General features: G+C 37.8%; 9 protein-coding genes across 13 annotated transcripts; 3 read left to right on the forward strand and 6 right to left on the reverse strand.

Moving 5' to 3' along the window:
* Positions 1-5,220: 5,220 nt before the first annotated feature.
* Positions 5,221-6,177, reverse strand: LOC117630481. The gene has a single exon (XM_034363190.1). It carries the CDS (start codon positions 6,175-6,177, stop codon positions 5,221-5,223), a length of 957 nt encoding a protein of 318 aa, XP_034219081.1.
* Positions 6,178-9,120: 2,943 nt separating this feature from the next.
* On the forward strand, positions 9,121-13,647 carry LOC117632844 (interactor of constitutive active ROPs 2, chloroplastic). Of its 3 annotated transcripts, none has more exons than XM_034366442.1 (4): positions 9,121-9,434; positions 10,585-10,672; positions 11,314-11,497; positions 11,707-13,647. In XM_034366442.1, the coding sequence occupies exons 2-4, from the start codon at positions 10,653-10,655 to the stop codon at positions 13,327-13,329; spliced, it is 1,827 nt and encodes a 608-aa protein (XP_034222333.1). In that variant the 5' UTR covers positions 9,121-9,434; positions 10,585-10,652; the 3' UTR covers positions 13,330-13,647. The 3 variants fall into 3 exon arrangements, with proteins under 3 accessions (XP_034222333.1, XP_034222334.1, XP_034222335.1); XM_034366443.1 differs by having other exon boundaries at positions 11,317-11,497; XM_034366444.1 differs by lacking the exons at positions 9,121-9,434; positions 10,585-10,672 and adding an exon at positions 10,904-11,087 and having other exon boundaries at positions 11,317-11,497.
* A 162-nt stretch (positions 13,648-13,809) lies between these two features.
* On the reverse strand, positions 13,810-22,523 carry LOC117630482. The gene is made up of 10 exons (XM_034363191.1): positions 22,300-22,523; positions 19,252-22,182; positions 18,082-18,250; positions 17,365-17,562; positions 16,991-17,251; positions 16,512-16,546; positions 16,339-16,431; positions 15,949-16,099; positions 15,183-15,835; positions 13,810-14,958 (listed from the first exon to the last, which is right to left on the reverse strand). The coding sequence occupies exons 2-10, from the start codon at positions 22,150-22,152 to the stop codon at positions 14,242-14,244; spliced, it is 5,178 nt and encodes a 1,725-aa protein (XP_034219082.1). The 5' UTR covers positions 22,153-22,182; positions 22,300-22,523; the 3' UTR covers positions 13,810-14,241.
* Positions 22,524-23,531: 1,008 nt separating this feature from the next.
* On the forward strand, positions 23,532-28,865 carry LOC117632477 (probable DNA helicase MCM8). The gene is made up of 16 exons (XM_034365962.1): positions 23,532-23,758; positions 23,970-24,228; positions 24,329-24,551; positions 24,634-24,797; positions 24,947-25,204; positions 25,531-25,626; positions 25,723-25,875; positions 26,171-26,241; positions 26,324-26,442; positions 26,781-26,910; positions 27,374-27,425; positions 27,571-27,727; positions 27,865-28,039; positions 28,113-28,283; positions 28,365-28,478; positions 28,614-28,865. The coding sequence occupies exons 1-16, from the start codon at positions 23,573-23,575 to the stop codon at positions 28,665-28,667; spliced, it is 2,382 nt and encodes a 793-aa protein (XP_034221853.1). The 5' UTR covers positions 23,532-23,572; the 3' UTR covers positions 28,668-28,865.
* On the reverse strand, positions 28,833-31,329 carry LOC117632478 (pentatricopeptide repeat-containing protein At3g09650, chloroplastic). The gene has a single exon (XM_034365963.1). The coding sequence runs from the start codon at positions 31,221-31,223 to the stop codon at positions 29,001-29,003; it is 2,223 nt and encodes a 740-aa protein (XP_034221854.1). The 5' UTR covers positions 31,224-31,329; the 3' UTR covers positions 28,833-29,000.
* An 862-nt stretch (positions 31,330-32,191) lies between these two features.
* Positions 32,192-40,207, reverse strand: LOC117630756 (E3 ubiquitin-protein ligase UPL4). Of its 2 annotated transcripts, XM_034363516.1 has the most exons (17): positions 39,969-40,207; positions 38,794-39,468; positions 38,570-38,680; positions 38,334-38,450; positions 38,091-38,249; positions 37,839-38,000; positions 37,281-37,433; positions 37,083-37,204; positions 35,811-36,987; positions 34,033-35,265; positions 33,700-33,927; positions 33,507-33,611; positions 33,316-33,396; positions 33,167-33,235; positions 32,940-33,068; positions 32,760-32,843; positions 32,192-32,660 (listed from the first exon to the last, which is right to left on the reverse strand). In XM_034363516.1, exons 2-17 carry the CDS (start codon positions 39,424-39,426, stop codon positions 32,595-32,597), a joined length of 4,629 nt encoding a protein of 1,542 aa, XP_034219407.1. In that variant the 5' UTR covers positions 39,427-39,468; positions 39,969-40,207; the 3' UTR covers positions 32,192-32,594. The 2 variants fall into 2 exon arrangements, with proteins under 2 accessions (XP_034219407.1, XP_034219408.1); XM_034363517.1 differs by lacking the exon at positions 39,969-40,207 and having other exon boundaries at positions 38,794-39,477.
* Positions 40,208-42,139: 1,932 nt separating this feature from the next.
* Positions 42,140-45,028, reverse strand: LOC117631973 (nuclear transcription factor Y subunit B-10-like). The gene is made up of 7 exons (XM_034365329.1): positions 44,776-45,028; positions 44,417-44,641; positions 44,188-44,317; positions 43,948-43,953; positions 43,761-43,835; positions 43,620-43,670; positions 42,140-42,513 (listed from the first exon to the last, which is right to left on the reverse strand). The coding sequence occupies exons 2-7, from the start codon at positions 44,632-44,634 to the stop codon at positions 42,475-42,477; spliced, it is 519 nt and encodes a 172-aa protein (XP_034221220.1). The 5' UTR covers positions 44,635-44,641; positions 44,776-45,028; the 3' UTR covers positions 42,140-42,474.
* Positions 45,029-45,836: 808 nt separating this feature from the next.
* Positions 45,837-52,785, reverse strand: LOC117631432 (probable LRR receptor-like serine/threonine-protein kinase At1g67720). Of its 2 annotated transcripts, XM_034364574.1 has the most exons (15): positions 52,291-52,785; positions 51,415-51,943; positions 50,713-51,218; positions 50,431-50,563; positions 50,256-50,327; positions 50,072-50,140; positions 49,926-49,997; positions 49,108-49,173; positions 48,651-48,805; positions 48,314-48,561; positions 47,777-47,903; positions 47,639-47,707; positions 47,329-47,515; positions 46,746-46,881; positions 45,837-46,469 (listed from the first exon to the last, which is right to left on the reverse strand). In XM_034364574.1, exons 1-15 carry the CDS (start codon positions 52,355-52,357, stop codon positions 46,137-46,139), a joined length of 2,769 nt encoding a protein of 922 aa, XP_034220465.1. In that variant the 5' UTR covers positions 52,358-52,785; the 3' UTR covers positions 45,837-46,136. The 2 variants fall into 2 exon arrangements, with proteins under 2 accessions (XP_034220465.1, XP_034220466.1); XM_034364575.1 differs by lacking the exon at positions 49,108-49,173 and having other exon boundaries at positions 52,291-52,729.
* An 11,176-nt stretch (positions 52,786-63,961) lies between these two features.
* LOC117630483 lies at positions 63,962-65,968 on the forward strand. The gene is made up of 3 exons (XM_034363192.1): positions 63,962-63,966; positions 64,813-65,164; positions 65,726-65,968. Exons 1-3 carry the CDS (start codon positions 63,962-63,964, stop codon positions 65,966-65,968), a joined length of 600 nt encoding a protein of 199 aa, XP_034219083.1.
* Positions 65,969-69,125: the final 3,157 nt, after the last annotated feature.

Here is a 69,125-nt window from a genome sequence, read left to right on the forward strand (position 1 = left end):
TTTCAGAAAATGAAGGAAGTTGAGTTGAAACAAAGTTGAGTTGAAACGCAGTTGCTCAATCAAGTTTTGCAAAGGCAATATCTATAGACGAAAATGTGGCAACTTTTCAGGATTCCAATATCTTCTCGAATCCCCACATTATCTTTTTCTTTTGCAAGAGTCCAAAACTTCACGTGGCCTCTGATAATGCCTGTCGGCACTTTCGGCGTTTTTCAAGTATTATTTTCAAAGCCGATCTTGCTTTACGGATTTCACGGAGCTACTTTTTCAAAAGTATCCCGAGAATCTCGCATTTTTTTCCTATGGTTAATTTGAAATTCACCGGTTCTACCTATTCATTGTATTTGTGTATAAATGTGTTACTAACGAAATTTTCTTTGCAGAAGACATCCAGTTTTCCCATACAAAATGATGTTATATCTACTTGTTTTTCTTATCATTAAGCACTTAATATGCCTGAGAAGCAAGACTATCTCTGATCATCCATTCAAGAAGCAAGACTATCCCTGATCATGTTTCTGCAAGATCAGGGAATTGTGAAGGCGGCCTTGTGCTCTAATCTCCTGAGGTCCTTCTAGACTAGGAGAATTGAGAGCTTGTTTTCTGCTCCCACCAGCTTCCTTCCTTGATTGATGAGCTGCTTGTCTGCTCCCACCAGCTTCCTTCCCTGATTGCTTACCTTATCTTGCAATCAATATCACAATTTTTTTTGCATTTTTTCTCTTTTTGTAACTCTCTGTTCATAAGAGATTTTATTTCTTTAGAATGAACATCTGAAGAAAGAATCCATGAAGTGATCCTAACTCTGAGGGTTATTTGTTTTGACAGAGGCAAAAGAATTGTGATTTTGCTTTTGCAGGATATAACTAGATCATCAAGCGCTACATTATATTTACTGGGCCGATACAAGCATGAATGATACTTGAGAAAAGTTTCTCCCACCTAAGGATGTAAGCAATACTTGTGTTATTTTATGCTTATATACTTATTTGATATATTATCTTGAAAGGTAACCAAATGGGGAGATAAGTCCATTCCAAAAGAATGGCTTGTATGTATCCATGAATTATTAATGCAAATTTTACAAATTGCAAGTTGGATACATTGATAATACACTGCACAAATTAAAGTCCCATAAGAACAAAATATGGGTATAGCAGTGATCAATATGATGCACGCCTGTTGCGTAGCAAATGATGTGGATTGAAGTCCCGAAAGGACAATCCCTTGACATGTCAATATTGATATTGTGCACGCCTAATACGTTGCAAATTGTATGGGTTAAAGTCCCAGAAATTAATTGACATGTATATATATTAATCTGTAGCATGCCTGCAGCATGACAGATATATGGTTCTAAATGTTCCAACTCCCTAAATGGAGATTATCCACGCCCTACTATAACATAACGCTCCATTGGAGGTTATAATCCACATTCTCACATAATAAAAGCCCCCTGCAGTGGCTTGGGTACCCAAAAGGCAAAGAAATGCTTATAATTGATGCATGCGCATGCACATGAGAATGGTGGGATCATGAATTGATGAATGGCAAATTTTGATTTTGGAGTAGCTACTCAAATCATCAATGGGCTGTGTTGATTGGAACCACGTTCAATTATTAAATGTCGACAATATTATTGGCCAAACATGGAATGAGGCAATTCCATTATAGATGAGAATGAACGTGAAAGAACAAACCCACATTACGAACCCCAAAATTTGTTAATACTGAAAGTTATACTTGGGTGTTCGGAATAAAAGGGAATGTACCTACTTAGTATGACACAATGTTTCTGGCAGAAACAAGGAATGTTAGGTTTTCTCCATTTATTGCACATTTACGGAGACCAACATGTTATCTTTAAGGGTTATTAAATGCACAGAGCATATCACCTGAAGTGATTCCCTAAAGATGTATACATAGCTGGGTTAAAGCTATATAATGTGTCATAAAGCTTAATCCCTTTAAACAAAATCCTTGAAAGGATTGAAATTGCATGAAGCAAGTCCCTGAATGACATATGCCTAAAGCATAAAATCTGTACTCAATACTAATATGCCTAAATTGCCTCAGTGAGTACATTAATATGTTTGCAAACACATTAAAGCTTCTCAAGAGTTCCAGAAATATTTGTCTCGACTGAAAGATCGAGCATTATGCCAACGAGATTATTGCTTATACTGAGAAAGTATTGAAACGGTTTGGCATGGATAAAGCCCATCCACTTAGCACTCCAATGGTCGTTCGATCGCTTGACACTAAGAAAGACCCATATCGTCCAAAAGGGGATGATGAAATGGTCCTTGGTCCAGAAGTGCCATATCTTAGTGCCATAGGTGCTTTATTGTACCTAGCACAATGTACCAGACCAGACATATCATTCTCAGGCAATCTGTTAGCAAGGTACAGTTCTGCTCCAACATGGCGACACTGGACCGGCATCAAACATGTTCTACGATACCTTCGTGGGACAACAGACATGGGGTTATTCTATTCCAATGAATCGACCAACGCCCAGAGTATTGTTGGTTATGCTGATGCAGGATATCTCTCTGATCCACATCAAGGACGATCACAGACTGGATATGTATTTACATGTGGAGGAACTGCGATCTCATGGCGGTCAACAAAACAAACATTAGTGGCCACATCTTCCAATCACTCAGAAATACTTGCCCTCCATGAAGCCAGTCGTGAATGCTTTTGGTTAAGGTCGGTAATCCATCACATCCGAAGCACATGTGCCCTACCCTCAACAACAGACACTCCAACAATTCTGAATGAGGACAATGCAGCTTGTATTGCTCAGATCACAGGAGGATATATCAAAGGTGACAGGACCAAACACATATCACCAAAGTTTTTCTATACACATGAGGTCCAGAAGAGTCAAGAAATCAAAGTCAGACAACAGCGCTCAAGTGATAACCTGGCAGATCTCTTCACTAAATCATTGCCGAAATATACTTTCCAAAAGTTAGTGCATGGCATCGGATTACGACAACTCTGCAAGCAATCAAGTTGGAGCATGCAAAATCAGGGGGAGCATTCAAGAGTCCTCTAACATAGGACATATGCACGTTATACTCTTTTTCCTTCGAATAGATTTTTCCACTGGGTTTTTCAAGCAAGGTTTGAATGAAGCAACCAATCTAGGGACATGTGGTCTCCAAGGGGGAGTGTTGTAAAAGTGGAGCCCACTACTATTCATTACTGTTCATTACTGTTCATTACTGTTCATTTAGCGGCTTTGGTTTGTCTGTCACGGGTGAATAGTGATATACTATTTATTACTGTTCATTGCTATTCATTACTGTTCATTTGGCGGCTTTGATAGAGTTTGTCTGTCACGGGTGAATAGTTATGAATAGTGATTTTCTCAGCCTATAAATAAGAAGAGAAACGGAAAGAAGAAAAAGAAGAAAAAAAAAGGAAAGAAAAGAGAGAAGAGAAAGCAGAGAGAAATTTTCCTAGAGAGAGTGAGCCACATATGTTGTAAACACTAAAGTTGTAGCCATATCATTTTATAGTGAAAAATATGCTCTCCGAGGACGTAGGCATAGCCGAACCTCGTTAAATGCTGTGTCTCATCTACTTTACGTACAACTCAAAATATCCGCACATATCTTAGGTTATTTTATAACATATGGGATAATATTCAAATTTTTTTGTGATTTGGAGGCTGTCATGGTGGGACAACCTGTGCAGTTGTACACGTGTATATATAGGACTGGTCCACCTATCAAAAAAAACAAAAGGAATAAGAGTAGGACTGGTCCCTTATGTTTATGTATAGTTGATTTATAATTTTGATGATTGAATACACAAGCACAGTGTTACGTGAAAGCCAAACAGTTATTATGCATGCATATGCAACTTGCAAGCATATTACTTGACATTTTGGTGACTGCTTGTTGGTTGGGGGAATGTTATTTATTTATTTATTTGTGTAGAGAGAGAGAGAGAGAGAGAGAATTGGAAGGGTAAAATTGGAAAATTTGAACTCTTTGTGTTAAGGATAAAAAAGATAGAACAAAAGGTCTCTTAATTTGCTCTAATTAGGTGATTACTTGACGAACACGAATTGAATCTCTAAATTCAACAACATTCCACGAGTTCATAGGACCTAATTAATTTGCTTTGGGCTTATATTTTATTTTGGATAGATTCATTATTATTATGACCTAATTTGCTTGCTTATGTTGGATTTTCCTTTACTTATATCAGGCCTTCATTAGGTTAGGCATATGATGTGTATATAAGTTCAAGTTTATAGTTAGTTTAGTTACCAAATATGTACTTGTTTGCACTAGCCTTCAATCAATTGTATATATACTATTTACATAGATATATTTATTGTTTGAGCTTGTATAGTATTAGTTGTTTTATTAATTTATAAGGTTCCCTGCCCACTTCTACCACTAGTGCTATAAAGAAACTCTCGAACACGGTTTTGTTTTTGTTTGATATGTTAAATTTCACTTTTTTTCCTTTTAGTATTGATTTTGGAGAAGAGAGAAAAAAACAACGACTAGGTTTTTAGTAAAAAGCTCATTTTGGCGTGACATATTATACAAATATCCATATAGAGCCTATTTGGAAAGAGAAATTCAAAACTAACAACTTGTTTTTTTTAAAAAAAAAATTAATTCTTAGTGTTCTAAGAACAAATTAGATTATGACAAGTGGCTAGTTTTGAATTTCTCTCTCCAAATAAGCTCTATATGAATACTTGTATAATATGTCATGTTAGAATGGGCCTATTCATGAAAAGCCCAACCAAAAAAAAAAAAAACCCCCAAGCTTACCAAACAATAATTTTTAATTACAAACTTGGGTTGGGTTACAACTTACAACTTACTAGAGACTGTTTTTTGTTGGGTTCTTGTTGGACTTTCTTTGTTTTTTTTTTTTGTTTTTTTTGTTTTTAAAATTCTTTTGAGGAGGTGGGCTTTCTTAGTTGTGTGAGCCCAACGGATACACAGAGGAATCGGATAGAGTAGTTTAGTAGTTTTCACTCTCTGCCTGGCCTACTGTTTGAACCACTACAGAATGGGAGGAGTTCCTGTTTTGGTTAACAAAGATCATGATGATGTATGACATTCTCATAAATTTAGAGTTCAGGATGATATATGAGCAAATAATGAAGGCATAGAGCTATCTTTGCTTGTGGAAAACATGCATTTCCAGTCATAAGAAAATCTGTTATCTTCCTAATCATGGAAGATTTTTATTTTTGACATTATATATGATTACAAAGCATGGAAGCACAGCCTCCGAATTCAAAACCACAAGCCTTTTGGGCTTACTAAATTGCTCCCCCCATTCCATGGCAGAATCAAATTCACCCTCTTCCTCATCCATGAGCCCATGTGCATGATAATGAGCAATGCGCCCTGCAATCACTCTACACACCACAATGGCCTTCCTTGCACACTCTTCTTTCCCAGAACATTCCTTGGCCGCCTTCTCATGTGCCTTCCCACTGTCGTGGACGAACGATACAGTCCCGTCTCCGGTGTCAAACCCAGAAGCTATTATCCTGCAAACTTGGCAGCATTTCTTTTTACAAATGGTTGAGAAACCATTGATCCCTAAAGAACAAGTAATGGCGGCACCATGGAATTGCAGAAGCTCATTCCCATCAACCACCAACCTCTCCACCCTCTTACGAATCCGATCCTTTTCGTACTTGGATTTCACCGTCTTCCTATACTCTTCAAAACCATGAAGAACATCCAAACTGTGGTGCACCCTCAACACCTTCTCAATTCTGAGGCCTACTTCACCAACCCAACCTGAGTGGATAATATTCTCCACAACACCAATGGAAGGGTCCCCTCCAACAAGCTCCGAGACCAAGTTAATGGGTTTTTCAGCTTTTGTTTTTGTGCTTTTTCTGGACTTGCTTGCAGAGGAAGAAGAAGAAGCTGCCTTGGGGCTTGGTTTTTCCTTGGGTTTTGAAGGCACTTCCTTTCCAATTACAATACCATGTCGTTTTGAACCCTTTGGTGGAGAAGCAGAAGGGTCTTCTGGTTTTTGTTTCTGTGGGGATCTGGGTCTTGGCTTGGGCTTGAAACACTTTATGGTGGAGCTGGGATGGCAAACCAGAGCAGCCAGAGAAGCAGCAATCAGGCATCTTTCCACCATGCTTTTCTTTGTGAAAGTAACCATTGCTGTGCACCAAAGTGCACTCAAAAGATTTTTAAATCTCAAAACCCAAGATTCTAGTCCCAAAATTACGTTAACTTTAAGGCAAAATGGGAAAGTGGCTGATTTAATTGCATGATTTGGGGTACCAGACCAGACATTATCGTATCATATATCACCAATAAAATCGCATGCCATATACATAAATACACCAACCGTTAATGGGCCTTATAGCATTTGGGCCCAAACTTCATGTTGGGCCTAAATCATAAGCCTAAATTCCCAACAAGCAAAACCCACCAAGCATTTTGCTTTATTGGGTTAGTGACACGTGTATAACTAACTAACTCCGAGCGACTTTCAACAAGTAAAAACTGCAAGGCTTCTCGAGATCAAAAGCGACATGCATAGAAATCTTGTTGGCTATAATTCTTCCACCACTGGGTGTTTTGCTTCGCTATGCCTGTAAGGTACAGTCACGTTGTCATTTATTAAATACAAAAAATTGGTGTGTTATATGTTTAATATTTAATATTCATGCTGATTAATTATTACTAATCATGATTAATATTTAATGCTGCTTTAATTTTTGCGTGTGTTTGTCGGTTGTTTGTGAAATTGCAGGTGCAATTTTGGATCACCTTGTTGCTGACGCTGCTGGGTTTCCGTTGGATCAAATGGATCAAGCTAGCTATTAGTCGTCTGTTTGTGTAATGCGTAAATCTGATAGCCAATTGGACATATTTTAAGATCAAAATGTTTTATTATTATTTTATCACTAGTGATGTTTTCGATTTCCCCTAGTTTTATGGATAAATCAGAGCTTCCAAAACCATTTGATGCATAAAATGGTAAGGGCAGAGTCAATTTGATTGATTTGATCTGTTTGATTATCAATATTGTAAAACATTTTCTATTTTTACCACCAAAAAAAAAAAAAAAAGTATACAACAAGGGATAAGTAAATTTCTCTATTGTTATATACGCATATTTGTGTACAAACGAGGTTGAGAAATTACAGAGTTTTGGAGCTAAAAATATGATTCCAAAGAAGTTTTTGTGGACAGATGTACATGATTGCATGTTGTGTAGCTAGAATTAGGTTTAATACATAAGCATGTGAATACTGAGAAGAAAAATACTACTAAACTAAGAATCGGTTCTTTTATAGTATTATGGTATTCCAAATTTCCAAATTCAACAAATTGAAAGAGAAATAACACAATACAGTCAACTCCTTCATAATATTAGATCAACCAAGTGATGACCACTTACCAAATGAGTTCCACAAACTCCATAATACTCATCATACATGTTGTAATACCAATTTAATATTTGTACTTTAGTAGTTAACATGATAAAATAAAATAAAATATATTGCAAATCTGTTAGTTAAGCAAATGCAATATTATTTCCATAGCAATTTGAGAATGATGTAATTTACAGACAAAGATCCCTCTCTCTCCCTACCCTCTCCTTATCTGATTTTGATAATTGTACAAGCAACAGATTATTAATTGGATGCCTAGCTAGCCTAGTTTCTGTAGACTAGTAGCTGTTTAAACATGCTATCAGTGGAGTCTACAACAACCAAAGCCATGTTTTCTGATGCATTTTCAGCAATGAGTGTGACTTTCCCTTGCTTTTAAAGGGTCTTGCTTCTGTGAGTTGCTTTCCTCTTCATGTTCAAGGAAATGATCAAAATTATAAGCTATTAAAATAGCAACTTGCTTTTATTGCAAACAAAGCAAAGGCATAGACTAAACATATGAATATAATAGTGCCCTACAATAGAGGGCATGTGCCAATACATGACCTTAAAACCACTTACATTTACACTAGAAGAACACTTCACACCACTTATGGAAACTATCTTCCAATGTTTGCACATATGCTCAAAATGATTGATCATGGAAAAGGAGGGCCTACAATTTGGGAACATAAATAACTGCAAGTACAAAGATGTATGGCTATGTTTGATCTATGTTTATATCTTAGTTTTGGTGGTTCATTGATGTAATTTTGGGGGGACCCCCATGAAGCGGGGACCTAGCTCATTACCAGCCATTTGTGTCCTGTAACCACAAAGCAGGTGGCTTAGTACATGTCATGGTTGAAAATACGGCCATGACCTATTTAAACTGTGTCTCATTAGTCATTATATATTGATTGCATTGACCCAGCATGAGTCCTAAGTCAAGGGGAAGGTAGTTAAGATTCCAAGTAAAGCTCGGGGATCTGCACATTGGCTATGGAGTCTTAAATCATGAAGAAAACTATAAAATGGAAGCTTTGAACAAACCCAAGTGTGTCCCAATGCTTGTGCAAACCAGCTGTTAAGAGGTAGATATGTGAAGGATATGCTTAATTCAATGAACCAATTTCAAAACACATGGAAATTGAGGGAACCACAACTCTTTCTTATTTTAAGTAATTATAGCTTCAAACTCTGATTAATTAATACTTTTAAAAATGGATCATGTGTAATCCCAAAACCTATTAAAGCACGAGAGCATTTTTAGCATTATTTATTCGCAACTCCTTATTGTATGGTTGGTTTATATCAATCAACGACTAACAGTTATATCGCATATATACATGAATAATTTACGTTAACATTTTTTAAAGCGTGATTAGTCATATATCATAGAGCGCACCTAAGATTCGTTTTATACTCAAAAGAAACTAATATATAAAGGAATTGAGAGACCAACACAATTATGCATAGGCAGACCTAATAGAAACAAATCATTGGGGATTGGTTTAAGATGGAGCACAGGATATTACTATAATAAGTAAATTAACCATTTGTTTTGTATGTTGGAACTTGGGTTAGTGCTGGACATAGAGCTTTGCTGTTCTCCCAAAAACTATTTAGGTAGCTGTAGCAATCACATAGGTAAGTAAGAGACCCATCACCATACGCATGTGATTGGGAGCGTGAAGGAGAGCGTTGAGTAATTGGAGCGTGACGCCAAAAACATCTTCTATAGCGAAATAGCCATTGCTTTGCTCTGTTGCTATCTTCCCTCCCTCCACTGACAAAAACAAAGATATGAAGAAAAATAGTCTCACTCACTTGGGAAGTGGGCACACAGAAACAGCTGCTGAAGAAGCTACCAAACCCTCCCAATGCTGCAACACAAAACCAAGCAAACACCAAGGTTTTCTGCCATTTTGAAAAGCTCCTTTTTTTCTAGTTCATAAACCCAACATCAGCTAATTAGTACTAACCAACCTGAGGTACATAGCCACCCCAGTTGGACACAGAGATCATTCTGGTAAGAGCAAACTTTTGGTTCTCATTACCAAACATTTCCCATTTTATGTTATCCTCTTTAACTTGATTCTTCTTTTTCTTTCTTTCCTTCTATTAAAAGTGTGTTAGCTTTTGTGGGTTTAAAGGGCTTGTCTTTGTCAATTTCTGGGTTCTATTGCTTTTAGTTTGTTCTTATGTTTTCTCAAATACTTAAATGTCTGGGGAACTTGTGGTTTTGAATGAAAATGTGGGTTTCAGTTGAGCTAAAAGTTTCTTACTTTGCAACCTCTGGTTTGTAAAGCAGTCTCTGGATTTTGAAGGTTTGACAGTGAAGAAGAGCTGAAGTTTCTTTCTTTTCATGTTTAGCTTTTGAAGTGTTTTGGCTTAACCAAAAATGTCGTTTTTTGTGTGTGGATTTTGCTAAGCATAAAGGTCCTATTTCCAGTGTCTCTCTTTGAGCTATTCATGTGCTAATTTGCTTTAGATCTGTGATAGAACCCAGTGTTCCACGGATCTAAGCGTTTCATCAAATTGGGGCGGTACTTAGTAATTTAGGATAATTGAAGAACACTTCAAATCATATTTGCTTGCATTGGTGCATTTCCAAAAATATTTTGTTATTGCTTTTTAATTTCAAGAAAGATTGGATGTCATCAAATAAACAGAAATGGTGTCCATTTGTGCTCTGCTGGGTCCAATATGCCCACAATCAATTACTTATTAACACAAGGGCCCTGCTTTCATCATGAGCATTTATGCAAAATAAAAAATAAAAAATGCCAATCCTACGTGGTTATTGTTGTCATTTTATAACCCTTCTTGCCCCTTTGTGTCTTTAATCATTTGTCTGGGACATAGTATAAATACTGAGTAAAAGGGTGGGAAAATGAGAAAAAGGTAGTGACATGGTTTGCTTAATGAAACTTGCAGGTGCAGCTTTCTTTTATTTTACTTCTGAATATTTTGTGGGTTTGGTTGGTAGTAGTGGTGTTAGTTTCTGTGGACTTTCTTTTAAGGCAGGTGTGTTGTTTGTTTGCTTGTTAGGTTTTGTACTAAATACGGATCTAAGGTGGCCATCCTTTTTGACCCCTTTGCTTGTGTTTTTTTGTGCATATATAAGATATTCTCTTTAATGTTTCTTCTCAGCCAAAGGTTTCTCTGAACTGCTTCAGGTGTTGTGGGTCAGGGGATTTGAAAGGGAGACAACACAATCAGCACTTTTACCAAATAGATATACAAGATGCAGACACCAAAAGCAAAGTAAGATTAACGTTTATTGGCTTCTTTTATAACTAGATTAACATTTATTTGCTTAACTTGTAGTGTTCTCATAATCACCATTAGTCTTTGAATTATGCGTAAATATGCAGATAAGTTGTAATAATAGAAAAGCATTAAAGTTTTGAGCAGTAATTTACTTTGAGCTAGTAAAGTGTTCATAAAACTCATGTGAGTTTTAACTGAATACAAAGTATCATCAAAATTAAAATGCTGATTTGCAAGTTATAATGCTATAGAAGTCCATATTTTCTCGGCCTAGATTGCATATCTCTCTGCATCTGAAAATTAAGTTAGACAAATCAAAGAAGGTGCCTTGGAGAATGTTGGTTATGCATCATATCCCTGTGGGTTTCGAAGCAGCCAGCCCAATGCTTGTGTAACTTGTGATTATAAGGTCGGTACAAATATTGTTGAACACACTTGAAACAAAATTGTATTAGCAAGAGTTTCCTAATTTAGCGCTTGTGGTGTAATTTCTGAAAGCATAATTAAGGAAAAATATCTTTTTTCAATCTTTCATGTTCTTGATGGGTTTTTGGCATCAACTTTTGCAACTCATCATTTACTCTTAATGTTTGATGCATGTCTTTTAATGTGTATATCCCTTTCCTATTTGACAGCAGAATTGGATCTTTGGAAGTTCCTCAAAGGAAATCTCCAGCAACACCTCGAACTACTCATCAACTCAAGACGCCTAGATCGGAGCCTGATTCGGTATCCTCTCCTAATGTGGCAACTAGGACGCCGAAAAACAGAAGCCCAAAAGTCATTGAGCGCAGGTCACCACGAAGTCCAGTAGCTGAGGTATTCCATGATAACTTCTGAGTTATGACTAGAAGGTTCTCTAGTGTTTCACTTATCATACTTGCCAAAGCTAATGCATCCAATGCTGTTCAACTTTTTTTGATCATCTACCTTTTTTGTCATCTATGAAGATATCATAGTTTCTTTTATGCCTTATTCTAGTTGTGGATTTCTCATTGACTGCTCCTTTTCCTCGGTTTGATCTTCAGAAGAAGCAACCAAAAAGAGTGTCAGATTTGGAATCACAACTTACTCAACTCCAAGAGGATTTGAAGAGGACAAAGGACCAGTTGAACTCATCTGAGTCACTGAAGAGGCGATTCCAGCAGGAGGCTGAAGAAGCTAAGAATCAGATAATGGCCATGTCTGCAAAGATTGAAGACTCCCAACAGCAACTGCAGGAACTTTCTACTTCTGAAGATGCTCGTGTGCAAGAGCTTCGTAAACTTTCTCAGGATCGGGATAGAGCATGGGAGTCTGAACTTGAGGCTGTCAAGAAGCAGCGTTCAATGGATTCCACTGCCTTGGCTTCTGCCATAAATGAAATTCAGAAACTAAAGGGTCAGCTGGAAAGGGTGGCTGAGTCTGAAGCCACCCAAAGCAGGCATGCAGAGTCAGCATATGCTGAGATACAGAACTTGAGAATGGAACTTTCCGAAACTCTTTCCCTCGTTGAGAAATTGAAAACCGAGCTCAATGATTGCAAAGACTCTGAAGCCCGGGCCCTAGAAGTTATACAAAACACTCATATGCAATTGGAAGCCGCAAATGCAACCATAGAAATGCTAAAATCAGATGGGATCAAAGCCACTGAGTCTGGCAACTCGTTATCACTGGAGTTGGAGCAATCCAAAGCTCGAGTTAAATCACTGGAGGGTCTTGTTAGCAAGCTTCAGGCAGAACTGATTAATAGGAACAATGTAAAACCTGTTCAGGAAGATGAAGAAAATGAAGAAAGAAAACAGTTAAAAGCAGAGGTGAGTTCTTTGAAATCTGAAGTGGGTCAATTGAAATCTGCATTAGAAGCAGCTGAGGTCAGGTACCAGGAAGAATACATTCAGAGCACATTGCAGATTAGAAGTGCATATGAGGAAGTTGACAGTGCAAAATCTGAATCATCCCAGAGGGAAGCTGAACTGACAGCAGAACTGAAGAAAACAAAGGCTCATATTGAAGAATTGAGGGCACAGCTGATGGATAAGGAAACTGAATTGCAGAGTATATCAGAGGCAAATGACGGGGTGGCCTTGAAAATTGAGAAAAATATATCAACTGAAAATGAATCTGAACTTGCACTGGAGCTAAAGGCTGCAGTGGTAGAGTTGAAGGCAAGTTTATTGGATAAGGAGACGGAATTGCAGAATATAGCTGAGGAAAATGAAATGCTCAAGATGAAACTTGAAAATAAGGAAATGGAAAGGAATAAAGTTAATGATGAGGCTGTTGTTTGGACAGAAGCAGCAAGGGCTGCCGAGCACGAGGCTCTGATGAAACTTGGATATTTAACGGAGGAAGCAGATAAAAGTACCAGGAAAGCTGAACGGGTGACTGAGCAGCTGGATGCGGCACAGAATGCGAATATGGAAATGGAGGCTGAGTTAAGGAGGTTAAAGGTGCAGTCAGATCAGTGGAGGAAAGCCGCTGAGGCAGCTGCTGCCATGCTTTCAACAGGAAACAATGGGAAACTTGTGGAGAGAACAGGTTCTCTTGATAGCTCCTACAACCCTCTGAGTTCCCCTTATTCAGAAGACCCGGACGATGACTCACCGAAGAAGAAAAATGGGAACATGTTAAAGAAGATTGGGGTGTTGTGGAAGAAGGGCCAAAAGTAGATGGAATTATGTTGCAGGTTTGCTTGATTCAGTATGTTCTGTTATTCTGTTGTTCTCTTAGTTTTTATCTTGACAGGCATTTTGAAGGATGCTAGGCTGCTAGCACCTGAGTTTCATATGGCTATGAATATGGATATGGATGGACTCGATCAATGTTGTATCTTATTTTGAGTCTTTCCATTTATGTTATAAAAGCAGTGGGGTAATTATGTATGAATCAGTGACAAATAACATGAAGATTGAAAGATACATTTTATTATGCTATTTGGGATGTGATATGAAACTCCGTCTGGTATATCAATTGGCTAATGATTTTCATGTGATGTGTGAGAACCGATAAGCATTTGGCTAATTTACCAAATGAGCACGTTTGGCCCAAGACTTTAAAACAAAAATTTTACCGTGTTAGATACCTAATCGCTTAGAAATACCCTTTTAGGCATCAAATTAACCAAAACCAAAACGAAAAAATGTGCATAATGAAACAGACAAACGCACACTAACATTTAATTTCCAGCTGAAGTGCGTTGTTGATATATGCACTAAAGAAACAATTTACAATGCAAACGGGGGGACACATCCAATTGCAAAGTCCTACAAGACAATCCTTCCTATGTGACAAGACCAACTACAGTCATAACATTTCACCATGCACCATCAAGAGACAAGGTGGCAACATAAACATGATATAACTCAAATATAGCTTCTACACTGCTGCACTATATCAGCTTATTCCCTTTTGAGAAGAGGCAAGGTGATCGTTGAAACGCCGAAGCAACCCACGTGTTGCGAAGTAACTTATAATAAAATGATACTCTTTTGGTGGCCTTAAATAAAAGACACAATCAATAAACACCCTCTCACATCACAGCTCAAGAAACACCAGCATTATCTTCACTGCTGAAATTGAGTTTAGGAGAGAGAATCAGCAGCAAGCATTTGCTGAGTCTCCGCCTTTATGTCCACAGCTCCGACTTGTCTGCTCAAGCCATCAACCAAATCTTCGATATGAGTTCTTTCCGTCTCCTTCGCTTTACGTGGTTCATATGTTGCATCTTCACTTACTTTCTCAGAAGGGGTCATTTTGTCAGCATCACAAGTGGAACTTGAATCAGAGATAGTAGTAGACCCTCCATCAATAGGAGTGACTTTTGCAGCCTTTACATGGGAATGACCCTTCAATGCTGGGCTCACTTTATCTTTTGAGAAAACAAGGCAGTCCTTCGGCCCTGCAGCACAGTTTTCTTGTTCATCAATGTCAATACCATGTCCTTCAAATCCAACTTTCTCATGCTTCAAGTGATTTTCTCTACCAGATTTACGAGACCCTTTACTTGGAACTTTTGGAGATATGCTGTTCCTTGAGGGACTAAAGACCTTCTTTGCAGCATTTGATGCTTGCTGAAGTGGTTTTGGAGACTTCGGTTTCATATTAAAGGATGTATTTTGAGCATCAGGTTTTTTATTCCCTAATTTTGCCACAATTCTAGCAGGTTGAAGCTTTCCCGGCTTTGCCTTGTTTTGGCCCCCACCCTGGGTAATACTTCGTGCCCCACTTTTAGGCAAGCCACTAGGTATGACAGGATGAGGCTGAATACTTCCATTGGGAGAGGGCAATACTGACTTCACCTGCATAAAGTAAAAAACTATGTAGGTTATTTAAAAGAGGAAACAAAAGAAAGATAAGGTTTGCTAACATAAGTTTCACCACATTCACCAAATATTACTTCTAACTTATTTAGCCTAGGCCTTCTAGTAGCAGTGTAGTTTATCTTATTCAACTTAGTAACTGACTTGAAACAATAACTTCCCATCTAGAACACGACGATCAAAAGAGGCAAGGCAAAACGAACCCCGTCAAAGAAGCCAATTTTTGGTGATGGCAATCGTAATCCGGAAGGTTTTGAAGCTAGAGGAAATGCACCATTTTTTTCGATTGGAGCTTTCACCGAACACTGACTAAGTAACTCCGTGACCTGAGTCTCATCTCCAGTTGAGCTTTGATCATAAGCATAGTTCTGCAAATCCAAAATCTCTGGTGGATCACCATCTACAGAGCTGCTTTTGGAAGATCTTATGTCAAGGCTAGCTCTTGGACTGTATGACATTTTTTTTAAAGTCGAAATTGATGATGATGACTCTGAGGACCATTCGCTGACAGAGCTAGAAGGTGATGTGCTAGTAAGCAGCTTTGTCTCCAGCACCATATTAGTTGACAGATGAGATTTCCCAGACTGACTTTTATTTCCTGGTTCAATTCGTGATGGTGTTTCCCAGGTTGAACCAGAGGAAGGTGGATTACCAGTCCTGGAATCAGTTTTTCTTTTGGGGTTGAAGGGAGATTTACCAATGTTGTTGGATGAAGTACTACCAGAACTTCCAAATGAGGAAGAAGCTACTTCTCTCTTGGCTGTGGGTGAAGAACCCAAGGATGATCTAGATAATGGTCCAGGACGAGGCACAAATCGGGAACTTAAGGGTATTTTTGGCAATGGAGCCCCTCTACCTGCAATGATCAAATTAGGTTCAGAGAGTGACAATTTAGACCACAAGTAAAAACTGCTCGGCCTCTAAGGGAAAAAAGATGAATAAATCTGACCAAACAGAAGTTCTTGTTACCAGTTGTGCTTTTGACATTATCCTTTTCCATTTTCATAAGGTTGCCACCCAGAGAAGCCCTCTTGGTTAATCCTGTTGGGCTAGGATTAGGCTTCCCTAAAACCTTTGTTCGCTTCAAAAGAGATGTAGTTGACTCTCGTGCGGAAACAGACTTCATTTAAAGAATAAAAGAATTGTGTCAATTACACAATATAAAGGTCAGAACTCGTTTTCATAAAGTTTAACCATCTGTTAATCAGCATAGTCAAGTATTATCCCTGCAATTTTGGATCTAAATAGCATGAATCACTTCATAAGTTGGTTGAATCATCATTATATTTTAAGAGTTATATCTCAGTAGCATATATTACAGTTTTAACTGCTTATTACTACAGTGAGTCATTTACGTACCTGTGATATTTGTGGACATGTAGATAAATTTTTCATTTTCCCTGGTTTTTGCACGTTGATACTTGGCTTCTTAGATGGAAGTCTAGGAATCACCTGAAATTTTACACCATTATCTCAGATATTCATATGATCTTAGCATTACAATGAAGCTTCCAGGCATTAACTAAGCTTACCTTATCTTGAGAAGCAAAATCTACCCCCTTCGAAGCTGAAAAACGGAAAATGCCTGGTTAGTTTAAGGAATAAGTCTCCAAAGAAAATATAGGCTGGTAAGAGAAGTGTGAAGGCAATGGCACCATGAAGGTTTCAATAATTTATATAAGTTCCCTTCATATAGGTATTATCTGTACCAACACCACCATTATGAGAGAGAGAGAGAGAGAGAGAGAGAGAGAGAGAGAGAGAGAGAGAGAGCAAAGTAAAGAAATCAATTAAATTTCTCCCATCCTGCCAATTTTCGAATTTATTTCTAAAATTACATTGCTTCAAGAATTGGGGGGGGGGGGGGGGGAGAGGAGGAGAGGAATAGAAGAAACAAGTAAATTTGTGGCGTCTGCTCTGCAACCAGGCAGAAAACTTCGAGCATATCAACCAGACAAAGCAACACTCTTTTTTGTTATATACCAAATACAAGTTATAGAAGTATACTTACAACCGCTAATTTTGGTTGCTGTTACTCTCGAACCCTCCATACTTTCATCCACTACACCTGATGCTTTATTGGATTTCTGGATTGACGCTCTTACATCTTCAAACAAATTGGCCTCAATACTTTCTAGTGTCAAAGTATCACTTTCTAATGTGGAGATTGAATCAGTGGATCTATGTATTTCCTCTTGAATTCCAGGTAACATATGTTTTCCACTCTTTTCTCCTTCAATCATGGTAGACAGCTCTTCAGGATCCAGAACACCTGAATTCACAAAATGTGTGTCCCCCGCTATGAATTTGGATGTGCAAGACAGAAATGACCAAAATGACATTGACTTATAAACTTCTGAATATCAAATCTAAACACAAGCCCACCTGCACTGGTGAAAAAAGCACTATCCCATGCTAAACTTTTGCGCAAATTGTACTTGCCACTTCTCTTTGTCATTTCTGGTTCCAATGACTCGGAGGGTTGAGTTACTTGCTCGCTTAGCTCAAGGTTTTCAGGCACGTCCTCCAATTTGTTAGCAACCATAGCCTCAAACAACTGAAAACTTCTGTGTTCCTGATCTTCTGAATATCACATTGTGAAAATTAGGTTAGATGTCACATCAACCTTGCGAATAATCCAAAATCATTGGATAATCAGGGCAACAATATAGAAATTATAATATCACAAAAGGGCACTTTTCTTTTCCTCTCATCCCTCGGGCCTAAGCCTCTGCACAAGATACTTGTATAGCATCATAAATGCAAGACTTGAAGAAAATCATTTTGAGACCAGATAGAAAACCAACAAACATAAGGTGTTTCTGCACTAAGAAATCAATTTGTTGCTCTCATACAAACTTAAGCTTTCATGTTCTGATTCAACAAGTAAAAATGTACGGCGCAAGAACAATTTGCCATTTTTGTCATTTCAATAACATTAGAATCAGCTATGGCCTACATATGGCAACCCAATAAAGTATCCAAAACTTAAACATCGAAAGCGAAAAAAGAACAAAACTTGTCTACCAAAACTAGAAATAAATTGTCATAAAAAATAAAAAATAAAAAAAGAGAAGAAAATTTGCTAAATTGCAAGAGCACCTGAAATTGAAAACCGGCGGTCTCCAGCATAGGAATTGATGAGCGAATCGTCCTCAGACGAGACGTCGATGAGACTGAGGCGTCTCTGCTGCACACCTGCCTTCTTGTTTATCAACTCGGTTTCGTCCATCTCGGAGCTTAAGTGAAATCGAATCGGACTGGATCGGGGTTACAGTGATGGAAGGAAGCGCAGGTCGTTTTTTGTGTGGAGAAGGTGAAATATTTTGAACTTCACAGAAGCGGCGGTTCAAATTTGGAAAAAAAATCGAATAAAAAAATGGAAGTTTATATATGTGTCGCGAAAGTGAGATAATGGGAGCGTGTCTTGTGTGTATGGACCCTGATAAGGCCCATAGGCCCAATCTCTTCATTTGTGAAACTTTTTTTTTTCTTTCTCATTTCTCATTCTCTCATTCTACTCTCTCTTTAAAAAATAAAAATAATTTATAAATATTCTAGCACTTCAAAATAGTTATCCTACATACTTTCCTCTTCATTTTTCCTGATGAAATAATTGAAATTTAAGATTGCATTCACAATTCAATAGTAGCTTCTTTTAAAAATAAAAATAAAAACGAGAATTACCGTTTTCATAGTCAAGAAATATTCTTGTGACCAATTTTATGAGACCATGATTATAAAGAAAGTAAAACAAGAATTTCTCTATGGTTGTATTCAGCCACGGTCCCATGCCTAGATTTGACCATGTCCATGGTTGATATCATTTGTTCTTCAATTTGTTCTTTATCACTTTTTACTTTCTATTTTTGGTCAACTAATAATTTTACTTTTAAATAAAAAAGATAGTGGAAGACAGAATAAGTCCTTTAAGGTGTAATATAAAAGAATGTATTCCGATCATAGAAATGAGACTCAGAGATAGGTTTCGAACATCTGATAGACAGAGCAAGAGAATTGTAATATTGCACCAGATTAACTGATACTTAGAGCCGATTAGGAAATAAGCTACATGGATTAGGGATGTACATATACTGGTTTGGCCTTCGTCCTAGCAATTCCCACAAGAATATTGAGTCAACTACCCAAAACCCTATGGTTTCTTGCTTGCAAATTTGGTTAAAGAATAAATTGAAAACGAACGGTAACTTCATTCATGAGATTTGATACAAAGCGTGAGTTCACTCATTTCATCAAAGTTGAGGCATCTTAGTTAGCTGCATTGCCTTCCAGAGATGTTGCAGGTTTTCTGCCTGGCTTTGTCGCATTGGGAGAAGGTGATGCTTTACTTGGTGTAGGCGGCAAAAACTTGAGCCGGTAACTGACAAGTGAAGGTCCAAACGTACTGTATTTTCCGGTACTGCTGAAAGCTGTTTCAGCATCAGATCGCCTCCTGAAAACCACCGTGGCGCGGCTACTCTTCCTCAGCACCTCAGTCAAAGGGCCATAGCAGCTAAATATTTTGTTCAGATTCGCTTCTGAAGGGACAGACTCCAAGTCTGTAAATTTCAAGATCAGGGCTGTAGGTGAGAGATCTTTCTCACAACTCTCATTCATGTGAAGAGCTGGCTTTGACGTTTCCAAATCAAGATCTCCACCACCAATTTTCTGTTCAGAATCCAAATTGGGATTCAACTCAAGACTTGATTGTGGTTCAGCGGTAGAGGTATCCTTATCGGTTGGAGCTCCAGGAACTAACTTTCCATTTTCATTTTGATTCTTGAGTGATGGTTGCTCATGAGGAATTGCTTCTGTCTCAGATTTTTCAGTAATGCCTGAGCTGATTGATTTCTTCCCAGTCCTGGCTGATTTCTTGCCCAGCTTACCACCAAACAATTGGTTTAGAGACAGTTGATGTTCCTCTGGACCAGGGCAGTCCAGGCATATGGTATTCCTAAATTCCGAGAAGCAAGTTATTGGGGAAGTCAAGAAGCTGTATCCGTTCATGGGATTGATGGCAGCCAAGTAGAGCTGAGACAGCATCTCATCAGGAGATGGGTACTCCCTTCCAGCCAGCCTTTCAGTTTGTGCTTTCTCTGATACAGTTTTTACTTTGCCTTTATCCTGAACTGCACCTTCTGTGGACGTTGCATTGTAATTCTTGAGTATCGGACTCAACCCACTTAGTTGGCTTGCAACCCTACAGATCCTATCTCCAACTCTAAAAGCCTGTTTATTTTGCAGAGAATTACTATCAGGCCCTGTTGATGAATCACTTCTCCATTGCTTGACTGCCGAGTCGCCAGCCAAAGAATCAACTGCCTTTCGTTTCTTACTGGAAGACTGTGAAATCAAATTACAGCCAGATTTCCCTTCTGATCCATTCTCACTCGTTGAAGTAGACAAATACTTCTCGGCCACTACATCAGACAAGCTTTTCTCCTTTTTACTTGGGCGCATACTATCTCCAGATATGTGCTTGCGCTTGCGTGATGAGTTATCTGTACTTTTTGATTTCTCCATCAAATCATCATCCTTAATTACTGGAAGTGCATTTTCAGTTACTTCACCATAGTGCTTCTTTTCCAATAGCAAAATGTCATCATCATCCAGCAACCCACCAAGCATACTGAACTCTGGCAGCTCAGAATAACCCTTACAGCGATAGAAGGCTGATAATTGGGCCCGTGATGTTACAAGTTCTAGTCTATCAGCTCTGCTATATGGAAACTGAGCCAATTCTTTTATGAACTTAATGAGTTTCACAGGTTCAAAAGAAGCCGCACTTAAAGAACTGTCACCACCATCCCTTCTACTTGCTTCTTCCCTGATCCCAGCATTACGAATTATCTGAGTTTTCAGTTTTGAATATACGTCTTTGGATATGCAAGAACAGGCCAAGCCAAACTCTACCCGTCTTGAGACTTCATCCAAAGCACAAGCAATTGCATCTTGGAATTCTTCTATATCACTCTGCTTCTCCATCTGAGAGAAGTGCTTCAAGAAGGGCTTAATCTTTGGTGGTTCATTCCAAGCAAAAGTTTGATCCCAAAAATATGCTATCAGATAAGTGCCTTTTTTAAAATACTTATTTGCCTTCTCTGATGAAGCCAAAGGATCACAGATCTGACCAGGCCACCAGGGATGACTTCTTACTTTGCCCCATACTAGATCAGAACCATGGAATTCTAGTTCTGAGGAAGTAGATTTTCCATTTACATCCATTGACACATTCCCATCTGTTCTCATACTAGGGTTTGAATCAATAACCATACTGGGCAAATTAGGCCCCTTTTCTGTATTCTTAGAAACCCATGGAGCATCATCACATGTCAATTTATTTTCGTTGGTCTGCGCTTCTACATCAACTTCCAAGGCCTGATTTTCTAGTCCACCACTGGTTAACATCTCAGAGTGAGAACTTAAATTCAAGTCTTTGAGATGCAAAGACTCATTGTGGTTGACAACTTTCTGGTCCACAGCTACGATGTCATCTGTTACTTGTCCAACAGATCCTGTAGTTCCCAAAGACTCAAGCTTCACATTGTCCTGCATAGAACTTGAAGCATCAAGACTCTGCTCTCCAGCTTGGCCCTGCTCCACATTTTGACCCCTTTCCTTCTCAACATAAGCTATCTCGGCTACTAGAGCAACGTCCTCTTTTTTGTCATCTCTCATTGAGTCATCCGTTCCATGAACTGCTACATTCAGCTTCGCCTCATCTCCATCCACAGCACTCACAATTTCACTTTCTGCACATTCCCTCGAAATCTCATCTTTCCCTCTATCCTTTTCGAAACTGAATGAACTTTCGACAGTCCTAAAAGTATCCTCAGATTCTAAAACCAACCCTTTATTATTTGCTGCAATCCCATCACCCCCTGCACCAAATTGAGGTCCCTCCAAACCCTCTCTACCTTCCCCGCCATCAAGCCCCACCTGTGACGAAACAACGCTTCCTTTCTCCTCAGTAACTCTATCTAAAGATCCTATTTTCACTTCAGAATCTTCAACTATATTTAACAATTCACCTTTTGGTCCTTTTCCTTCCAAACCCTCATTTGTTCCACCGTCCCCTACTTCAAGGCCCATATCATCAAGTTCTACTGGCTCAGAGAGATTAACCCCATCGTCACTTGGGTCAGACAAAACGACGTCGGCGTTCAGGTCCATAGAGTCAGATACAGTCAAACGTATAAAACCCTAGAAACCAGAATGAACGAATATTATGTCTATAAATAGTCAATAAACCCTAATCATGGAGAACTGTGCACAAATATCGAAACCCAAGCTGAAGAGAAACGAATGGAAACAAAGTACCTTTCGGGCTTGCTCCGTCTAGTGGCTTGAAATCCTTCAATGTGTCAAATGTTTGAGGCCTCCATTTCAGAACCGAACGAAGAATTTGTGGTTTTCCGTTTCAAATCGATGACACGAAGACGACCCGGAAATCTTCCGAGGACACGTGGTGGAAATCGGCGGGAGTTGTGTGGTTTATTTTGGGCGAAAAGTTATAAGCAATTAAATCTGCTACCGCCTTGGTTTGGAAAGTATTTAGATCAATTTTTGGAATTTAAAGTTTAACAGTCTATAAGAGTGGCAATTGTCGCTACTCGCTACAGTTGTTATTGTTTGCCCAAACAAACCCTATCTTCTAACTATATAAATTCCCTGCAATAGTCACAACCTTAATCAACCACATAAGATATTCAAACATAATAGATAACATTCAAAGTTTATAAAAATATATGAAGTTTCACAATCGTCTAAACGGTCTATCCTGTAAATAAATCATTATTATGTGAGTAACAAGTAAAACAATTACAAACAATTTTCAAAAATTGTTCGAGTAATAGCGCAAAGTAAGTTGCTTAGTAGTGTTACGTAAAATAATCCTAAAATGTCACTTAACAGTACAAATTAATCTGTCAAAATTAAGTTTAAACATATTCACAGTGGAGTTCAAATTATTATTTTTTCTCTTCTCAAAAGGCCTAAATATCGAAATTGAAGATGTCATTACATGAATTTTTGTCTCAAAATTGTTAAAATGCTACAAATACCTTAGCATAGTACGTAGAGCTATGTGTAAGGTGGGTGCCTAAAACCATCTCATGCCTACGTGTGACTCCGCCATTGTTAGAGCAACATATAACGTCACTCTTAAAACAACAATGACCCAATCATTTTTTTTTAATCTAAACAAAGGCTAAGGACTTAGTATTTTTGTAAATAATTAAAATCGTCTAATCCAACCAAATAAGAAATTAAACTTATAAATATGCGATATACATTTACAAGGGACAAAAAACAACTAATATTATACAAGTAAACATTTACTTATATCAGGTCCTAATCTAACAAAACCATTCAGATTAGGTCCTAATCTAGCCAAGACAAAAAATAAGCCCAACCAAAACAAAATCACAAGTGTAAGAGCGACCGACATGTCGGGTACCGACAAACGACTTCAAATTCACCACCGTATCGGCGTAATCTTTCATTCATTTCTCTCCCGCCAAAACCCGGGATTTTTTCAACAAGCACCAAAAGCGCATAAGCAAAACCCGAACTCCCTCCACTCTCGATCGTCATGTACGGAGCACCAGGGAGGAGCTCAAGCTCGAACAACGGCTCCTTGTGCGCACCTGGCTTCTTCAGCATCTGGTCCACCTACTTGGCTCAAATCGAGCTCGGCGACGACAAGCCATGGCTCAATCTCACACATTCGCTCATTGGCTTCTTCTCTACGACACTAGGCCAAGTTCTCCTTTCCCAGGTCAAATTCCTCACCTCCTTCAGCTATGAAATTTGTCAATTCCTAACAAAATGTATGATTTCATTAGGTTGTTGTGCTTGGTTTTGGCAATCAATTGCATTAGTTTGGTTTTGGCAATCAATTGCATTAGTTAGGGTTTGCGTTTGTGGAACTTTGAATTTTGAGTAGAATTTCATAATCTGGCTTATAATTAGAATTATACTTGGTGCAGCTAAAGGACGATGGTGCTGTTTCTGTTCTGTCAATTGACTTTGAGAAATTTCGGAAAATGTGTGATGTTGATGATTTGTATGTGGCACTAGAGGAGAAACCCAAGATAACCCTCTTATGTATGAGCGTTGCAGCTCACCAAGTCCTGTTGACCCAGTGGGACAATGACCGGGTGGAGGAGGGTATCAAAGTTAATATCCGATTGCATAACTACCCCGAATCTATGATTGCTTTGAAGAATTTAAAAGCTGCATATATAGGTATGTAGTCTAGGCCTTTTCATTTTTCATTTTAACCTTTCATATCTTATATATTTAGAAGCATTTGAAGGTAATATTTGATTTATTGGTGGCATGACAGATAAGCTTGTATCTGTGCGTGGCACTGTAGTAAAAGTTAGCACTGTCAAACCTCTTGTGGTGCAAATGGGTTTTGACTGTGTGAAGTGTAAGACAAGCATTACACGCATGTTTCCTGATGGGAAATTTTCACCACCATCAAAATGTGATCTAGATGGGTGCAAGAGCAGAAATTTTAACCCAATTCGATCTACTGCACAAACGATAGATTTTCAGAAGATAAGGTAGGTGCTTTGAATATCAAGCAAATTCCAATTTCACATTTACCTCCATTGACCTTGTTGAAATTCGTTGATACCACTTAAGGATACAGGAGCTACTAAAGCCTGAGGATCATGAAGATGGCCGGGTGCCTCGCACAGTAGAATGTGAACTGCTTGAAGATCTTGTTGATGCATGCATTCCGGGAGACGTGGTGACTGTCACTGGGATTATAAGAGTCATTAACAATTACATGGACATTGGAGGAGGTAAAGAAATTCATCCTAATTCATTTCAGTACTTTATGCATCCAGTAACAATTTATATCTTATTCCTATGTATGCAGCGGACCAGAAAAGAGGACAATTCAAATTCTCCCCTCTAATTTAAAATGGGTAATTTGTTTTGATTATTTCAGGCAAATCAAAAGGAAAGAGTCAAGGAATTTACTATTTGTATCTAGAAGCTGTTTCAATTAAAAACTCCAAGTCACAGTCTACGCCTGAGGATGTACAAGATTCTAATTCTAATGATATGACACTTGTTGATTTTTGCTCATTCTCCCCAAGGGATTTGGAATTCATTGTGAAGTTTTCCGAGGAACATGGTCCAGATACCTTCAGGCAACTACTACAATCTATTTGTCCATCCATCTATGGTCATGAGCTTGTTAAAGGTAACCTTATATACTATTTCTTCATCTTACAGTGTCTCCATAAGTCTCATGCTAATTAATCTTTTTGGTTCTCTCCTAATTCACCCTCCTCATTTTTTTCTTGTATTTTATCACTGTTATTGTGATAAGGAGGCATATTATAAACCATATGAAAATGATAACATTCCTTAGATTATATATGAGATGCGAACTATGATACAAGTTACTTATGGATAATGGTACCTGCCTGGTTTCTCAAGTTCTACATTTAATTTTCTCCTCATTAAGCATATCTTTTGAATTTGATAAAGCGGTATAACAATGCTAGTTTACTTGTTTTTCACCAGCGGGCATAATATTGGCACTCTTTGGGGGTGTGAGGAAGCATTCAAATGATCAGAACAAGGTTCCTGTTAGAGGAGACATTCATGTCATAATTGTTGGTATGGTTGAACTCCATCATGCTCTTTTAACGGTACTAAACCTTGAAAGTTGTGCATGGAAAGAGAAGATGAATTTGTACCACCTCATTTTGTTAGGTGATCCTGGACTAGGCAAGAGCCAACTACTGCAAGCAGCAGCAGCTGTTTCTCCAAGGGGCATTTATGTGTGTGGTAATGCCACAACCAGGGCTGGTCTCACTGTAGCTGTTGTGAAGGATCCTATGACAAGTGATTATGCTTTTGAAGCTGGTAGTTATTTTCTTTCTTTCTTTCTTCATCTTCTTTTTGTTTTTCCCTTTTCTTGTCAATAAAGATAGTCTAATGCTTTTGCTAACTTATATGTAATATCTTCTTATGGATGTTGTACTTATGATTAATTTCACAGTTGATTGGTGAAATTTAACTAATAGCCCCCCTCCCTTCTTAAAGGGGAAAGTACATATTAATCTTACAATATGTATTCTGTTATTATAGCTTCAAAAGAGTGATTATATTAAGCTATTGTCTCAATGCATTCATCTATAATAACCAAATCTTGGATTAGGTGCCATGGTACTTGCGGACAGTGGATTGTGTTGTATTGATGAGTTTGACAAAATGACTACAGAGCATCAGGTTTGTCCCCAGTGGTTTTATATTAGTTTATATTGTCTAACTTCTAAAAGAGTTGCTTGTCCTTATATTGAGATTGTTGCAGGCCCTACTGGAGGCCATGGAACAACAGTGTGTCTCTATTGCAAAGGCTGGATTGGTGGCAAGTTTGTCAGCACGAACTTCTGTCTTAGCAGCAGCAAACCCTGTTGGTGGTCATTATAAGTAATGTTTTTAATTTAAATTGTTGGTGAGAGGACTATTATGATGGATAAAATGTTCTGTTGTTGTAGACTTTGCTCCCTCTGTCATTGCTTATATTTACTGAATGAGTCCTATTTCATATCCCCTATAGTCCTTTTGGAGAACTCTGTCAATCAGCAGATTATCTCACTCTGTCTTTCTCTCACTTTCTCCATCCTCCCCGCTCTCTTATTGCAATTTCATTAATCAGTTGCTTATGTGGACGAAATACTTCATCAATAACATAACATATCTGTAGCTGTGATATCATGACATTTCAAACCCGCATTTTATGATACCAATAACATTTCCAATGGCAGCCGTGCAAAAACAGTGAACGAAAATTTGAAAATAGGTGCTGCTCTCCTATCACGATTTGATTTGGTTTTCATATTACTTGACAAACCAAATGAACTTCTGGATAAGCGAGTCTCGGAGCACATCATGTCGGTAAGTTATCCTCTCTTGGCCCTTCATAATGTACATATTTTTATTAGTTACATGCTATTCTTATCTCATTTGAGGTAATTGTGTAAGACACACCAACTATGTTTTCATGACTTGCATAAAACCTGTCATGTGTCATGGTGTCAATTTGAAAATCGTTCATATTGGCACTACATGGAGTTTCAAAATTTATCTAGACAATGCAAGTCATAAACTGTGATACAAAATCAACATTGAGATGTTAAAACCAAATTTCTTTTAGGAATTACAAGCAAATTTTGTCCTAGAAAAATAGAGTATTTGCTAATCTCTTTTGATATTACATGCTTGCAATGACATTTGTTCAGTATGCTAGGAAAGTATTAGTAAACAGAGTTTAATAGAACTTTGTAATGCCAGTTGCCAAAAAAACAAAAAGATTCTTTGTTCAGTGCGTAATTCAAGGATTTGGTTGTCTATCATGTAGCTTCATGCTGGATATGGAGAACATTCACCAGCAGCAAAAAGGATTCGTGGAGGTATGTCCATATAGAACCAGACTTATTAATTATTTCTTGCAAAGCATTGCAAAGCAAGGTAGCAATTGCATGTCGTGAAATACAGTTCCACTTACAAAAGATTCTCTCTTTAACAAAATAATGCCTTCTGGTTCACAAAATACAGCATCACAGAGTGCAGAAGGCATAGATATGAATGGAGAAGGTGGTTCTTTGGTTTCAAGGTTGAGGCTTGACCCAAACACGGATGGTGATTTTGTTCCATTACCAGTTCAACTCCTACGCAAGTATATTGCTTATGCAAGAAATTACGTCTTTCCTAGGTGATTTTGGCATGACCTTTGCCTTGTCACTCGTGTGCATCTGATTGCTCACGCAGGAATTGTGATTCATTTCTATGTTTTTTTCTTTGGTTTCTCATTTTCTTTTTGCTCTCAATTTTCAATTTTGGGTGAACCAGGATGTCAAAGCCTGCAGCAGAAATCCTGCAGAAATTTTACTTAAAACTAAGAGACCATGCTACATCTGCTGATAGCACACCAATAACGGCAAGGCAATTGGAGAGTCTGGTGAGGCTGACACAAGCTCGAGCTAGGCTAGATTTAAGAGAAGAAATAACAGCCCAAGATGCAACGGTTAGTTCTAATTCTGCTCAGATGAGTTTGGACAAAGTTCCTGGATCATTCTACCAGAGTGTCTTCTTTGCAGGATGTGGTTGAAATCATGAGAGAATCCTTGTATGACAAGTACATTGACGAGCATGGTGTTGTGGATTTTGGTCGAAGTGGAGGAATGAGTCAACAAAAGGAAGCAAAACGGTTTTTAAGTGCCCTCAATAGGCAATCGGAGTTGCAGCAGAAAGACTGTTTTACAATATCGGTATGTCACATTCTTTTGTGTGCTTCTGCAATTATCATGCTCCATCAGTCACCCACGTATTCATGTACTCTTTTATTTCAGGAAATATACAGTTTGGCAGATAGGATTGGCCTAAGAGTTCCAGACATTGACACATTTGTTGATAACTTAAACAGTGTTGGTTATCTGCTCAAGAAAGGGGCAAAGACGTACCAGGTACTATATAACCTTCTTTACTGCGATCTGGTAGTAACTATTCCAATGTGACAACACAACAATAGTTCCATGTAAATCTCAATATCTAGAATTTTATATCATGCAGCTTTTATTTAATCATAATTTTTTGTTCAGGTACTATCATCATCTTATTCTCGGAGTCAATCGTCATCAAGGTCAAGAGGCTAAGGTTAGTCGAGCAATTCAGAGCGCATTGAAAATTTTACATCTTGCATCTGAATTTTGTTTCAGAGTTCTGCTTCAAAAACATTAGTACTGGAAAAATCTAATGCCAAAAACACCATAGTGGCATAATTTTGTATATAATTTTGTAATGTAAACAGTTCAAGGACATCATTTTCAATCACCTATATGATAACATAATTATTTTACATTGGAATATTTTCTCACTTTCTCAGATTTTGTAAATACCCTAGAACTGTTTCTTTTCTACCTTTTTGAGTAACAAAGTATACATTGACATGCCAAGTGGTTCAGCTGAACCAGAAGCATAATCATACATCACTCATCTCCATCTATAGGCTCTAACCTCCATTCACTCCCATAGTAAGAATTGGGCAAACCCAGCCAAAATTTGAAAGCCTCAGCTGCTCTCTTCCTCTCAATCCTCCTGTCCTGCCTGGCTTGTGAGGCATGCTTACTAGTAAACATCCTAGAATGCATCTCCACATAAATTTTAGTGAACTTTGTCTTATTTGGAGGGATCCCATTCTCTTCCATACAAGCCACAATCTCCAAAGCTTTCTTAAAGAAAGCAGCCCTGACACATATATCAGCCAAAGTATCTAATAGCCCTTCATCGGGTTTCAGCGTTGGCGGATCGGAAGGATCGGAAGTTTCCCCTTCCTTTTTCACCCTACATCTCTCCTTCACTTCATTCCAAAGCAAGAGTGCCTCCCCTGGTTTTCTAGCCAATGCAATTCCGTTGGCAAGGCTGCCATAAGTGGCCACGTCAGGGTGAAACCCATTGTCTTTGATTCTCTGAATGATTTTCTTGGCTTCTTCGACTAACCCCATTCTGCAATACGCTTCAACCAACATATTCCAAGCAACCAAATCAGCCTTTACCCGAGGATCGTTAAGCATCTCATCAAACACCTTGTTAGCCAGCTTCGGCTGACCCGACAAGGCAAAAGCTTTCATCAAAGTGGTGTAACTGATCTTGGTGGGAGCAAGTCCTCTTGTTCGCATCTCATTAAAAAAGCCAAGAGCCCCAGCACTGTCGTCAACCAGTATGCATCCATCAATCAATATATTATACGAAACCACATCAGGCTCAATCCCAGCATCATCAGCCATCTCCCTAAGGAGCTCCTTGGCCTGGTCTATCTGCAGCTGCTGGCAATAACCTTTGAGAAGAATATTATACGTGATCCGATTTGCAGGCACACCAACTCTTGTCATCTCTGCAAGCACTCGCCGAGCACGGTCCATTGAGCCGGCCTTCACAAATGCAGAAATAACAGTCGTATAGGTTACATGGTCAGGATGGCTTGAGCTATCATCCTGGTGCCTCAGTGCCTCTAGCATCCGAACGGTGTCAGTAACACGGCCAACGTTCATATAACCCTTCATTAAAGTAGTGTAAATCCTAGAGTTACAAGTGTATGCTTTAGGCAACAATGGCGGCTCACAATCATTTGCTCTAACCGAATTAGGAAGCAACTTCTCAAACACATCCCCATCACTTAGACTCGACTTTGAATTATTCGAATTCAAATCCCTTAAAATCTTGCACAGGTCTCTCCTCCCTTCCCTCATTGCTTGAACCATTTGCTCTGCGGTTTCCAAATCACCGAAACCAACATAAGCTGCCACCAGCGAATTCAACGTTGTCAAACACAAGGTAATGCCCTTGTCAAGAATCCTCTCCAACACAAAAACAAGCAAATCCTTCCTTCCAACTCTGGCGCACAGTTTGATCATAACATTGTAAGTGAGCACATCAGGCTCAGCACCATACTCAGGCATTTCATCGAACAGCTTCAAGAATCTCTTAGTATCCCCCAAATTGGCACAGGCATTCAGCGCAGCATTGAAGGCTGCCGTGTCCGGCCGCGAGTCAGCGACCAACTCCGGCTCCGAGAACCGCCGGACACGTCGGGTAACTGAATGGAAGAGCTTGAGAGCGTCGGCAGGCCCGTCATCCCCAGTGGCGGCGAGCCGGCTCACGACGGCACTCCAGGCCTTGACGTGAGGGAGGAAGCCGGAGCGGAGCATGGACTTGACAATGGATGCAGCATAGCGGGTCTGGCCAGCCTTGGCGGCAGCGACGGCGAGGAGGCCAAGGGAGTTGGCGTCGAGGTGGCGGAGTTGGCGCTCATTGCGGAGGCGCGTGATGATGGACTGGGCGCGAGTGAGGCCGGAATGGGAGTTCTGGTAGGAGAGTTGAGAGAGCAAGCGGCTGAGGCAAGTGGGATTGGGCAAATGGGTGGATTGGGTGTAGGCAATCCAAGCCTCCTCTGTTTTTCTCTGGCGGAGGAGCGTCAGAAGCTTTTGGTCTTCATTAGGTAGTGCGGCGGTGGCGGCGAGAGAGAGGTCTGAAGTTGGGTTGGTGGGGGGGTTGGCGGTGGCGAGTAGGCGAAATGGGCGCGTGGGGCTGGAGATGGAGGAGGGATAGTGTGGGGAAGAAACCCAATGGAGGGTGAGAGAAGAGTGGGTTGCAGGAAATGGGTTGTTGGAGTTAAAGGTTAGTGGTGAAGAAGATGGTGGTTTGAGGTTCATGTTTGCTCCATTTGGGAGAGAGAGAGAGCGAGGGGGGTCTGATTAATTAAAATGATCGAAGGAAGAAGAAGAAGATAATGGAGATTGGGGTTAAGAAGGGGAAGGGGAAGGGGAAGGGGAAGGGGGAGGAGATAGTTGAAGTTTTGGGTGAGTGGAAGTGGTAGTATGTACGTCGACTATATTCTATCCTCTTGTTTACTTGTGTACGCAGTAACTTGCAGATAAGTTCAGTTTCTATTTTCGGTGACCTACGGTGACAGTCAAGTAAAAGAAAATGCTATTTTTGTAAGGAATTACAAAGTTACTCGACACAAAATTATTTTGGTAATTTGATGATATCGACACAAACGGTTCGTGGGGTTTTTTAAAATAACTTCTTCAGCCCGCTCGGATTTAAACCCAAACCAAAAAGTCAGGGGGACGGAAGAAAAAAAAAGTTATTTGTTAGTTAAATTCCAAATCCATGAGTGGATTAGATGACAGATTTGCTTGTGATAATTCAATTCAGTCTAATTGATCTCATTAAAACTGAGGAGTTCATCCTCAAAGCAAATGGAATTTTAACTCCCGTCAAATTCCAAAATAAAGAAAATTAAATGAAATAGACAAGTGTGAAAAGCCCATTTTATTTGGGGAGAGGCTACTCCTCATCTTTGAGGAGCCAAGCTTTTTCCAATTTTATTTGTTTATCGCACCAAAGTCTTTCAATTTGGCTGGAAGAAGTTTCGATGTTGAAACTAAACTTGGAATGACCCAAAACTGGGAACATATTAGAATCAACCGAAAATTCTTCCATTTGATACAAATTTCCAATGTTTACCATCATCCTCACATCTTGATCACCATTTTTTTTGGGGTGCAGAACCAGATGCATTTACAATGTGGTTTTATCACATCACAATAGGAAGAATTTCCAAGCAAACCTGTTAAAGATGGAAGTTAAAAGCCAGGAATTGGCAAAACAAGTATTGATTGGAAAGAGATGACCATTCAATTAACTAATTCAATGGCCCATTGCAACTAAAAGCATAACTGCAATAATGAAGATCTCTGTACACAGTTTTGTACTAATTCCATGTTTAAAGTGCTGCAAACCATCCATCTAAACTTTCCCATCTTTCTTTTGTACAGCTCCCCAAGATTCCCCAACTACCTAAACTTTTCCATGTATATACACATCCCACCAATTAGTCAGTCAACAGAAGCCTACTCTTGTTTCATCAGGATCAGCTCTCTTTTCATCAATGAATATACCACCACCATCACCATTCAGCCACCCATTCATTTTATCTACACACCAGCAAGACCTACTCTAATACTTACAAGTTCACAGTTAAGTTAAACTGATCATTTGGACTGAGACACTGAATGTTATGAAAGGTGGAATGATCCTTGCCCTTCTGTAATGGCATATAAGAGCTTATCTTTCATCCTCTCCTGAAAAAAGATATGAAAAATATGTAAACATCTAGCTTGTGCAATGTTTTCGTAGAAATGACTGAGTAATAAGATAAGCTATAAAGAAATAAAGCTCACTTTTGAAGAGTAAGGTGGCAGCTTAAGATAATTTGCACAAGTCATCACACTTGGTAGGTCCAAGTCAGCGCAGTTGCTAGAATGCTGTAAAATAGACAAAGCAGACAACGAGATGATCAAACGATGCCTAAACCAAAAATAAAAAGCAACTAGGAAACAAGATGCTTTACTGATATGTACCTTTCGAACAATAGTTAACTTCGGACTGAGAGATGCAAAACCTCCTGGAGGTAGGCGAGGTGCCCCAGTCACAAACTGCAGAAATGCTCTTCGCTGTTCTTGGTCAAACTTGTGTATGATTTCCAGCAACTGAAATTGCAAAATAATAAAAGAAAAAAGCTGAGAGTAAAATTTCTTAATTCGAGTGAAACATTAAAAACACAAAGCAAAGATAAAGCAAAACTAACATTAACAATGGGAGGACTGCTAACAGTGTAGCCATGGTCGAACTTGATATGATCAAGGAGCTCATTGAACTGCCAAGAGAAATATTTATCACTTAGGAATATAGTCAATAGTCCCAAAACAATTAAAAATGAAATGGTTGCACACATACAGCCCAAGAATCACGTTCTCCACATAGTAAATGCTCTAATTCTTCTTCAGTGAATATCTGAAGATGTTCAATAGGGAAAACCTGAACCATCATAGATAAAAGAAATCATTAATTTATACTGAAATGAAAAAAGCATTGAGGTAATTTAGCCTCTCTCCTTGCATAAGAAGACATTTCATGACAGTACACACCTGGTTGAAACCAGATTTGAAAGCTTCCACTTGTCTAGTAATTCCAGCCTTTACAGTTGCATCCGCCACAAATGAAACATAATCTTCCAAGTTTGTTACATTTACCTGAAACATGGGGTGTGTTTAATCTTCGGTTCGCCAAATGAAAGAACTCAGAACAATAAATGGGATCATAGTTAGGAGTGCGACTTACCATTTTATTATCAGGCCTAGAAGAAAGAACAAAATCAGGATAACCGGGAAGTGTAAAGTCAAGGCAAAGATCTTCAATTTTAGTTTTCCGAAAGCATGAGTCAAATTCGAATGTTGTTCTTCCATGTACAGATTCCATAAACTTTTTTCTGTCCATAAGAGCCTTAAACTCTAGCAGTGTCCTGCCAAGCTCAGGATCAAATGACTGGATGTCATACAGACCAAGTTCCTAGGAAACAAATAAACATATGTTTGAGACAAGAAATTGGTAGTGTGCAAAATTGTTAACAAAAATCCACTTCCAACAATAAATAGTTCAGAATTGGGAGCGCACCTGCCCAAGAATAAGTTTATAGAAGGCTTTGGAGAAATGCAGATCCAAGACTCGCCCATCCTGAAGCGCTTTTCCTACAATTTGCCCCAAAAGGACAAACTTCTTAATTACTTCACTGAAGTGTATCCCATCAGATGTATCCAAAGTGGATGACCATGGGCGAGGGAAAAGACCAAAAGGACATATCAAAATTCCAGTATCCTCAGCATGGGTTGTACCAGATATAAAAGACACATGATCCTCTCTCCACATGCCCAGACCAGACTTCTGAAACTCGTGACTAACTAGGGTATAGAATTCCAATGTTGGACCAAGGCCAGTACCAACTTCTTCGTTGTATTCCACCTCAAGAAGTACCTTATGACTGGCATGCAGGTCCATCATTTGGGCAGCAGAATCAAGAATTTGGTTGCGGAAAACCAAAAACTTCTTTCGAGGCATGCCTCCAGAGCTTAGACGCCTGTCACTTGCCACCCCTGAATCTCTATAAGATGGTGAATGAGGTTGAACTAGTAGTGGACCAAATGCTGCCAACCGAAAGTACTTACACTTGACCTCAAAACTAAATAAAAATGGACAGGATGTCATCAGCTGATTACACCACAAAGGCATACCACCAATGGACACAGCTAAAGAATCCCGCATCTGCTGTTCCAGTTTTTCTGTCAATTTATTGCTTACAAACTCATTCTGTGGCACTGGAATAACTGACATCTGAAAATTATCCAAGTCATTGATTTTCCCTTCAGCAAAAGCACATATTCTCTGATGAGACATCAGATAAAAGATGAACTTGTTCATGCTTTCCAAGCTTTTAAGAAGATATATTATATCAAAAGTAGGACTTGACTTCTCTAAGTCAGAAGCAAGCTCACAAGAAAACATGCTGGAGAAAAATGAAGTATACAATTCATACACCCCAACTTTATCTGATACAGCAGAACTTTCTGCTGAATAAGGACATTCTTTACCAGTACCGTCTTGTCCTTCAGCCTTTCTATATGTTAATGTGTATACTTGACTCCACAGTTTTGCACCAATGACAATTTCATGTTCTTTCATTTGTTGTTGCAGAATTGCTTGGTATAGTGTTAATGACGGCTCCAGCTGTTGCCCATCAAGGTAAAGTAACAGTTTCGAAGAAGAATCTTCATTGCTACAAGATGCAGGACACTGTTCATCCATCTCAGTATCCTCATCAGATGGACATTGCACTAGTTTCTCCACAGTTTCCTGAAACATACACAAACCAACCAAAAGTAAGGTATTGGCACCATCTTAGAGCTGATAAGAAGAATCATCCATAACATAGGAGACAAGGAATGCATGGAGGAGAGCAGGAATATAAATAGAAGGAACAGTATTCTATTTATGAAGCTCATAAAAATTATGCAAAAACAATTATTATTCCATCGCTAGGCAACATGAAGAAAAAGTTACGTAAGGTGACCAGACAGAACATGAGCTGATCAAAACCACAACTACATTTCAATCAGAAAAACAAAAGGGAACACAAGTTCTAACTTATGACCGCTTGAAATTTTTTCTTAATTAGTTTCATCCAAAGATATTTGAGGACATGTATGTTATAAGCTTATTGCTTGTCCAAGTGCCGACTGTGTTTAATTGACTCATCTGCTTGGAGAGAAAGTAAGACTGAGGATGAAGAAATGCACCCTACATGAACTCATCAAACAAAATAAAAAATACGAAGAATTTCTGCTCTCTAAAAGAATCATTATCAGTTATAATTAATTGAGAGACTGCAAAAGAAAAACCTGCAACTCAGGTAAGTCCATTGACATGCTCTCAGGGTCCATAGGATGTGGGCTTCCCCCTTGACTAGAGCTTGCATTAGATGGTGATCGAAGTGGTGGACTTTCAGATTGCCCCTTAACTCGTGTAGCTGATTTAATGTGGTTGGTTCTTTTTGCATTGACTTTAGGCCACAGAAATTCTTGAATGGCATGCAATGAAGAAAAGGGGTCAACAGTCAGAACATCTTCTGAGTAATCACACAGGTACGTATCCCCTTTGTCTTTCACAAAACGAACTCTAATACATGTATACGTTGTACGACGTCCGTATGGAACTGCAGCATATGAACTTCTTAACTTGGGCATATGGCTCAAAATAACAGGGAAATTTTCCAAAGAAGATAGTGCATTTTGTAACTTCCGTATTAATGTTATTATGGGTACGTCCGCAGAGAGCAAGTCTGAAGGAGAAAATAATAGCCTTGCAAACACCTCAAATCTTTTTTCTACAGGATAGATATCAGTGTTAACAGCACTAACTTCCCCCTTTTGTCTCAAGTACTGGCTATTGGACAGGTAAGTCATTAAGGACTTCAGAATTCCACTTTCAATAAATTCAAAAGTGGAAATGGGTTCTCCTCCACCAAGCTTTTCCATTACTTGACGCATTATACCATAGAACCTTTCTTCATGCTGATCAAGAGCATCATTATTCATGGATGTGTTCAAATCACTTAATGCAGCAGAAAATTTTCTAAGCTTCTGAAGAACATCAGTTAATGCTTTCCCAGGGTCATACAATTCTGGTGCAAAGTACGTGGTCCTTATATGCTTTGCAAGATTATATACAGAATCCTTTTCAAGCATGCAGCTTCCTGTCTCTGACACCGATGGTGATTTACCAGTAGCAAAAGCGTAACATAAGCATCTCAGGACCTCCCTTGAAGCAGACTTCTGACTAGGATCAAACAAAGGCTGTGTGCCACTGAACACTGGGAACACCAGCCTCGAACATTTTTCCAGGGTTACCAATTGACACTTTTCTGGTGTTGACAGTGCATCAATGGCAAAAAAGACGCCCTCTTTTATGAAAGAGTCCAAAAAATAATCAGAAAGCTTTTGCAGGATGAGCTCAGTGATCCGTAGAGCTAAAATTAACACATGGGGATCCTTTCGTGTAAATACTCCAGCCAAAAAACTGCCACATTTAGAGGATATATTAGCATCAGCAAGAATTTCTTCAAGATTTGCTAATCTCTAGTCAAAACTCAAAATACAAAGAGACCAAGTCACCTTGAAATGTTGGCATTCTGAAGCAGTTCCACAAGCATGTCAGATGTGCTCAAAGAAATTGACTTGTTGATAACAGATAAGCAGCCATAGCAAATATATAAATTGGCACCAGAATTTACAACCTGTTGAGAGGTGAAAGAAACATTACAATACTATTGGGATGGAGTGCAAAAGAAGTGCTAATAGCAGAAACAAAACCTGAATCAACAACGGAAGTATATCCATCCCAAACTTTTGCAGTAGATCAGGTTGATTAACTAGAAAAGATTCCTTATCTGACAGCTGTGGATCATCTTGATCTCCAGCTGAAGTAGGTAGAAGCTCATTTAGCAACTTCAAAACTTCATACACCTGAGGGAAAAAAAATAGGAACAATAATACCATTGAATTTCGTCTAGTAAAATATAATATAAAGCGTCGAGTGGGGTTACCACAGTGGTTGTGTCCCTTCCCCTTCCCCCTACTTGGCACCCAGGATGGAAACCCCAGGGTTTCTTTCCTCCAAATGTAACCAATATATATAATATAAAGCACATGCTTAATTTTGTAACCAGGACATGAATATACAAATATATACTTGGATTTTCTTAGGAAGTCAATAAACATCCTGAACTTTTATTATAATATATATAACGGGTAGTTAAGTCACAACATTGTCATGGAAAAAAAATTGACACTCTAAAGAATTGATAAGAATCAGTAGCCCTGAAAAAAGAATAGAACTTCAGAACCACTTTTACAGGTCAAGATGTGTACCTGATTGCAATGCCCATCCACCACATGACTAGATGACATTCCATGTGAGAGTTCATACGTAGATAATATATCCTTTAAAGTGCTGCTTATATTGAGCTCATATAGAGTCCTGAAGGCTACAACTGAACCAGAAGAAAGTTTTCCAAGTAGCCCTATCAAACCCTACCAACCAAAGTACATTAGTCAGAACATACTCCAAGGCAGTAAAATACAAAAGAGGCGGATCTCAGGAACATGATATTGAATGCCTACATTACAAATTGGTTGGGATAGAGTTGCTCGGTTATTCAAGTTCATAAAATGCGTGACTTGACGAATCAGCCCGTGCTTACAAAGTTCATCCAGCATCTCAGTAGACTGACTCACTCGTTCTGTAATTTTAATCAAGCAAACAGCAACATTTTCGACAAGCTGAGAAATTAAAACAAAAGTTTGAGTTAGAAGGTCATCTGAAATCTATTTAAAAGCCACAAAAACACACTTCACAGTTCGTACCTGAGGATCCTCGTACTGGAGAAGATTGCATAGTATAGGAACAGCCTCCATGAAAGGTGAAGGGCATTCAGAAGGAAGTTTCTTACAAATGTTCACCACCGTGGAAAGGGCAACTCTCTGATGCAGATAAGATATAAATAATATAGGAAAAAAACTATTTATTACAAAACAAAATCTTCTTCCATGAAGATAACAACACCAATTTCCAATCAAGAACACATCAGAGATTGAATTACCTGTATGCTTGTCGAAAAGAAATCAATATAATTCAGAACAGCCATTATTGCCCCAGCCTGTAAGCACGCAAGTGGTTGCTCCCGTGACATTTTCTCCAATGCTTGTAGACACTGCATAAGAACAATAAAAGAATCGCATGTATCCCCCAATCTTACATTGTATAAACAATACCATAAAGATCATGCATTGATGACATAAATATGACCACGTAAAGCAACATTACCTGCTCAGCTACATCCAAGTATTCAATAGCCATAAGTCTTTGGCAAAGAGCAGGAACTGCATCATGTCGGACAAGGAAGGCCGATGATCTAGGATGCACATCACATAAATAAGTTATAGCTCTTATAGCCAATAGCATGATATCTGCGTTAGTCTCGTGCCTAGCGAGACGAACAAGAAGCGGTGATAATGAGTCTGATGTCATCCCGGATAGTGAATCCTCTGTACAAAATGATAGGACTTCACATAGCTCGGTGAGCACAGCTAACTGCCCAGAAGGATCAGTCTCTTCACTTAAAGATGATAAGATCCTCTTAAACTTTCCATGATCACCCGAAGATCTCCGTCTCTGATAGTCCCGGAGTTCACTGTGTCTAGGATCTGCATCATCAGAATCACAAGACCCATATGCTGAATCCTTCTCATGTTCTCCCTCGGACCGGCTAGACGCTGAAGCAGAGGATGTAGTGTCCATATCATGGTCATTGGTTTCAGGTGTGGAGTTCATAGAATTCATATGGGTTTGAGCAGAAGAGTTCGATGAACTAGGTCTAAACTCCAAAGAACTACATGCTCGCTTATCCGCCGGCAATTCATCGTCAACCTCAGTACGCTTTTGGCCACGACTTGCCATTTATAATTCAACCTCTAACAGAAATCCAAAATATATCTACTCCTGCAACTCGCAGATTGAATCACCTTAACTCTAGTTCTCAAACTGGGTTCAGAAATCCAATTCAGAATTACCAAACAATCAAAAATTAAAACTTTCGAATTAGAAAACACCTAAAACAGAGAGCAAGAAGCTTATATATTCTAATACACTAACATCGAAACCCAAATACAGATGATCGTCAAAAAGCACCCAGATGATCATCAAAAATCTGGAAGCAAAATGTATTTTATTTATGTGAAAGCTTGCATTTTTATATCATACCTGACGCTCTCATGTTCACTGGCAATAGAAATTGTGCAAACATAGGCTCATCCAACAAAACCGACTCATAAAAAAAATCCAAACAAAAAAACAGATAAAAAAACAAGACAAAACAAAACAAGATTTGCGTTAACACAAACACATCATTAGTGTTATATAGATGTGAATATGAGTGTGCCTGTGTATTTATCGAAAATGATAATTTAGCAAAATTGGGAATTGTGGTTGTTTAATTGTACCTAAGGTGCTGTAGCTGTTGATGTTGTTGTGGTTGCTGTTGTTAATCGGCCTTCGAGGGAGTCGAAGACCTGAATTATAAAGGAAAGCTTCGTGTAGGGTTTTCGCAGGTGTAAAGGCTCAAATGGTCTCTGGTTTCGCCTCTGGAAAATTTAAGGACGATGACGATAATGATGAGGGTACGGAAGCTTAGAGGGAGAGACATATATGGGTGATGAATCTTATTAAACAATGTGTGCTATGGAAGATGTCGTAGAGCTGAAGCTCACTTGTTTTATTTATTTTATTTCATCCCTATTTTTTCACATTTTATATAAGTTGTGTATATTTTTACAATAATAAAAAAAAAGTTATTTTCTCTGTTCTATTCTTTTAGGAACAAAATAATTTGAGAAAATTTTCTGGCACTCTTGCAATTTTATTAGAGTAATTATTACTAGAGTATGGTCATGTAATAAATCATTTGCACATTATCATATAAATGAATATTTATTAATACTGTATATTAAAATATTAATTTGTCATTCTCTCATATTATAACACGTAAATCAATTATATTATGTAATTATATAATCGTATTTTAGTGTCGTACAACAATTTCTCATATTATTGTTGAATTCGAAATGTTGGGAGTATTACCTATATGTGTAAAATAAAAGACGTTTATAATTAAATTTCTCAAATAATATAAAGTTGTTTCCAAATAATAATTTTTTTCTAAAACACCATTATTTTATTTTATTTCTTAAAATTAAAAAATAAAGAGCGAATTGTGTCTTATATCGAACACAAAATTGCTATAAATATTAACAATTTTTGTTTATTAAAAAAAAACTTAAAATGCAATTAGCATGGAACATATTTAGCAAGAAAATGATGTATACACTTATATTTATTTATTTTCTTCATAATAATTGCACTTCTTTATTATTAACAGGCCTCTTTTTTTTTAGGACCTTTCCTCTTAAGTATGCAATTAGCATGGAAATAGATATTTGGAATCATTATCTCCTGTTCCACCAAAAAACAAATTATTATCTCCCCAAAATCTCGGAAAGATTCTTTACCCAATTTTCCTTCCTTAATTAGAATTCTATTTATATTGCTGGCAGTTAAGATATAGTGTGCACAAGGTGCATGGTGGCTGATGTAGGCTCGAACCTGATGGCTCGCGCGGGACCCTCTGGTGGAATATGATTGGGATGGATTTGGACCGTCGGATTAAATAACACCGCTTTATGAGAGCCTTTAGATGGGCCCTAAGTCCAATGCTCGATCATAAAAGAATTGAAATTGTATGTTTTGCGCACGAAGAAAATCACGCACATTGTTTAATCCTCGGCATATCTGAACCGGGTGATGGTAGTGATTGATCAAACATGGAAAACTAGGCTACTTTAATCATTACATTGGGCCATTGGTACCACAATTTGCCAAATTTGCCGCTATGTAAATTATGTACTAGGTCAGAAGCCAAGGAGCAATACCAAGCATGGCGTGACATGAAAAAGCCAATGCCTCGTTTGCTACTGCCCAATGGCAACCAAGAAATGACACCATAATTGCAATTTGTACTTGAAAGTTGGAAAGAAGTTTTGGTAGGTACGAATCGGCTATCAACTGCACACCAAGCAATTTACAACAGAAAGATTAGGTACATAACCATACAAGACACGGGAGGCAAAGAAGATTGCTAGTCAACTTTTCTATGCTGCTCTCTACTCAAAAGAAAAAAGAAATGATCAACAGGTATCTTCCACTAGGTTAACCACGTATGGGTGAAGAAAGAGCAAAGATTGGTGTAGCGATAGAAAGAGCCTAAAAGTCGATTGACGTGAAATTTGGGCGCGCAAAAGCAACAATTCGACGTGGAGTTTGGCCAGCACACGGCGAACAGACTCCACTCTTTTTGCTTTCTACTTTCTAACTGGATTCTTTTTCCCTTTTTCGTATAAATTCCATTGATATCTTATGGCTAATAATAATCAAACAATTAACTTAATACAGACTTTAAAGTCTCAACTCAAATTCTTTTGGGTTTATTATTCAACCAATAACATAGATACTTATGTCAAGCATTTATCAACTCGAATATTGACCCTATCTTAATCATTTCAAATCAGAAGCAGGCTAAATTTTTGGGAAAATGATCAGTTAGATCTATTACCTGTCGTTCCAATTCCGCGTAAAACGGACTAAAATAATAACATAACATAGAAATTTGAAGGGCATAAATTTCCTAATCAGTTTGATTAACACATGCCATGACACATGTTACAGATGAGAAGAATGAAGGATCCTCCTGAGGTTTACAATACCATCTCATGAGAGAGACATTCAACTCGAAGAAACTCCTAAACTTACACAACAGAAAATACTACTCGACACAGAGCTCTAATACTCACACATTATGTCATTGACTAGAGAAATAATTTAATATGTTCCGGGCACCGAATATGATCTCCTTAAATAGGCAGCTAAATTATTGCATCGACAAGACGACTGGATCTACTCTGTCCCTTGCATAGGAACCATCATATGTTGGCTCTGCAATAACAAATCATTCATTAGACCATGTTGAGTACAAGAACCAGAAAACCAGCATACTCACCACTAGCAAAAACATTTCAATAGTTTCTTAAACAGCACTTCCCAAAACCGAAAAATAAATAAAACTGTAGAACAAGCCAAACATACTAATATAATGACGCTACTATTCATCAGTTGCTTTGCCACTCCCACATCTCATGCTCTCCCTATCGAGAAGTTTTAACATTGTACAGTAGTCTCAACCATTGGAAAGCTAAGTTGAAAACACATTGCCTTGTGTTGCTCATATAGATCCACCAACATTGCATGCTATAATCCACCAACATTGATATAATCCACAATGCTATAATGCTATAATCTTACCAACATTGTATGCTATAAAGAATAATATTATTGACCCAATAACCGCAACTTCAACTCTGCAGCAAAGCACCAACTATAAAGCAACAAGTAAAAACTTTGGAGAAAAGCAAACTTGGAACTTTCCAAAAGAGATTCCAAGTGGGAAAAAATTTACATTGCTGCTTCAGGGCATGCAAACGTTAAACTATGGAACAAGTACAAGAAACAAGAGCACCTACACAAAAACCATATATGTTTAACGGTTTAATGCACCCTACTACTGTGCAGCTTTCACTTTATTCTGCAAAGTAAAAGTCATCCACTCTCCACAGACAAATGATCATTGAGCATATCATCACAATTCTACAAATGACATGCCAACTATTACATATAAAATTGAAAAGCACAACTTTTCAAACATTAGGCACTAATGACCACAAAATTTTAACTTAAACCAAAGGAAACAAAACCAACCAACGCACGCCAATAATAAGATAAATCCTGATGTGAAAACAAATTGTGTCAATGATTCTGTCTGAAGGGCCATCATTTGAATATACAGAAATCATGCTCAAAATATCAAAGGAAAATGGTATAGTTTATACATGGATGGAAATGATTATAAGTCATACGGAAATGTGTTGGCAATAAAGGAATCCGGTTAATATTATAACACCGATAAGTACTACACAAACATGATGAAGAGAGATAATAATATTTTAAAACAGATAGGTATAGAGAGACAAAGAGAAAGAAATTACTTGAGAATTTGAGTAATTCCCTCCTTGGGAGAAAGAACCTTGGCGAGAAATCTGCCAAATGAAAATAAGACAAATTAAAACCCGAGAACAAAACACAAAAAAAGAACCTTGCTTCATTAATAAAACAAAATCATACTCAACCTGAGCATTTGAACTTGGCTGAGCATCTTTCTTAGAAGATGAATCTCCACCCTTCCCTGAACCCTTGGTGTCACCCTATTAGACGTCACAAGCCGAAACCCAAAAGTAAGTGAGAAGGTTAAATAAAAACAAACTGCCGAAAGTAAAATAAAAACCCGCGCATAAATAGAAAACAATTGTAACTCACCTCCATCTGCAGTGTCAGAATAGACCCAGAAGACAACAGAAAAGAAACAGTGTATTAGTCAAAACCCATCAAAAATCTTGTCATTAAATAGTTAAACAAACCCGAGCCTGCAACAGTATTGAGATGAGCAAACACTCATTTCTCAACAAAATCTGAACTTCGGAGCTTAATTGGATACAATAACTCGAAATTAGAGACCAAATTAAGAAAAGGCGAAACCAAATAGCAAAAAAGCGTTACCTCTCTGTATCTAGTGAGGTAAACCTTAAGGGGGTCGATATAATCTTCAAAGCCCAAAGTAGCCATTGCCCAGAGCAAATCATCGCCATTAATTGTCTTCCTCTTCTCTCTCTGGCACTTGTCACTCGCCCTACACACAATTCCACCCCGACATCAAAACAAAAAAGGATAAATACAATTTCCAAACATAATCATGAATCATGAACAGAGTTACGAAACGGCGTCGTACTCGCTAGTGATGAAGCTGATGAATTCGGAAACGCATTCCTGCACGGTCTCTTTGGCGTCCTTGGCGATTTTGCCATTAGCAGGAAGCGCCTTCTTCATGATCCGACTAATGTTAGCGATCGGGAGATACCGATCCTGCTCCCGAACGTTCGAGCGCGGGCTCTGGTCGCCGCCGCTCTCGTGGCTCCCGCCGCCTGGACTTCCCGGAGCTTCAGCCATGGAAACCCTAGCCCAACAAACACAAGAGCAGAGCCGTCACCGAGCAGAATCAAAATCAAAATCGAAATCGAAATCGAAACCAGAAACCCTAGCCCCGCCATAACTGAGAGAATGAGAAAAGGAAATAGAGCGCGAGAGTACCTGTTTGTATTTAGAGGGCTTTTATTTGGCGCGAGAGACTCAGATTTGTGGGGGAATTTGATCGGACGCTGGAGAAGAGAGGAGAGAGGAGACGAGTGGGATGAGAGAGTGAGGTTTATCAGCACCGTTGGTTTTCTTTTTTTGGGGGCTCTCTCTCTGGATTTGCCTAGCTTTTTATTTTTGTATTTGAGAGATGAGAGAGAAAGAAAGAGAGAGATAGATTCCGTGTTCTTCTGCGGTTATGCTTCTGGCGTGGTGTGGTCATAACGATTAGACCACGTGTTTGGGGCCGTTGCAGGTGGATGCTACATCTGTGCGCTAGACGACGTCGTTGTGTAATCCCCCCACCTCGCTTTAGATAATCATTTGTGTGTTTGTTTGCGAGATGAGATAGATGGATAAACATTGCCCCTGGCTACCTATGGGCCTAGCTAGGCTTGTAATTATCCATCCAACCGACAAGACATCGTTGCTAGTATTGTTTTTTTTTTTTTTTTTTTTTTATATTTATAAACAGCTTCTCATACTAAATTTCTAGTCTAGAGTAATTCTACCAGTAATGGTCTAGTGATATCTTTCGTCCACCCAGTATGGTTTTTAGTATGGTTTTGTGCAATTTGTAATGATTTCTAGAGAAACACTTTTAAGTTCTTTCAAAAAAAAAAAAATTTCTAAACATGCACGCATAAGTAAGTGTATAGAAACACTATTAAACGGGCCCTAAGAAAATAAAAGTGTACAAAAACTGTACTAAACCGACCCTAAGAAAGTAGGAGAAGTGGTGAAATAAGACGGGTTAATTAGTGGAGAAATGTTTGCTCTGGTTAACGTTTGTGTTAGCTCTTAATCTCATAGGTAATTCTATGTCCAATTCGTTGATTAATGTGAAAACCCACAAAGAGCCCTGGGTTCATTTCGGTTACATTCCATGCAAACCCACCTTGCAAGCCCTTCACATGTAGATTGTGGCTTCAGTCTCCAAACGTACTAATGGCGTGACTTGGCTATAGTCCAAACTTGTAACGTGCATAGCACGTGGAGCACTTCATGCAGAGCGTGGGTTTCAAAGAACGACCAAACATGTATTATTAGCAGCCCATGGATCATTTGGGGCCATGGAGAGCATAATAACGATCAGTAAAATTATGATTTGTACACTCTAGTCTTTTTGCAAAGGGGTATAATGGCCATTAACAAACCCAAAAAACCCAGTCCGCCCAAAGAAAAATTCAATACAGCATCCATTGTGCTAATATAATTTGCAAGATCAAAATTTGCAACTAAAATAATACCTATTTTGATCCTCTCCTAAAAATTAAAAAAAATTATAATGTCATGTATACATTGCCAAGAAAATCGCACTATCGGGCAGTTGGCCGTGCGATAGACTCATCAATGGACAAGAAGTTATCTGTTCCACCAAGATCCATGGAACCCAAGTTCAAGGAAGAATGAATTGAATTCCTTGATGTGTCTGAGGTACCATCTCTTGCTGCTCCAGCATCCCTTTCCATTGAGATTGCATCTTGGATTTCCTTGAGAACTTCTGAGATTGATGGCCTCATGAATCCATGTGCTTGAACACACATTAAGGCTTTCTCTGCTATCTTCCACATTGACTGGATGTCATATTCACCGTGCAGTGAGGGGTCGATGATGCCTTGAATGTCACCGCTCTCGATGTGTAACTTTGCCTGTGACAGCCATTTTTCACAGGTAACAAAGGAGTCCACAATTATATCAACAAACTTGCAATGGTGGCACAGAAGTAACAGTACAAATTGAAGAGAAACTCAAAATAAAATTGGGAGCATGTCGACTGTCAGCATGAGGGTATGTGATGTCATAACATTATTAGCCTCTGAAATGGATTTAGTGGAATTGTTCAAGGAAAATAATCGATAATGTACGTACGGTTAGTGATCACAAGTTTTAAATACTTCCTTGCAGTACAAGCAAACTACACTTACCCATTGGACTATGTTGCGGCAATTAACACCAAAGTTTTCATTAGATATCGCTTCTTGACCGGATATCAGCTCAAGAAGAATGACACCGAAACTATAGACATCACTCTTGTCTGTCAACTGCTGGGAGATGTAGTACCTGAACGACAATGAGGAAAGAAAGAAGTAACTATAATTAATGCTCACTAATCTGGGTTACAAAATGAAATTGCAAACATAGTTTGGGTTCAATTTTGGTTGGCATGTGCATGACCGAAAGAACTCTCAGTATTACGTAACATAGAGAAGGAAAACACTGATTATAGCTGTAAACAGAAACATCCCTGGCACAATTTATTTAAAAATTTTCTGATTGCTTTTGTGAATAATAAGAGTCATTAAGTACAACTATTGTATCGCGTTTATAACCTATCTCGTAAATCTGTTGTCCATTTATGACACAAATGAATGACCAATTGGAGCACTCTACCAAAGGAAGGCATTTAGTGCTTCACGAGGCAGTAATAACATATTTGACTTATCTCACTATGATGTTAGATTTGATCTCAATGAAAAATAGATATGTTTATGGAAAAGAAAGCCTTACTCAGGATCCAGATACCCTACAGTCCCCCGAACTATGCTTGACACATGGGATGCTCCATCTACTGCAAGTTTGGAAAGACCAAAATCTGAAACCTTTGCTCTCATGTGATTGTCGATTAAAATGTTGCTGCTTTTCAAATCCCGATGAATGATGGCCGGAACACAGCCTGTATGAAGGTATTCAATTCCTGAACAAGCACAAGAAAACCCATGAGTAAATTTAAATCTCTATCTTTGTGGAGAGGCGCCTTCTCTGTCTGTAAAAACAAAAAGAAGTAAAAACTAACAGAAACTTTTTTAGCTTATAAGACCTTTTGCTGCATCTTCAGCAATCTCAAGGCGCTTGATCCAATTGATACTCTGTTCACGTGTTAATGGGCCTACAAATAATTCAAAACTCGTTGGCCGTCCAAATTTAAAAAGATTCATTCAATAAGTTGCAAGCTTACCATAAAGATGTTCTTTGAGAGTTCCATTATGCATGAACTCGTAAACAAGCATACTTCTTCCATCTTCTTGGCAATACCCAAGAAACTGTACCAGATTTCTGTGATGTATCCTTGAAAGAAGAGTTACCTAGATCATATGCATGTGTCAGTCCATACGATTACATTTTTTATGTCCGACAGCAATAGGTCAACCCAAAGTAGGTGGGAAATCCTTCCACTTCCATGTCCTACTTACATTCTGTTTTATTTTTCTTTTACTAAATTGGTAGAGGTTTCCAAGCAGTCATATGCCACTAGTTTACATTTCATCTTTCATATTAGGGGGAAGTTTGACGAAATATTTATCAAAATTTCAACCCGAACCAAAAAAAAAACAAAAACAAAAAACAAAAAAAACAAAGCAAAAAAAGGAAAAAAGAAGAATCATCCACAGTTCAACAAATAGAAAGATACAGACAGGGTTAAGCATTGTGAAAGAAAGAGGAAAACCTGAAATGTCAAAATGTAAAAAGAGGTTCCAATCATACGAAAACTAACCTCATTTGAAAATTCTCGTTTTCCCTGGTACGAATTACTGGTTAGAACTTTGACTGCAATTTCCCTTTCATCCTTCATTCTACCATAGTAAACAACTCCAAAACCTCCAGAACCTATTTTCTTCTCAAAATTTCTAGTAGCCTCTTCAATTTCGGAGTAAGAGAAGCAGTGTGCAGCTTCAGTGGGAGCAGAATCACTCTTGGAAGAGAGTAGGCCTTGCCTAGGCAGGGGACGTCCAAGTTGGTGGTCTGTGGCAAGTTAGTATAATGTCAGCACGTTCAAGCAACTGAAAAAAAAAAAAGACATATAAACCACTAAGACTGTTTCAGACTCACACCTTGATCATAATATTTCTTCTTTCCTTTGCGCAAAAGTACGCAAGATACAATGGTAACTATGACCAAGACAGCAGCCCCGACTGATGTACCAATAATAATGTTTACACGGCTCCCACTTGTTTTCCCTTTTCGAAGATTAACGTTTCCAGTGTAGCTGTCAGAATTCAACATCGAGAAGCGGTGATAAGTACATTGGAGTAAGTCCTAGACAAGGAACAGATGGCTAGAATAGAGAGATAAATTAGACAAATCTGGGGAAGAGATAGATTTGATGAACCAAGATAAAGATATATCTGTGTACACTATAAACGGCATGCAGGACATAATTTAAGACCTGCACTTAGTGTAGGACATTCTATTACTATAACTGAATCAGACAAACATTTTAAGCTTTAGAATTAACATATGGCTTTCTTCTTATGTACTTCAATTTTAGCTGTAAAAATTACCACTCACTTCAAAACCACTTTATTGAGAAGACCCAACGGCACTGTTCCAGATAACATATTATTTTGCACATACCTGAAAACATAAGATTCACCAAGATATAAGATCTTATATTCAAAGAAGCATGTCAGACATCCCTTTGAAAATAAAAAAATAAAATCAACCTGAGCAGCATAAATAAATTCATAGGGATTTTCCAAATGCTGAAATATAATAATCATTGGTCCAATTCTTTTTCTTTTTTTCTCAAATAGACACGCAAAAGGTATGAGATATCTTAGAATATCTTTATACATATGCAAAATTTCATAATTTGAAAAACTTAAGGTATTAGGGAATGGGCCAAGCTAACATCTTCTCTCATGTGTAGCTATGTAGAGATGCAGATAAAGAGAAACATACAGGTATAACTCTCTCATATCATGGACCTTGAAATAAACTAAAAAGAGGAGACTGGGGATTGGAGGTTTTGAACCCAGGACCTTCAGCAACTCGAACTCTAAACCATATTAGACGGACTACTGCTAGAGCCCAAAAACTTACGTTGTTAGGGAATGGGCCGGCAATATATATCAACCTAAGATTTGCAACACACTGACACCCACACATGAAGTCTTCTAAACACACTTATATAACTTGTTCCCAAAGGCATGTGGAAGCCATGAGTTAATGCTAACCACTATTCAGTAAAATCATTTATGTAAATAATGAAATTATACACCAAGTGAGCCATGTGACTCATTGTTTGACAAGACAACTGCTACATAGTTTCACACACATCCTCTCTCCAACTTCAGTAATTGATATGTGTGTCCCAGAAAACTTACAGTTCCTTCAAACTTGGTAGGTTCGTTAAAGAAGAAGGCAGTCCACCCGTCAACTGATTGTTCTCCAGATGACTGTATAAAGCAAAGCCCTTTTGTTAGTGTTAACTCTGTAGGAAAAGCATCATTGGAGGAAGTGTCTAACTTACATGATCTTCAAGTCTACAAATCCAGTGAAATCAGGTATTGGACCAGTCAGTGAGTTTCCATCAAGCCATCTGTAATTAGAAGACAAATTAGTAATGACACTGCAATGAACATCAAGTTTTATGAAACTAAACTTGGAAATAGCTGACACCATTCAGAAAAGCAAGAATGCAATATGAAACTTACAACTCAACTAAGCCGCTCAACTTTGTTAAGTCGGAAGGGATATCCCCTGTCAAATTCTTACTAGATAATTTACTGCCAAGCAAGGGATACAAAAGCAGTTGTCAGCAGGGGACTATACGTATGCAGAAGCAGTAATAATTCGTATGAAAACTAACAAAAATTTCTTAAGCTTTACATTTTAACTACTCTTGGTTGTGGTTCTGAATTACACTCAACCCAAGACCAAGGAACCGGAAGGCATGGATCACCACCTTCATGTGCCCAGTCTGCCGATGAATAGGGTGAAGCAAAACTAGAAATAACAGCTCCTGCAACTCATACAAGCCCAGTATCACATATAGCTGGAAAGCTCCAAAAGATTCATTTCAGAGAATGATGAACAATAGGATACACTTCATAACCATAAAGAAACAGAGCCCAAACATACATGCACTTAAGATACCACTATCAAACTTACCATCTTGAGAACCATCATTCTTTTCCAGATACTTATTTATCTCCATTGCATTCAAGAGTGGCCCTTTGGAAGAATCAGACGTTTTCCCAAATCTAAAAGATAATACAAATGGAAGGGATAAGTTTGTATATCCTGGTTCATACAGACGATATTTTCCTTGAGCGTTTTCTTCGATATTAACAATAGGTTTGCTGAGTTCAGGATTTCCCGGAAGCACAAGCCTAAACTTTCTGGAATCATCTGGAGCCAAATCTTCAATTTCTGCAAAGTAGGTGACTGCCCATCCGAAACCAGGAAAACCATCCAGGTTTAGTCGGTAAGTCAGTGATCCGTTTGTTCCAACGACAGCTGTCTGCATCACTTTTTCAGGTGGTCTTTCATCCTTATTAACATCAATTGGCAACTTGGTTGACACTTTTTTGGTTCCATCAGCAATGTCAACGAGGAAATTTGCTTTCTTGACAGAGTCTGATAACCATATTCTATCAAAAGGGTCATCAGGATACCTGAAATTTTCAGAAATAATATCCTTTAAAATGACAAATCTTTGTCAAGAGAAAAGACTTCAGACTGCAAATGCGTATCTTCTTTGACAAAACCAGTAAGAACCTAGTACAGTTTTCCTACCTCAGATTTTCTAATTCAAGGCATATTACAAAGTTTGATTTTGCACTAGTTTGAAACATACATTCAGAACAATACCTGATTGGAGCTTCATCATCTGCACCAAAATTAATCCTGGCAGAGACACTGAGATAGAACTGTTGTTCAAAATCAGTATAATACACCGAACCATTGAATTGTCGAAGCTCAAGAGTTGATATAAAAGGCTGCCCAGTCGTAGCATTGGATAAACACACACTGGCAGTAGGACTAGTAGCCAAAAATATTAGCTCTCGCATCTCTATGGTAGTGGCATCCGAAATGACAATCGTAGACCAATGGGTTGCCCCAAGAGAAATGTCAAATTTGGGATAAACATTATTGTTGTCAAAGTTACCATACAAGAATGTCGCTCTTAGAAGGTACCTAGTCCTACTTGTGACATTCATTGTGTAACAATATTTTCTTGAATCAGCAGGAAAATGCCTCAATGTTGAGTATTGCTTCCTCTTGTCATTCGCAAAGGATATAAAGCTTGTTTCGCCATAATTAAGTTGATCAGGAGTCCACTCCAGACCCAGATCATCAGTGAAAACTCCGTCACCTCCACAATCCAAACTCACAAACCCTGCTTGACGCAATGTTTACAAAAGTATTATACAAGGAATTTGGACTAATTTGACTACAACCACAACATATATTTTTCTTACAATCAGAAACTTGTAATCAATGGTAGAATTCATTAAAGCTTGATCTTTAGCAATAAAATTGTCTCTTGTTCAAGAGAAAAGTTAAAGCTTGAACTGATTTGTTACTTATAAAGTCTTTTTATACCATATATGAAGAGGGATTTCTAAAAACTAAGATAACAAACAATAAATACAATAAAAGTACATGTATTTGATTAGAATTGTTGGGATTCAATTCAAAGAAGAAAAAACTACAAACAAAAATATTTAAGAGAGAGAAGGGTACCTGGCATTTGAGCAGAGGAGCAAGCTATGAGAAGAAGAAGGGAGAAAAGGAGAAGGGAAATCTCCATGGCGGTGTGAAAAGATGAAGAAGAGAGAGGAGGAGACCATAAAAATGGCTGTGAGGAAAAAGCAAAGTGAGTGCGAGCGTGAGCTACACAGAGATAAAGTTGCAAAGGCAGGCACCACTGAGAGAGATTAAAAATAAAATAAAAAGGTACAAAGTGAAAACCCAACAAACAAACCCGAATAATGGATAATAAAATACAGAGAAAATAAAAAAGAAGGAAAAACAGAAAGGAGAGAACGGTGGTCGACGGAGGGTAAGTGAGGGAGTCAGTGAGAGTGAGAGTGATTTGTAGGGAGAAGGAGTCTTTGATGGGGCAGCAGGAGGTCTAATGTTTTCCCATCTGGGGAAGCGAGAATGGTTGGCCACGTGGGGCCCACCGAATGAGAAAAAAATAAGGCCCTCACTGGTGTTGCGACTGGCAACTGCTGCAGTTTCAAAGTTAGTAGAGAGATGATGAAAATTGCCAAGGAATAGAGATTCCAATATGAAGGCGTGGGTCCCGCCATTTGTTTTTGCACCATGACACATTCACATCGCACGCACCCTTTTTCCTTTGGCGCTTTGCTTTTGTCAATAATTACAAACTTTTATATGTCCACATATAATATTTTATTGTTTAAAATTAAATAAAATTTACCCTAAGGTCATCAAATCAAACACGGTAAAAAAGGAGGATGAGATAACGACTTAAAATTTTGATAGGTGAGTGATTTGGGTTCATCCAATGTGACAAATAAATAATCATATTGTTCTAGACTTAATAAATAAAACAGTGTTCTCTTTGTATCGAATTTCCTTTTAAATCTTTAAGTTCATCATGATTTTGTCATACATCTTAATTTAAGAATTCATAGTTGGTTACATAATTTCTCAATTGATCTTTTTAAGTCTTTTAAGTACATCATAATTTAGACATAGACCTTAACTTATAAATTCTTGACTGATTATGTAAATTCTCAATTGTTCGTAATCAAGTGGACTACACGTGTTTTGTATTGATAAGGGTCGATTTCCGAACTTCATTACATGACATGACATTTTATTAAGTTTGGTGAATGATATGATGTTACCAAAGTAAGAATTGATGTTGGACATTCCATCTACTACTTCCTGTTTTGCAATACCTGCCATTCCATGGTTGATCATAAACCCATCTAAAAACAGTTTTAAAAAAATAAATGAAATGGGAAATAAGAAAATTCCAATCTTGCGCAGACATTTCAACTTCTTATTAAGTGGCTCGAAGACTGCAGAACGTGCAAGTTGCAACTACTTGTGGCTTGTGCTTCCGGGACTACGGGTTGACTAAATCGTTGACCACAGACTCAGTCCATGTTCGAGAGAGCTTTGGTTTCCTGTCACATTTATAATTGTTATATATTTAGTTATATATCCATGTTTAGTACCATTTACATAGATAAAACTTACACTATTTACTAATGAGGGTTAGTTTAATTGGTAAAGTTCATGTATTGCGTGTAACCTCATTAGTGTTCGAGTTCCATTGTCAATAATCTTCATTGGTGCGCGATCTGTAATTTCCTACATAAATTCATACCGGTAAAGCTGACAAATGGGTGTCACACATGAGTCCTTCTAGGTCGAGGTTGTGAGTATGTCCTAGTGCTGGTGGTGAGAGTAGCCAATCTCCCCCTAAACTTTTTGTCATAAAAAAAATCCTACACAATTTAATTTCTATAAATAAACTCATAAATAACAACTAGTCCTATATTGGGTAAAATAATAAATCTCCCATAAAACTATTGAGAATTTGTCTCCTTACACTTTTTATTTTGTTTAAACAGAGTTGCCCCGTGAATCATGCATTGTTTTTAACTACGAGACAGAAAAGGACTTGACCTGGGTTTTATTTGTATTGTATCATGCTTAGGTACCTTAATTGATGACATTAAGGGATAAAAGAGATTTGTTTATGACAATTGATCACGCTGCACGCACTTGTACGTCCGTAATATAAGAGATTTACTTAAAGTAGTCATTTTCACAGGTTGGCATATATATATATATATATATATATATATATATATACAGTCCCGATCTCTTGGACCACAGGAGTCCAAGAGATTGTGGTCACCCACCGTTGGATATTAATCCAATGGTTCAAAATGATATATATAAATGCAATATGACATAAATGATTATTACCCGATTCAAGTCAACCGTTGAATTTACATCCAACGGTGAGTGACCATAAATCTCTTGGACTACAGGGGTCCAAGAGATCAGGACTGTATATATATATATATATATCTGTGATTATCCATGGACGTGAACTTCTTAAGAGCTGTATTATATAAACTTAAAATTTTATGTCAAATAATTTCTTCATTTTAGACCAGTCCAAAGAATTTAGTATTTCAAGTGTAATCTAAAGTTAATGCTCGTAGCAGCAATAATAGACCTAGAAGGAAGCTCTACGGCTCCTTCCTTCCTTTCCCTTGCCTTTTGTATCAAAGTGTAATGTAAGTGGAGCTCTGTCCAAATTAGCTTTACAAAAAGAGAGCTGTTTTTAGTGCATCGATGTATACTTTTGCTTGTTGGACTTTGGAGTGAGATCAAAAGCTACAGACACTCAGACAGGCAGTCAATACATAAAATATAAGGCAACAACACATTTCTTAGTATCTAAGTATCTACAATACGACCCTACAGCATAATTGAGTAATATACAATATATATAATTGAATTATTTACTTGTAATTAAATTTCAGAATTTAAATTTGAAATTCTTACATTGATAATATTTACTTAATATATGGGTAAAATACAAATTAATCAATTGAAGTAAAGGCCCACATATTATACTAATCAATTAGGCAAAATTATATACCTAACATACAGGTAAATAGTGTTCTTATTAGCAACGAAAAAAACTTAATGATAAATTGTGTTGCCTATAAGTCATGAACAAAAATTAGAATACTACCTGTAAGTTAGGAACATAAATTTTCTATTTGGATTAAAACGAAGCTTGTACGAATCCTTTTTTTTTTTTTTCTAGGAGTGCGAATCCTTGTATAAACTAGGTCATTTTCTGGAAGGTGTTTTACATCTAAAGATTATAATTTGATATGTATGGTATAAAGCCTGTACGGATCTTCTTTGTAAGATTTTCCTTTGTTAAAAAAAAATTGGATTAAAACGATGATAATTATGATAAACACCAAATATGTAAGGTTTTCGAGGATTATCTTTGACATTAAGTGTCATATTAAGTATAATGCACAATCAGATACAAACTGCAGCATAGGTCTCGACAAGAGTACGAAAGACTGGATCCTCCAGAAGAGCCTTATCTGATGGTAGCTGGATAAGGCCATTTTTCTCTCCACTAAGAAATTCCCTTGTGGAAAACAAAAGAAATTAAGGTCCAACCTGGGATTGCTATCATTTGAAAAAAAATTTGTCTATTATGTGCTTTGAAAATAATCAACTGTAAAGCAGTTCTATGTTTAGTAAACAATATTTTTTTAAGTGCTGTTAGTATAAAAAGCAATGTCAAAACCGTTTAGTAAATTTTAATATAAAACTAGTGTAACTGTGGATAATGGCTAAAATTGACATGATGTTGAAAGTGTTATGTACTAACCATGTGGTGGTGGGAGAGGGGGGTATTGGTGGTGGTGATGGTAGTGGTGGAGGTGAAAATAAAGGTGAAGGTTGGTGGTGGTGATGAAGGTAGAGGTGAGGTGGTGGTGGAGGTGGTGGAGGTGATGGTGATGGTAGACGTCATTTTAGAAATTAATGATGGCATTATGGGAATTGAAAAAAAATATATTAAAGCCTCTTATCTGCTTCTTGCGAAAGCAGTATTGAAAAGCAACCTAGATGCTACTTTTAAAAACTGCTATCAGAAGGTCATTACTTTTAAAATAATCATAATATTTTATTTGACCAAACACCTTAAAGTGTTTAACTTTAAATTGAAGCATATTTTTGGCCAAAAAGAAAATCCCAAAAATGTAGGATGATACCCTAAACCTCAAGAAATCATTCATCCTTCAAGATGGAGTTTACAGAAACTCAAGTAATGCATGCCAAGTGTTATGTGGTAAGGTTTCTACCTTCTCTTTTCCCATATGAAATTTGTTAGGTTTGACATTATTTTTTCCACACTTTTGGTTTAGATGAATTTTAATAGTATCCATGTTACACATATTGGTGAAAACAATGAAGTTTTTTTCATTTTTGGGATTCTTTCTATACGTGTGTGTTGGCAATATCAAAACATTGCAAGTGCACAAATTAAATAATAATATAGTAAGCAAGCAAGGGTCATTCCCATAGAGATTGTAATCTAAATAGATGTTTATCAATGTCACGCAATGAAAATTAAAACACAAGGACTTCCACACACACACCAACACCAATGGGGGTTTTGATTTGATTTTGTGAATAAAACAAAACAAGGAAAGGAAAACAAAACAGAATTTAAATTGGAGTTTAAGAGAAACTGGTTTAAAATCAATCAAGAACAATAGCTAGGACTTACTATCCACTTCCAAACAATCAATCAATCCATAAACAACAATAGATAATCAATTTCTAGCAAGCATATGATGACGATACTCACAACAAGATCATGGCATTTGACTCGAGTTGTATGATTCCCTCTTAAGTGTATGTAAAATGTATGGCATTTACATGAATACATATATTCTTAATTGAAATCTAGTATGGCATTTACTCAAATTAACAATCAAGAATCCATTAAGATCAAAGAGAATATGAGTGTCACAAAAACCCTAAAACATGGCATTTGTTATTAGGAATTCAAGAATCGATTTCTCATAACTAGTTCTTAACCCAATTATTCGTTGCAAACAAGAACACATTCAATATGGCAATTGACCTATGTTCTACAACAATTTAATTCCAATACATGCTTCCAAGTTAGCTACTCAAAGAAACAAAATATCAGAATTCACATAACATAGAGAAACCGAAATCATCACGCTTGTAGAAACTAAAAATCCATTAAACTTGTTTATAAAATTGAAATCATGTTTAGGGCTTCAAGATTAAGCCCTAACTAACAAGAAATTAGTTACTCATGGTCTTGGATGAACTCAAAAAATAAATACATAAGAACTGAAAATTAAAAGAAGGAAGGAAAAGAAAGAACTCGTTGGCAGCTTTCTCCTCTTGTTCTTGGGTTGATCTCTTTAGGACGTGAATCCTTTGTATAGGGGCCTTGGCTCGCCTTTTATATCACTTATATCAGAGTTCTAAACCCTAAAATTGACTGAAAAGTCGTCCAAGAAGTCTTGGTAAACAAGGAATCCAAATAGGAAAGTAAAAATCACAATTCCTAACTCCACAGGGAAATACAGCTCAGCCCAATTGTCACACGATTTGGGGATCTTCGGCCTTGTAGAAAAATCATTAAAAATATATTTTAGAAAGATAAATGTCTTATCTTTCCAACCATATATAGCACGTAACTTGAAAAATTCGGGAAGGCTTCCGTTTCTTCACATTCACGTAACATGTACGAAACTGTCCTGTCTGCACGTGGGTTAACTTTACTTGTAATACTGTACCAATTGGCTCGGTAGAAAATTCTAGAAAAATCATAGATTGAACTTCAAGATGTTAGCTTTCATCTCCAATTGGACTTGCGCTAAAATTCCCCTGAAAAGTTGATTTTCCCTTAAAAACCTTCTAAGAGCGCAGAAAAGCTGAAAATCAGAAAAGTAAAGTAATAAGCCATTTTTAAATCTAATTCTCCTACAAAACCTAAGTAAAAAGAGTACATAAATAAGTATATTTATGGACTTATCAGTGTGAGTATTTATAACAGACGATTCCTAAATTTGTGAAATCAAATGATATTTGGTTCTCTGAAAAGTCATGGCATGTTGAGCTTACAACTTAAAATGGTGCACCTAGAGATAAGAATTAAGTTTTATTTTGAAATTTTGTTCTTCTGTTAAACTACCAAGGTTAAGTCTTTACCCATTAATTTTAACGGGCAATTTATTTTCTTAGACTAAATTTTTCATCTGAAAATAGAGAACAGTTGTTGCGAAAGCCTTTGAATTGTTTCTGGAGGTTATTGATGGATGATCCGGGTCGGGTTGATGGATGTTATGTATCTAGATTACTTATTTCAAAGTTTCTTGTTGAGCTACATCAGTAATTGTAGTTTCCGAGTCCAACAGCAAAATCATCATGTGTTTGCTAGTTCCATTTGATGAAGTTTGTGTTCGAAAACAATTATAATATAACCAAATAACAGAACAATAACAAACGAAATATGCTTTATTTTGGTATCGTAACTGACCGAGCAACTAGCTAGGCTAGATCATCCACGTGCCATGCTTTGAGAGGTCATCACCTTAGCCAAAGAAGCATTACCACAAGTCACAACTCTAAACAAAGCAAGAGGAGTCCCACATCGGAAAACTACAAGAAGTGAAGACTCCCCCTCACCTATAAAAGAAGGCTACTCTTTCCTTAGAAGGGGACTGGCTCTTGAGGACTCTCTCTCTTCTAGATCCATCTCTAGGCTGAGCTTCTCACTTGTTGTCTTTATATTTGGGTCTAATCCCCTTGTACAAATGTAAACAAACATGATCATAATGAGAACACTATTCTCCGTGGACGTAGCCCATTATTCGGGTGAACCACGTATATCTTGTCTTCTATATGTTCATCGCTTGCCCAAATCCTCACACACTTGGTGAAGGTCCTCACCTTCATCCATCATCCATCACACCTCATCACTAAGTTGGACTCAACTTTGGCCTAACCATTTTGAGCATCAACACTTTATATACAGGGACGGTCCCTAGAAGGGATTAACTCGAGCTATAGCCAAGTTATTTTATCAACTTAAAATTTAATTTAGCCTACTCATGCCTACTAATGACAATCATGCCACGCTTACATTCAAAGACTCACAAATTCATCGCTCATCCAACAATACAGGAAAAGAAGATGAGACAAACTAATGAATTGAATTCCCTTTGACTGTCCCAGGATATTCTTGTGTAGGACATTTCTGTAAAGTTCTCTCTAAAATGAGAAGTCTATCCGTCTTGCTATTACTTTTTTAGCCTACTGCCAACTTCTTTATATATATTATGAACAGTCTATTGCTAATTTTCCTTTCACTGATAACCCTCTTCACATATTATCCCTTTAAGTGAAAAAATTAAATAAATAAATAAACGAATTGGTACGTTGCAGTAGCTGCACCTTTATATTCCACCATTTGGTGCGTATATAAAGTAAATTTAGCCCACCCCATTTTAAAATCCTAGATCCATCCCTGTTTATATATATAATCAAATCAATACAACAATATAATAAATTACAGAATACTGACTTGGATAGATGATAGAGTCCCGCAAACTTGCAGTGTCCTTTAGAAAATATTTCTTCTCTACTCTTGTGCTTGTAATTCAATAGGAAGACCACCAGGATTAAACTATCACAAATCGAAGCCTAAGCATTGTGGCATTGATTTCTGACGAATAATGATATAATTTCTCTCAGGAAGTGCTTATGTGTGAGAATGATAATGCTGTTCAAATTGTGTGTTTTATAATTTGGACGAATTGTTAATATATAGAGGTTTGACACCTCATGGGTTTGCTACCAAGCTAATCCTCGCAAAAGAGACTGAATCTAACAACATAGCAGAGTCTTTATTTTCATTTTTAATTCTTTTTTAGAAGAACAATAGCGCAGAGTCTGATCAAGTACGATTGAGTTATCCTTGTACTAGCCAAACGTTTGAAATACAAATTATGACATGTCAATCTATCCATTGTATAAAAATAAAAATAATATATATTATTGAATAAACATATAACATGTCAATCTATCCCATTCATATTATTGAATAACAATAATATATATTTAAAAATGTAAATAATTTATATTAAAAATAATAATATAATGGCCAAGCATTCAAGTTGTAATTTGCCAAAATTTTACTGAATAAAATACCTACGTATTTTATTCATATTTTTCCCATTCCGTTTTTTTACTAACAATGAATGAACGTACAGCCGCGCGGCTATACTTGATTTTTTTCACCTATACTCATTGCTTTTTAATTTTATTTAAAAAATAGTGCAATCGCGCTGCTATACTTGGTTTTGTTCATTTTTTCTTTTTAAAAAAACAGTCTAGCCGAGCGGCTATACTCATTTGTTTCCTTATTTTTTTAAAAAAAATAGTATAGCCGTGCGACTTTACTGTTTTTGATAAGTGCACCCTAGGCGGTAGGCGAGTCCTTTTTGTAATATAGTATAGTTGCGCGGTTATACCCTGTTTTTTAAATTTTTGTTTAGTATAGCCAAGCGGATATACTAGGTTTTATTAATGTTTCTTAAAAAATAATATAGTCGCGCAACTATAATGTATTATACACGTATATACGTATTTTCTAATAATACATCTGTGTTCTGCATACATCTTAAAGACTTGGTAAAGTTCACATTTTTAAAAAAGCAAAAGTACAATACTCTTATTATACAGGTACGTGAGTATTTTTCATATTTAATACACATATTTTTTACAAAAATTTCAATAAGACACACAAAATTCTCACATATTATTGAATAAAAATAATATAGCGACCGAACATTTAAGTTGTAATTTGCCAAAATTTTGCCGAATAAAACACATACGTATTTTATTTGTATTTTTAATGTTCCGTATTTTACTAACAATGAATGAATGTTCAGGCGCGCAGCTATACTTGCTTTTTTCACCTACACTCGTTGTTTTTTAATTTATTTAAAAGGCTATACTTGGTTTTTTATAATTTATGTTTTAAAAATCGCACCGCCGCACTGCTATACTCGTTTTCCCTAATTTTTTAAAATCGTATAGCCACACGGCTTTACTATTGCTGACATGTGGCACCTATGCGCTAGGCAGGTCCTTTTTGTAATATATAAAAATCGTATAGCTAAGCGGCGTTACCCCTTTTTTTAATTTAAAAAACGGTATAGTCGGCTGGCTGTACTCGGTTTTATTAATGTTTTTTTAAAAAAATAGTATAGCCGCGCGGGTATACTTATTTTGACAATTGGGCAACTAATTCCTGTGCGGGTCCTCATTTGTTGTTTTATAAATAGTATACCATGCGGCTATACTCGATTTTTTTAACTTTTAAAAAAAATAGTAAATCCGGTCGGCTATACTCGGGGTTTTCCTAAATTTTTTTTAAGAAATAGTATAGCCGCATGGCTATACCGGATTTTAAAATATATATATATATATAGACGGGCGGCTATACGCGGTTTAATTAATATTTCTTAAAAAAATATTATAGCCGCTCGGCAATACTAATTTTGACACGTGGGGGCCTAATCGCTGTGTGGGTCATGTTTTGTTTTGTTTTTTTATAAATAGTATAGCCGCGCGGAGACTTTGTTGAAGACTTCAATTCAACAGAAATTGGCTTGAGACTTTGTTGCATGTTGGGAGATATATTCACTGTGCTGCCTTCTATTCGTCAAAACATTGTATTGGCCAGTCTGTTTTCCCAAACTGATGACAAAATGTTTCCACAAAACTTATAAATTGGACGTTGAAATGAGTGACCTATGGGGCAAGGGTCCAAATCTATATGCTACCCCACACATCAAATGATAATGAGGTAAAGTTGGAACTTTGTAGCACATGACATTGGCTTTATGTTCTAACTAGTTGTATCTTTTTTTCGATTTCTCAAACTAATATTTGATATATTGGTGCAATTTTCCAGTTTTTGAGTTTCTGAGTGCTGCATATTCCAACTAGCAAGCTGGTCTGATTTTCATTCAGTCGGAAGAAACACGAGTACCTTTCAGAAAATCCTAATCCTAATTCCAATTCCAATATGTTGGTACATAAGTTCCTAAATGGGTTCAAGGTTATTGACAACAAGGTCAAAGAATCAGAATTGAAAGACGTATCAACTTCCAAGGCTTCCGCTTCCATTTTCGTTTCCAAGGACGACCCTTCCACTTCCAAGGACGATGTTTCCGCTTCCAAGAAAGCCTAGAAAGAACGTTTTTTGAAACATTTTTTCAAGAAAGAAGTAGATCCAGAGCCAGAGGACCAAGCTTTCATGGAATTTCTCAGAAAAAGTCACTCTAAATGACCAATTTGTAGTGGAATTAGAAAGGGACTGCCTCCTCACTGAAATCTTGGAGGTAATCAACGATCTTACTGCAGTGACAGAGAAATCTAATGTGTCTTTTGTGGTTTGACCCAAGAAGAAAGAGATTGTACAAAAGTTCCTTAATGGGTTCAAGGTTATTGACAGCAAGGTTAAAAAATCAGAACTGAAAGAAGCATCAGCTTCCAAGGCTTCCGCTTCTGCTTTTGAGAAATCCGAGAAAGAACGTTTCTTGAAATATTTTTACAAGAAAGAAGTGGATCCAGAGCCAGAGGACTAAGACGTCGATCAAGAGCCAGAAGACCAAGCTTTCATGGAACCACTTTTACAGGAAGAAGTCGGGCAAGATGACCAATTAGCTGTGGAATTAGAAAGGACCACCTCCTCACTGAAATCTTGTGGGTAATCAACGATTTTACTGCAATCTTGGAGATAATCAACGATCTTACTGTAGTGACAAAGAAATCTGATGTGTGTTTTGTGGTTCTATCCAAGAAGAAAAAGAATTTGGACGCCATCAAAACATTGGATTGGCAGGTTTGTTTTCTTAATTTGATTACGAATTGTTTCCAAAAACCATATGATGAATTGGACATCGAAATGAGTGACCTATGGGGCAAGGGTCCAAATCCGTATGCTACCCTACACAGCAAATGATACTGAGGTAAAGTTGAAACTTTGTAGCATATGACATTGGCTTTATGTTCAAACTAGTTCTACCTTTTTTTCTCTTTCTCAAACTAATATTTGATATATTTGTGCCATTTTCCAGTTTTTGAGTTTTTGACTGCTACATATTCCAACTAATAAGCTAATCTGATTTTCATTCGGCTAGAAGAAATACGAGTAACTTTCAGAAAATCCTAATTCCAATTCCAATGGGTTGGTATAGAAGTTCCTCAATAGGCTCAAGCTTATTCACAACAAGGTAAGAGAATCAAAACTGAAAGACGCATTAACTTCCAAGGACGACGCTTCCACTTCCGCTTCCACGGACGACGCTTTCGTTTCCTCTTTTAAGGACGACCATTCCGCTTCCAAGAAAGTTGAGAAAGAATGTTACTTAAAACTTTTTTTCAAGAAAGATGTGGATCCAGAGCCAGAGGACCAAGACGTCGATCTATAGCTAGAGGACCGAGCTTTCAAAGAACCACTTTTCCAGGAAGAAGTCGGGCCAGAGGACCAATTCACCGTGGAATTAGAAAGGGGCTGCCTCCTCATTGAAATCTTGGAGGTAACCAACGAATTTATTGCAGTGACAGAGAAATCTGATATGTCTTTTGTGGTTCGACCAAAAAAGAAAAAGATTTTGGACGCCGTTAAAACATTCTATTTGCAGGTTTGTTTTCTCAAACTGATGTCGAATTGTTTCCAAAAAACTTATGAATTTGACGTCGAAATGAGTGACCTATAGGGCAAAGGTCCAAATCCGTATCCTACCCCATACAGCAAATCATAATGAGGTAAAGTTGAAACTTTGTAGCACATGACATTCGCTTTACGTTCTGACTAGTTCTATCATTTTTCTCTTTCTCAAACTAATATTTGAAATATTAGCTCAACCGCCCACGAAGAGAATTGGCTAGCTTATTCCAAAGCCAACCTACCCCCCACGTGTTCGAATAACTGACAATTCGCTAGCTTCTTCATCAACTCTGCCAAAAGCCATCCTCGACATACTCGTGCATTGAGAAGGTTTGGTGGCCGTACTCCGAACACAAAAGGATAACCGAGAACAACCCTAAGCTAAAGTTCACCCGAAGCCGACCCATCGTCACCATGTGTTCATGTGGCCGACAATTGGCTAGCTTCTTCATCAACTCAGTCGAAAGCCATCCTCGACATACCTTACATTGAGAAGGTTTGGTAGCTGTACTCCCAACACAAAAGCATAACCGAGGACAACTCCAAGCTAAAATAAACCCGAAGCCAACCCATCATCGCCCACACTAGTGGGTGAATGGTGTGCTTTCTAAGGTTGGCATAGACATTTCCTCGCATGCAAAAGATTGTCTATGCCAACCCCCGGAAGCACACCATTCACCCACTCCCGCCTCGTGTGGTGTGGAGGTGATTGGATAGTTACGGATTGAGGATTTGCCAAGGACCAAAATGTGTCATTCGTAAGAAATTTTTCAAAAAGTTTTTAAAAATCTTATGGGTTTGCAACGCATAAGAGCATCACTTTCAAAGCGTGCCATTTTTCAGTTTTTGAGTGCTGCATATTCCAACTAACAATCTGGTCTGATTTTCATTGGCTGGAAGAAACATAAGTAGATTTCAAAAAATCCTAATTCAAATTCCAATAGGTGGGTACAAAAGTTCCTCAATTGGCTCAAGATTATTGACAACAAGGTTAGAGAATCACAACTGAAAGATGCTTCATCTTCCAAGGCTTCCGCTTCTGCTTCCGCTTCTAAGGACGACGCTTTCGTTTCTGCTTCTGAGGACGACGCTTCAGCTTCTAAGAAAGCCGAGAAAGAATGTTTCTTGAAACATTTTTTCAAGAATGAAGTAGATCCAGAGCCCGAGGACCAAGACGTCGATCCAGTGCCCAAAGACCAAGCTTTCATGGAACCACTTTTCCTAGAAGAAGTCGAGTCAGAAGACCAATTTTCGGTGGAGTTAGATTGGGACCGCCTCCTCACTAAAATCTTGGAAGTAATCAACGATCTTACTTCAATATAGAGTTAATCAATGATCTTACTGCAATTAAAGGGAAATCTGATGTGTCTTTTGTGGTTCGACCTGAGAAGAAAAATATTTTGGATGCCATCAAAACATTGGATTAGTATGTTTGTTTTCTCAAACTGATGACAAATTGTTTCCAGAAAACTTATGAATTGGATGTCAAAATGAGTGACCTATGGGCCAAGGGTCCAAATTCGTATGCTACCTCACACGGCAAATGATAATGAGGTAAAGTTGGAACTTTGTAGCATATGACATTGGCTTTATGTTCAAACTAGTTCTATCTTGTTTTCTCTTTCTCAAACTAATATTTGATATATTTGTGTCATTTTCCAGTTTTTGAGTTTTTTAGTACTGCATATTCCAACTAACAAGCTGGTCTGATTTTCATTCGGCTGGAAGAAACACGAGTAGTTTTTAGAAAATCCTAATTCCAATTCCAATGGGTTGGTACGAAAGGTCCTTAATGGGCTCAAGATTATTGACAGCAAGATTAGAGAATCAGAAATGAAAGACACATCAGCTTCCTAGGATGACGCTTCTGCTTCCTCTTCGAAAGACAACGATTCCGCTTCCATGGACGACGGTTTCACTTCCACTTCCAGGGACGACGGTTTCACTTCCACTTCCAAGGACGACCCTTCCGCTTCCATTGATGACGCTTTCAATTCTAAGAAAGCTGAGAAAGAACGTTTCTTGAAAGATTTTTTCAAGAAAGAAGTGGATCCAGAGCTAGAGGACCAAGACGTTGATCCAGAGCCCGACTTTCATTGAACCACTTTTCTAGGAAGAAGTTGAGCCAGATGACCAATTTACCATGAAATTGGAAAGGGATCGTCTCCTCACTGAAATCTTAGAGGTAATCAACGATCTTACTGCAATCTTGGAGGTAATTAACGATCTTACTGCAATGACTGAGAAATCTGATGTGTCTTTTGTGGTTCGACCCATGAAGAAAAAGATTTTGGATGTCGTCAAAACATTGAATTGGCAGGTTTGTTTTCTCAAACTAATGACGAATTGTTTCAGGAAAACTTATGAATTGGACTTCGAAATGAGTGACTTACGGGGCAAGGGTCCAAATCCGTATGCTACCCCCACACAGCAAATGATAATGAGGTAAAGTTGGAACTTTGTAGCATATGACATTGGCTTTATGTTCTAATTAGTTCAATCTTTTTTTTCTCTTTCTCCAACTAATATTTGATATATTTGTGTCATTTTCCAGTTTTTGAGTTTTTGAGTGCTGCATATTCCAACTAACAAGCTGGTCTGCATATTCCAACTAACAAGCTGGCCTGATTTTCATTCAGCTGGAAGAAACACAAGTAGCTTAAGGTTCTTGCTTGAAGTGGATGCTTTTGGATGTGTGAAGTCCACAAACACAAGAGCAATGGATACATAACCAAAGCTGGCCAATATTCTCCATGTCATTTGATTTTTTGTATATTGTAGCAACATTATCAAGATTAGTAGTTTTCCAAGACTATCAAACAGGATTTGGTGTCATAGGATTTTTTGTATATTGCAGCAACATTATCAGGATTAGTAGTTTTCCAGAACTATCATACAGGTTTTGGTGTAGTAACTTGATCCTAAATTATTATTTAATTATTCAATTAAAACACGATTTTACCCCGATAATATTTTAATGGTTAAAAGTTGACTTTTTGTTTGGAAAAGAATTTGGCAATTTTACTGATACTGTTGTGTAGAACATGTCCAGATGAGTCCGTAGACACGTAGTAGGCTCAATTCGGAGTTATAACGAAGAAGGTATGATCTACAGCAGCCTAGTGGCATAACCGTAAATATTTGGAGTTAGTTTTTTTTTTTTAAAAAACCCAGAATTTCTTCTCTCTCTCTCTCTCTCTCTCTCTCTCTCTCTCTCTCTCTCTCTCTCATCGCGCGACACCTCTCTCCCCCCCAAAAACAGCACCAATTGGATTTTTCATCACCCCCGCCATCTCCGGACACCAATTTGACGGAGTTGGTACCAAAAGAACCAGCTCAACCTCCTCTTCCTAACCCCACCCAACCTCCGACGGAACCACCTCCTGTGGTCACCGAAAAAAGTGAAAATATGGCTGGTTTTGACCCAAACTTCCCAAAACTCGTTCTGGAGATTCCGGCCACCAATTTCGTCGATCTAGGTATGCTGTTTCATGCTCTCAATGTGTTTTAGCTGATGGTTGGTTGTTTGGGATCAATTTATGTATTTTCAAATTGAAATTATCGCTTAAAGTTTGGCCGATTTTCGGCTCGTGATTCCAGTAAGTTTCGGTCACTTTTTGGCCATGGTCCAAGAACAAAAGTTGCTTCACTCATTGTTATGATCATGTAGGTATAGGTCTGGACCGACGATTTTGGAGATTTTTGATCACCAGAATTACTCTAGGCACCCACTCGTGTGGCGGGGTGTGGGCCACTTTATGGCGAGCCTTTGGGTCCTAAAATGTTACTCATCTCGTCCTGAGCAGGACGGTATGTTTCGATGTGAATTTGGTTATCGTTTGGTTGTCGATCGGATATCGCATATTAGGCGTTATTCGGGTTCAATATGTTCAGATCGTTGGATCGACTCCATTTTTATATGTTGATCTGGGCATCCCTAGGATTGTGTAGGAATTCGCGGATCGTGAATTGGAGTCCTGGATACTTTGATTCAATGATTCAAAGATTAGGTTAAATGACGACCGTCCAATCGTGTGATTGAGAGCGATCCGACCGCTCGATCAAGACCAAACTTACAGAACGTGTTTAGTAGACTTGGCTGAACCTGTAGAAACTTTCGGATCGGAAATCGGAGGTCTTGGGCCCCGCGGGCCCCGTTGACCAATATCGGAAATTTGATCCCTCAGTTGACTGAGAGTCTTCCGAGGTAGTTTCATCCTTCGAGAAGTACTAGAACGATCTTATAAATGAGGCTTGATTGTTAGGTGAAGTATTTTGATTATGTTTAGATTATGAGATTATATTTTAGTATTTTATGGTATTCTTGGGTATTATTCTTGATATTTGAAGGTTATGCAATATTGGAAGTTATGGGATCTCTCGGGATTATTGTTTAGCATTATTTATTATTATTATTTTGATTATTAATAAAGTGTATGACTGAGTGATATTGGGTTTTTTATTTTATATGAAAGCCTATTGCTGTAATTGTGGAATATAGTATTTTATGAAAATTATATGTAAACAAGTGTTGTTTATTATTTAAATTACTTTGGGGTCTTGACAGGTTTACAAGATTATATTATGAGATTATTGGACTTTAATTTGATATTGAGGTTTGTGAATAGTTTTGGATCTTTATGAACTTTATGCTGGAGAAGGGATTTTGGCTACCCATGTAAGAACTGATTTTTTTGGGAAGTTAAGAAAAGATTTGGAAAATGGATTTTTGGAATAAGGGAAATTTTATGATAAATTTCGGAATATGGTTTTCAAACCCACCATAAGAGTATCCCCCAGTTGCCTTTGGAAAAGTTTAGTCATTTATGATAATGCCCCACAAGTCTCGAGGACACCTGAACCTTGTGGTGCGATGATATGCATTTTCGGGCTGACTACATGACCCCCGAGTTCTGTGAGGATGTGCGTTCTCAGGCTAACTACGTTTTCCCCAAGTTCTGCGAGGATATCCGATCTCGGGTTGACTATATGTCCCCCGAGTTCTGCGAGGATGTAACATACAGGGTACTTAGAATTGACGGAATATTAGTGGAATTGACGGGTTATGAATGGGGGTACACTTAGGTGGAGAGTATTTGAGTTTTGAGATGTTTTAAACTAAAATTGATGATTTTATCTTCGTACTTATTGGTGAAGGTTTTAATACATGTTTTCCGATTTATGTGACAAGGATTGAGAGTTTTCTAAGTTTTAAAGATTTTATATAATTCACAATTATTTTCTTAAGTGATGAATT

This window comes from Prunus dulcis, chromosome 6 (assembly GCF_902201215.1).
Source record: "Prunus dulcis chromosome 6, ALMONDv2, whole genome shotgun sequence".
Taxonomy (NCBI): Eukaryota; Viridiplantae; Streptophyta; class Magnoliopsida; order Rosales; family Rosaceae; genus Prunus; species Prunus dulcis.

Coding starts and splice junctions, on each gene's coding strand:
- LOC117632478 (XM_034365963.1), bottom strand. CDS start 31,223: ATGAACCTCAAACCACCATCTTCTTCACCACTAACCTTTAACTCCAAC.
- LOC117630483 (XM_034363192.1), top strand. Junction 65,165..65,725: donor TCCTCACTAAAATCTTGGAA/GTAATCAACGAT, acceptor TCAGCTTCCTAG/GATGACGCTTCTGCTTCCTC.
- LOC117630481 (XM_034363190.1), bottom strand. CDS start 6,177: ATGGTTACTTTCACAAAGAAAAGCATGGTGGAAAGATGCCTGATTGCT.
- LOC117631973 (XM_034365329.1), bottom strand. CDS start 44,634: ATGGCTGAAGCTCCGGGAAGTCCAGGCGGCGGGAGCCACGAGAGCGGC. Junction 44,318..44,416: donor ATCAGCTTCATCACTAGCGA/GTACGACGCCGT, acceptor AATTGTGTGTAG/GGCGAGTGACAAGTGCCAGA. Junction 43,671..43,760: donor AGCCAAGTTCAAATGCTCAG/GTTGAGTATGAT, acceptor TTCATTTGGCAG/ATTTCTCGCCAAGGTTCTTT.
- LOC117631432 (XM_034364574.1), bottom strand. CDS start 52,357: ATGGAGATTTCCCTTCTCCTTTTCTCCCTTCTTCTTCTCATAGCTTGC. Junction 51,219..51,414: donor GATGATGAAGCTCCAATCAG/GTATTGTTCTGA, acceptor TGAAAATTTCAG/GTATCCTGATGACCCTTTTG. Junction 48,806..49,107: donor CTCAATAAAGTGGTTTTGAA/GTGAGTGGTAAT, acceptor GAATTCTGACAG/CTACACTGGAAACGTTAATC.
- LOC117630756 (XM_034363516.1), bottom strand. CDS start 39,426: ATGGCAAGTCGTGGCCAAAAGCGTACTGAGGTTGACGATGAATTGCCG. Junction 38,001..38,090: donor TATCCCAACCAATTTGTAAT/GTAGGCATTCAA, acceptor TTTGGTTGGTAG/GGTTTGATAGGGCTACTTGG. Junction 32,844..32,939: donor AGTTAACTATTGTTCGAAAG/GTACATATCAGT, acceptor TCTATTTTACAG/CATTCTAGCAACTGCGCTGA.
- LOC117632477 (XM_034365962.1), top strand. CDS start 23,573: ATGTACGGAGCACCAGGGAGGAGCTCAAGCTCGAACAACGGCTCCTTG. Junction 24,229..24,328: donor TTTAAAAGCTGCATATATAG/GTATGTAGTCTA, acceptor GTGGCATGACAG/ATAAGCTTGTATCTGTGCGT. Junction 25,205..25,530: donor TGGTCATGAGCTTGTTAAAG/GTAACCTTATAT, acceptor GTTTTTCACCAG/CGGGCATAATATTGGCACTC.
- LOC117630482 (XM_034363191.1), bottom strand. CDS start 22,152: ATGGACCTGAACGCCGACGTCGTTTTGTCTGACCCAAGTGACGATGGG. Junction 15,836..15,948: donor TAATGTCAAAAGCACAACTG/GTAACAAGAACT, acceptor TGATCATTGCAG/GTAGAGGGGCTCCATTGCCA. Junction 14,959..15,182: donor AAATTGGCTTCTTTGACGGG/GTTCGTTTTGCC, acceptor TACTTTATGCAG/GTGAAGTCAGTATTGCCCTC.
- LOC117632844 (XM_034366442.1), top strand. CDS start 10,653: ATGCAGACACCAAAAGCAAA. Junction 10,673..11,313: donor ATGCAGACACCAAAAGCAAA/GTAAGATTAACG, acceptor CCTATTTGACAG/CAGAATTGGATCTTTGGAAG. Junction 11,498..11,706: donor CACGAAGTCCAGTAGCTGAG/GTATTCCATGAT, acceptor TTTGATCTTCAG/AAGAAGCAACCAAAAAGAGT.